The 72089-nt window shown below is 39.7% G+C and overlaps 1 protein-coding gene across 3 annotated transcripts; it reads right to left on the bottom strand.

Moving 5' to 3' along the window:
- Positions 1-14698: 14698 nt before the first annotated feature.
- Positions 14699-53410, bottom strand: RESF1 (retroelement silencing factor 1). Of its 3 annotated transcripts, XM_029204554.1 has the most exons (5): positions 53380-53410; positions 51926-52020; positions 19748-24737; positions 18397-18480; positions 14699-15624 (listed from the first exon to the last, which is right to left on the bottom strand). In XM_029204554.1, exons 3-5 carry the CDS (start codon positions 24678-24680, stop codon positions 15458-15460), a joined length of 5184 nt encoding a protein of 1727 aa, XP_029060387.1. In that variant the 5' UTR covers positions 24681-24737; positions 51926-52020; positions 53380-53410; the 3' UTR covers positions 14699-15457. The 3 variants fall into 3 exon arrangements, 2 of the variants coding, with proteins under 2 accessions (XP_029060387.1, XP_029060388.1); XR_003791028.1 differs by lacking the exon at positions 53380-53410 and having other exon boundaries at positions 15489-15624; positions 18397-18535; positions 51926-52073; XM_029204555.1 differs by lacking the exons at positions 18397-18480; positions 53380-53410 and having other exon boundaries at positions 14702-15624; positions 51926-52073.
- Between the last annotated feature and the right edge of the window lie 18679 nt (positions 53411-72089).

Genomic DNA, 72089 nt, shown 5'->3' with positions numbered 1-72089 from the left:
GCCTGTTTGTAGCTGCTACACAGGTGAATGAACCAGCCCTCTCTCTCTCTGCTTCATATTTAATTACACTCAAGAATTTATTTTGCTCATAAAAGTGCTGTGGGGTTTTGCACTATTAGTAACTCAAAGGCTATTTAAAAGAGTTATTCTCTTTCTAGTGGTAGGATATAATGAGGTTGGTTGCAATAAGAATTCAGTTTTTACTAGTCACATGCCATACCACAAGTACCTCTTAATATTTATTTTTGAATAACCTCACTTTTAAACATGTTCTGACACTTAAACATTTTCTGATTCAACAAGCGCTTCACATAAGTGCTACATGATGGATTCTTATATTTGTGGCTGTATTTCATGTCCTTGTTAATGTGCTAGTTTTTAATTAACATATCAGTTCTTTCATCTGTCTGTAGAGGAAGCAGAGAGGAGAGTGAAGAGCTCTGGAGTCAAGTCAGAGCTGGGCTTGAATCCTGGTTCTATTACTCACTTAACACAAGTTATCTAACCTTTTTAAGCCCAAATGTTCACTCCTCAATAGTCATTTACTTAGTCATAAAATAAATAATTATTAAGAAAATAGGGATTTCCCTGGTGAAGCAGTGGTTAAGAATCTGCCTACCAATGCAGGGGACACAGGTTCAAGCCCTTGTCCAGGAAGATCCCACATGCCACAGAGCAAGTAAGCCTGTGTGTCACAGCTACTGAGCCTGTGCTCTAGAATCCGCGAGCCACAACTACTGAACCTGCGTGCCACAACTACTGAAGCCTGCGCACCTAGAGCCCATGCTCTGCAACAAGAGAAGCCACCGCAACGAGAAGCCTGTGCACTGCAACAAAGAGTAGCTTCCGCTCGCTGCAACTAGAGAAAGCCCGTGTGCAGCAACGAAGACCCAAGGCATCCAAAAATAAAAATAAATTAAAAAAATAAGCTAGGAATTGGGTACACAATGATGAAGAAAACAAGTGTTTTCCGGTTTCACACTGGGGATAATGATACCTGCATCTCTAGGTGGTGTGTGTATTAAATAAGATAATATGAGCGATAGATCGGCAGAGCACTTGACAAATCCTCAAAACGTGAGGACCTCCTATGTACCTACAGACACTTGAGCAACTTTTATGTGCTGGCCTGTGCTGTCCAATTAGTGGCCACAAGTGGCTATTAAGAATCTGAAATGCGGCTTCCTTGGTGGTGCAGTGGTTAAGAACCCGCCTGCCAATGCAGGGTACATGGGTTCTAGTCCTGGCCCAGGAAGACCCTACATGCCGCGGAGCAACTAAGTCTGTGTGCCACAACTACTGAGTCTGCACTCTAGAGCTCGTGTGCCACAACCACTGAGCCCACGTGCCACACTACTGAAGCCAGCGTGCCTAGAGCCTGCGCTCCGCAACAAGAGAAGCCACTGCAATGAGAAGCCCATGCACCACAACGAAGAGTAGCCCCTGCTCTCCACAACCAGAGAAAGCCCATGCACAGCAACAAAGACCCAACACAGCCCCCCCAAAAAAAAAGAACCTGAAATGCTAATCTAAAATAGGATGCGCTGTACATGTAAAATACACACCAGAATTCAAAATCTCAGTACCAAGAAAAGAAAAAAAAAAGATGTAAAATATCTCATTAATAATTTTTATATCAATACATGATGACAATATCTTTTTTTTTTTGGCTACGCCATGCAGCATGTGGGATCTTCATTACCTGACCAGGGATCAAACCCATGCCCTCTGCATTGGAAGTATGGAGTCTTAACCACTGGACCACCAGGGAAGTCCCCTGACAATACATTTTAAATATACTGACTTAGATAAAATATATTATTAAAATTAATTTCACCAATTTCTTTTTAATGTGATAACTAGAAAAAAAATTTTAATTTTTAAAATTTATTTATTTATTATTATTATATATATTTTTGCAGTACGCAGGCCTCTCACTGTTGTGGCCGCTCCCGTTGCGGAGCACAGGCTCCAGACGCGCAGGCTCAGCGGCCATGGCTCACTGGCCCAGCCGCTCCACGGCATGTGGGATCTTCCCGGACCGGGGCATGAACCCGTGTCCCCTGCATCGGCAGGCGGACTCTCAACCACTGCGCCACCAGGGAAGCCCTATTTTTATTTTTGGCTGCGTTGGGTCTTCGTTGCTGTGTGCAGGCTTTCTCTAGTTGTGGAGAGCAGGGGCTACTCTTCATCGCGGTGTGTGGGCTTCTCATTGCGGTGGCTTGTCTTGTTGCGGAGCACGGGCTCTCAGGGAAGGGGCTCCAGTCGTTGTGGCATGCAGGCTCAGCGGTGGTGGCTCGTGGGCTCTAGAGTGCAGGCTGAGTAGTTGTGGCGCACGGGCTTTGTTGCTCCATGGCATGTGGGATATTCCCGGACCATGGATCGAACCCGTGTCCCCAGCACTGGCAGGCAGATTCTTAACCACTGCACCACCAGGGAAGTCCCAACAACTAGAAAATTTAACATTACATATGTGGCTCACATTTCATTTCTACTGGACAGCACTGTGCTAGACAATAGGCACTATAAGACAAATATAACTAATTCAGGGTCCCTGCACTCAAGGAGCTCCTAATTTCTCCAGGAATTGAGAGTAATTGTAATATAATACAATAAGCACTCCTACAGCAGTAGAAAACTCAGCAAGCTGGTACTGTACAAAGAAAGAAGCAATGGGAGAGAATGGCATGGAAAGCAGTGCAGAAAGAGGTCTAACCCTAAAAGAAAACTGACTTTAAGGAACGGCATTTAATGAGGTTCTTTGCAGCCCCATGGATGATTTGACTGATGCTAGCAGAGTTTCCAAAGCCCCTTCAATACCAGTGGAATTTAGACACAGTGGCTATATGCGAAGTGCACACAGTGTGGTAATAGTACTGCCCAACTGCAGCAATTCCATGCGACTGGATCATTGAAAGGGTTCCTGTGACTTCGCAGGATATTCTTAAGTAATTTTAAAATAAAAGTATGTAGTACAGCATAAGAAAAAAAGCATAGACAGCCATAGAGAAATCTGAGGCTTCTGGACACAGCTCCCAGGGCCCTTTCTTAGTCTTTGGACTATGAACCACCAAGACAGGAGTGAGATACTGCAATATCAGGGATGCCGAGGCACAAGTCTACCCAGGGGTCTTTTATACTCTGCACCAGGTAGCTAAAACCTGTCTAGGCAACTGGTTAACCAGGTGTATCACTGTCTATCCTTATCTTGGCCAAGGAGCCTGACTTCCAGGCTTCCCTAGAATAAGCATAGAGCTACTCGAATCAAACAAAGTTCACATGTCCATTCAGGCCTTCCATTCCCATATGAAGAAGGAACAATTTAGGATTTAATTTAGGAAAAGACTGTTAGGCAGCTTCCAGGATGGTCCCTAGTGATCCCTACCCCTTCATATTTATACCCTCGGATTACCCCCTCACCTTGAGTGTAGGCTGGACCTTTGTGACTCACTGCTAACAAACAGAATATAGCACAAATGATAGTATGTCACTTCTGAGATCGTCACAGAAAGATTGTGACTTTCATCCTGCCTCTTTCTCACGCTCATGTTCTATCGCTTTGAGGAAAGTCAGCTGCCTTATGAAGAGACCTGCACCGCAAAGAACTGAAAGAGCCTCCAGGCCAATGCCTATAAGGAAATGAAGCCCTCAGTCTAACAGTTTGAGAAGCCTGAATCCTGCCAAGAATCACATGAGTGAACTTGGAAGTGGATCCTTCCAAGTCAAGCCTTCAGATGAGAACACGATCCCAGCCAGCACCTTGACTGCAGCCTTATGACAGACCTTGAAGAGGAGCACCCAGTTAAGCCATATCAGACTTCTGACCCACAGGAACTGTGACATAGTAAATGCTTGTTGTTTCAAGCCCTAAACTATGACAGTAACGGATACAGGGAGCTAACAATGAGCTTCATTCTGCAACAGGAGAAGCACATGATAGTATATTCCAAATATACGAAGTTGGTAGGTGGTACTAAGTCAGAAATGAAGAAAAGGGAGGCAGTTAGCAAAGTTAAGGTCACACTGACACAGGAAGAAGTTACGACAGAAAAAGCACAAGGCCACTAGAAATTTTAAGTGCAAAGCCAAATACAAGTGGAAGCTGAAGGGCAGTCTGTGTGAGTCCTATGCTGGGATTACTTAGAACACATATTCTGGCAAATTATTCCAGTACTTCTATTCATGGAGAAAGGGCATGTGTTGATATGCATCATGTAATGGAAATGCTCCTTGGTAACTGTACTGTAATTGTTGATTTTAGTATTTGGGGTCAAATTATAAGTTGTTTGATGATTATATTAATTCTTAGGTAAGCTTAAAAGCTGTTTGACCTTAAGTTAATTTTCTGTAGCTCAATGTTCTCCTATGTATAAAACAAGGACAATGTAACTTCCTGGTTTACTGTGAATATTAACTTATCATTAATGAGAGGAAATGAGTAAGGGTTAATTAATAAAGGGTGTACTTGAATCTGAAGAGAAAAATTAACTATCCACACATTTTGTTTCCTACAAGATCCTTTGAAGCATCTAAAAGGAACTGAACTGAGTTAAGATAATTCTCACCAAGCCTAACTTGATATTTTGCTCAGGCCACACAACCATGAGTAAGTATAGGATTTACATTTGATATTTTGATGTCTTAAAAATAGAGTTTGGACCCCAGGAAATTATAGTATTACAAGGTAGGAGCCACATTTTGGATATGTAGTTCAAAGCAATCAGAGCATGCAAATTCCCAGTGACCAATGGAATGTAACATACCTAAAATGCAGCTGTGATGGCAGCAGTTCACTGATCACTGGGTCCCCACAATTTCAACAGCCTGGAATCTCAAGCAAATCATCAACTTGGAGTTGATCAACAGAGAGATCAGAGAATAAAAGACAGGAGGAAAGCAACTAAAAGGACTTAGAAGAAAAGGAAAGGCTAAATTTCCTTTCCTTCCCTTCTAACTCTTTCCATTCAGGTCAATAGTCCAGGTTTCTAGCTATTTTTTAAAAAAATTCTATTATCTCATAGACAAATCGATTCTAATTAGGCAAAGCAAAAGTTAGGATAAATTATAAAAATCTCATATTAAACCACAGACATTCCTTCCATTAAAATGTATCCTGAAATACCATCTATGAGAATAATGCTGCTGGGAAGATGGTGCCCCGGGTACAAGTTCATGACTCCATTCCTTTCTAGAATCTATACTGGGTGACTCAACCACAAAGAGGTTAGGGTTAACTCATTTAAGATTGTTGCCTTCCATCATGGCCTGCAAGAAAAGGAGATGGCCATTGCAAAAGCTCCATTGAAACTGGCCACATGCTTAACACAATCAATCCTCAGTCCCAAGACACCTGTTCCCACAGGCAAGGCAGACCTCTCCACCCACTCAGTGGCACCCACACCACGGCACAATCCAGAAACAAGATTCCTCCCTCTTCTTCTCCCTTATCCAATCCACCATCAAGTCCTATTGGCTCTCCCTCCAGAACAATGTCACCGTTCAGATGGATATTTTCACTCTATATTTCTCCTCTAAAATTAGTCTTATTATCACTTTCTTTCTGTGGTCAGTTCTTTACATGGATGTCTACTGATTTGTTTGATCTTTCACTCTTGCATCTCACTTTCTATTTTTTATTCCCTTCTTCCTGAAGGACCTCTTCTTCGATCCTTTCTTTCATTGAGGGTTTGTTTGTCTTTTTCATATTATGCATAAAGGAATATTCTACACACAATTCCCCAGAGCCTCAAACACTTAAAAGATCGAATTTCTTTTTACTAATTTTAAGTCAAAGCAGTCTTCTTTCATTCTCTGCTGAAATTAACCACTGAAATTAGATGTTATAAAATCTTCATTGGTACCTGTAAGGTGCAAGCCTCAACAAGTAAACACCATGCCTAAAGTGAAAACATTAACTATTAAAAAATTAAAGAATAATGATAGCAGCCAATTCAACATTGTTAAATATACATGTGCAACTCTAAATGACTTATCTGATTTAAGTATTTGAAATTTAATGTTGACTTTTTGGTAATAAGGCAAGACTGAACATATCCACCTAATTGTGCTTGTGCCTCAGTGGTTAAGGTGCTTTAATCACCACTTTAACACTGAGATTTTTTTTTACAATCTTAAAAACTGAGGAAACTCAAAAGATACTTATCAAAATTTATTCCATGAGAAATTGAAACACATTTTTAAAGCATTTTTCATTTAAAATTAAACCCATTATGGGACTTCCCTGGCAGTCCAGTGGTTAAGACTCAATGCTTTTAGTGCAGGGGGAGGGGATTCCATATCTGGTCAGAGAATTAAGATCCCACATGCCATGTGGTGTGGCCAAAAAGAAAAAAAAATTTTAATGAAAAATAATTATCAAAACATTTGATAAAAGTCTACCATTGTTCTACATTTTTGCAAATTTCTAATATCTAAGTTTATGGTGGACCCCTGAATTCTTTTTGTTACATCTTTATTGGAGTATAATTGCTTTACAATGCTGTGTTAGTTTATGCTGTACAACAATGTGAATCAGCTATATGTATACATATATCCCCATATCCCCTCCCTCTTGAGCCTACCCTCCCTATCCTACCCCTCTAGGTCATCACAAAGCACTGAGCTGAATTCTTACTTTTGCCTTCTGTTGTTGAGCTATGTTGTCTTGAAGTATGTCAAAAAAAATCCGATCTCACATAGACATACTTTTTATGTGAACAAAGAGTGTGTTCATAGCCTTTTCAGATAATCATGCATTATTCTTCTTTGATACTGTGCCAAAAGTTGACAAGCAATTGTTTCCTGAAGATTTAGTTGCAATGTAGAAGCTGTCACCACAAAGAAATTTTCAGTTTTATTAAAATCCATTGGTCTACGTGGCATTTTGAAAGGCTCTCTTATCTCTTCGCACTGGTCATCAGAAATATTGGTTCACTAAGGTATAGAGATCTTCCAAATATTGACACTTCTTACCACACAACATCAAAAATAATTGTGTTCATTAATATTCTCATTGAGTTGACTAGAGATCCAGGTAATGGGATGCTATCAAGCTCAGTGTCTTGGATACAAAATTTCCAAAATCCTAATTTCTCTTCAAAAGCTCAAATTATCATTTGACAACAAGTATTTTTATTCCCCTTGAAATGTCAGGATGACATAGTTCAAGACAAACGAGTCCATGATTCCTTCAAGTAAATATGATGTTCCATGGGACTACTTCTCAATGACCATCACACAACCATTGCTTCTGTATCTCTCTTGGTTCAAATCATTTGGGAATGCATACATTTCTTTATGTGTACCTGCTAGTTCATCACTTAGGATATTTAAAAGATGTATATTCAGGGGTTGAGATTTAACAACATAAACAACTTTCACCACTTTATCAAAGACATTCTTAAGGGAAACTTTTTTTTTTAATTGAAAGATTCCAGCACTAAAGAACACAATTACCATTTTTCTAAGATGGTGGAGTAGAAGGATGTGTCCTCACCCCTTCTTACAAGAATCACAACTAACTGCTGAACAACCATCAATAAAAAAACGCTGGAACCTACCAAAAAAAGATACCCTACATCCAATGACAACGGAGAGGCCACAACGAGAGGGCAGGAGGGGTGCAATCATGATAAAATCAAATCCCATACGCACCAGGTGGGCGACCCACAAACTGGAAAACAATTATACCACAGAAGATCTCCCACTAGAGTGAAAGTTTTGAGCCCCAAGTCAGGCTTCCCAGCCTCAGGGTCCTGCAACAGGAGGAGGGATACCCAGATAATCTGGCTTTGAAGGCCACTGGGATTTGACTGCAGGACTTCCACAGGACTAGGGGAAACAGAAACTCCATTCTTAAAGGGCACACACAAAGTCTTGCACACATAGGAAGGATCCAGGGGAGAAAAAGCAGTGCCAGACTTACCTGCTAGTATTGGAAGGTCTCCTGCAGAGGTGGGGGGTGGCTGTGGCTCACAGAGGGGACAAAGACATTGGCAGCACCAGTTCTGGGAAGTACTAACTGTGTGAGCCCTCCCAGAGGCTACCATTAGTCCCACCAGCCTGTAGGCTCCAATGCTGGGTTGCTCAGACCTAATAACCAAATGGGAGGGAACACAGCCCCACCCATCAGCAGACAAGCAGATTAAAGTTCTACTGAGCACTGCCCAGTCCAGAGGGACAAGACCCAGCTCTATCCAACACCAGTCCCTCCCATCAGGAATCTTGCACAAGTCTCTTAGATAGCCTCATTCACCAGAGGGCGGACAGCAGAAGCAAGAACTTCAGTCCTACAGCCTGTGGAACAAAAACCACAATCACAGAAAGTTTGACAAAATGAAATGGTAGAGGTTTACATCCCAAATGAAGGAACGAGATAAAATCCCAGAACTAAGTGAACGGGAGATAGGCAATCTTCTGGAAAAAGAATTCAGAATGAGAGTGAAGATGATCCAGGACCACAGAAAAGAATGGAGGCAAAGATCGAGAAGATGCAAGAAATGTTTAACAAACACCTAGAAGAACTAAAGAACAAACAAACAGAGAGGAACAATACAATAACTGAAATGAAAAATACACTAGAAGGAATCAAAAGCAGAATAACTGAGACAGAAGAATGGATAAGTGACCTGGAAGACAGAATGCGGGAAATCACTGCCATGGAACAGAATAAAGAAGAAAAGAAATGAAAACAGTCTAAGAGCACTATGGGACAACATTAAATGCACCAACAGGGACTTCCCTGGTGGTCCAGTGGGTAAGACTCTGCGCTCACAATGCAGGGCCCCTGGGTTTGATCCATGGTCAGGGAACTAGATCCCGCATGCACGCCATGCAACTAAGATTTTACATGCCACAACTAAGAAGTCTGCACGCCATAAATATGAAGTCTACATGCCACAACTAAGAAGTCTACATGCCACAACTAAAGATCCCACGTGCTGCAACTAAGACCCGGTGCAACCAAAATAAATGAATATTTTTTTAAAAATGCACCGACATTCTCATTATAGGGGTCCCAGAAGGAGAAGAGAGAAAGAACATGAGAAAATATCTGAAGAGATAATAGATGAAAATTCCCCTAACATGGGAAAGGAAACAGTCACCTAAGTCCAGAAAGCGCAGAGTCCCAGGCAGGATAAACCCAAGGAGGAACACGCTGAGACACATACTAATCAAATTTACAAAAACTAAAGAAAATGAAAAAGTATTAAAAGCAACAGAAAAATGACAAATAACATACAAGGGAACTCCCATAAGGTTATCAGCTGATTTCTCAGCACAGACTCTGCAGGCCAGAAAGAAGGGATTGGCACGATATATTTTAAGTGATGAAAGAGAAGAACCTACAACCAAGAATACTCTACCCAGCAAGGCTCTCATTCAGATATGATGGAGAAATAAAAAACATTATAGACAAGCAAAAGCTAAAGAGAATTCAGCACCACAAGAGCAGCTTTGCAACAAATGCTAAAGGAACTCCTCTAGGTGAGAAAGAGAGACCAGCAACTTAAAACAACCTGAACATATAGACTGCTATATCAAAACCACATGGGAATAGCAAACCCAAGAACTACAATACACACACACACACACACACACACACACAAGCAACCCAAAGACAACACTAAAGATGGTCATCAAACCACAGAAGAGAACAAAAGATGCAGGGAAGAAAAAAGACCTACAAAAACAAACCCAAAACAATTAGGAAAATGACAATAGGAACATACATATCAATAATTACCTTAAATGTAAATGGATTAAATGCGCCAACCAAAAGACAGACTGGCTGAATGGATACAAAAACAATACCCATATATATATGCTGTCTACAAGAGGCCCACTTCAGACTTACTGACACATACAAACTGAAAGAGAGGGAATGAGAAGGTATTCCATGCAAATGGAAATCAAAAGAAAGTGGGAGTAGCAATACTCATATCAGACAAAATAGATGTTAAAATAAAGACTAAGAGACAAACAAGGACACTACAAAATGATAAAGGGATAATCCAAGAAGATGATACGATTGTAAATATGTATGTACCCAATAGGAGCACTTCAATACAAAAGGCAAATACTAACAGCCATAAAGGGAGAAATCAACAGTAACACAATAATATTAGTGGACTTTAACATCCCACTTACACCAATGGACAGACAATCCAGACAGAAAATCAATAAGGAAACACAGGCCTGAAATGACACATTAGATCAGATGGACTTAATTGATATTTATAGAGCATTCCATCCAAAAGCAGCAGAATACACATTCTTCTCAAGTGCACATGGAACATTCTCCAGGATTGACCACATGCTGGGCCACAAAGCAAGCCTTGGTAAATTTAAGAAAATTAAAATCATATCAAGCATCTTTTCTGACCACAACGCTATGAGATTAGAAATAAACTACAGGAAAAAAACTATAAAAAACACAAACACGTGGAGGCTAAACAATAGGCTACTAAACAACCCATGGATTACTGAAAAAAATCAAAAGGAAAATCAAAAAATACCTACAGACAAATGAAAATGAAAGCACAATGATCCAAAATCTATTGGATGCAGCAAAAGCAGTTCTAAGAGGAAAGTTTATAGCAGTACAACCTTACCTCAGGAAACAAGAAAAATCTCAAATAAACCACCTAACCTTACATCTAAAGCAACAAGAGAAAGAAAAACAAACAAAATCTAGTTACTAGAAGGAAAGAAATCATAAAGATCAGAGAAATAAATGAAATAGAGACAAAAAAAACAACAGCAAATTTCAATGAAACTAAAAAGCAGGTTCTGGGACAAGACTCCATGCTCACAATGCAGGGGGCCCGGGTCCGATCCCTGGTCAGGGAACTAGATCCCACATGCCACAACTAAGAGTTCGCATGCCATAACTAATGAGCCTGCACGCGGCAACAAAAATCCTGCACGCGCCAAGATCCTGCATGCCACAAGTATGACCCGATGCAGTCAAATAATTTTTTTTAACTAACTAAATAAAAGCTGGTTCTTTGAAAAGATAAACAAATTGATAAACCTTTAGCCAGACTCAAGAAAAAAAAGGGAGAGGACTCAAATCAAGAAAAAGGAAAAATTACAACTGACACCATAGAAATACAAAGAATCATAAGAGACTAATACAAGCAACTGTATGCCAATAAAATGGACAACCTGGAAGAAATGGCCAAATTCTTTGAAAGGTACAATCTCCCAAGACTGAACCAGGAAAAAATAGAAAATATGAACAGACCAATCACAAACACTGAAATTGAGACTGTGATTAAAAAGCGCCCAATAAACAAGTCAAGGACCTGATGGCTTCACAGGTGAATTCTATCAAACATTTAGAGAAGAGCTAACACCTATCCTTCCGAAACTGTTCCAAAAAATTGCAGAGGAAGGAACACTCCCAAACTCATTCTATGAGGTCACCATCACCCTGATACCAAAACCAGAAAAAGATAACACAAAAAAAGAAAATTACAGGCCAATTATCACTGATGAACATAGATGCAAAAATCCTCAACAAAATACCAGCAATCCAAATCCAACAGTACATTAAAAATATCATACACCATGATTAAGTGGGATTTATCGCAGGGATGCAAGGATTTTTCAATATCCACAAATCAGTGTGATACACCACACCAACAAATTGAAGAATAAAATCCATACGATCATCTTGATAGATGCAGAAAAAGCTTTTGACAAAATTCAACACCCATTTATGATAAAAACTCTCCAGAAAGTGAGGGAACCTACCTCAACATAATAAAGTCCATATAAGACAAACCTACAGCTAACACCATACTCAACAGTAAAAAGCTGAAAGCATTTCCTCTAAGATCAGGAACAAGACAAGGATGTCCACTCTTGCCACTTTTATTCAACATAGTTTTGGAAGTCCTAGTGACGGCAATCAGAGAAGAAAAAGAAATAAAAGGAATTCAAATTGTAAAAGAAGGAAAACTGTCACTGTTTGCACGTGACATGACACTATACATAGAGAATCCTAAAGATACTACCAGAAAACTACTAGGGCTCATCAATGAATTTGGTAAAGTTGCCGGTTTCAAAATTAATACACAGAAATCTGTTGCATTTCTATACACTAACAACACCCTATATACCACTGCATCAAACAGAATAAAATACTGATACCTAGGAATAACCCTACCTAAGGAGACAAAAGACTTGTACTCTGAAAACTATAAGACACTGATGAAAGAAATCAAAGATGACACAGATGGAAAGATATATCATGTTGGACTGGAAGAATCAATAATGTGAAAATGACTATACTACACAAGTCAATCTACAGATTCAAGGCAATCCCTATCAAATGACCAATGGCATTTTTCACCAAACTAGAACAAAAAATCTTTTTTAAAAAATTTATTTATTTATTTTTGGCTGAGTTGGGTCTTCCTTGCTGCGCGTGGGCTTTCTCTAGTTGCGGTGAGCGGGGGCTACTCTTCTTTACAGTGGGCGGGCTTCTCTTGTTGCGGAGTATGGGCTCTAGGCACGCGAGCTTCAGTAGTTGTGGCTCACGGGCTCTGGAGTGCAGGCTCAGTAGTTGTGGTGCACAGGCTTAGCTGCTCCACAGCATCTTCTCGGACCAGGGATCAAACCCATGTCCCCTGCATTGGCAGGCAGATTCTCAAGCACTGCACCACCAGGGAAGCCCAGAACAAAAAATCTTAAAATTTGTATGGAGACACAAAAGACCCCAAATAGCCAAAGCGATCTTGAGATAGAAAAATGGAGCTGGAGGAATCAGGTTCCCTGACTTCACGCTATACTACAAAGCTATAGTCATCCAAACAGTATGGTACTGGCACAAAAACAGAAATATAGATTAATGGGTCCATTGATAGAAAGAGATTAGAAAGTCCAGCAATAAACCCAGGCACCTATGGTCAATCTATGACAAAGGAAGCAAGATTATGCAATGGTGGAAAGGCAGCCTCTTCAACAAATGGTGCTGGGAAAACAGGGCAACTACATGTAAAAAAAATGAAATTAGAACATTCTTTAACATGATACACAAAAATAAACTCAAAATGGATCAGACCTAAATGTAAGACCAGACACTATAAAACTCTTAGAAGAAAACATACGCAGAACAATCTTTGACATAAATCACAGCAATATTGTCTTTGATCCACCTCCTAGAGTAATGAAAATAAACAAATGGGACCGAATTAAAAGCTTCTGCAGAGCAAAGCAAACCATAAACAGAACGAAAAGACAACCTGCAGAATGGACAAAAATATTTGCAAATGAAGTGACCAACAAGGGAATAGTCTCCAAAATTTATAAGCAGCTCATGCGGCTTAATATCATCAAAACAAACAACCCAATCAAAAAATGGGCAGAAGACCTAAATAGACATTTCTCCAAAGAAGACACACAGATGGCCAAGAGGCACATGAAAAGATGTTCAACATTGCTAATTATTAGAGAAATGCAAATCAAAACTACAATGAGACATCACCTCACACCAGTCAAAATGGCTATCATCAAAAAATCTACAAACAATAAATGCTGGAGAGGGTGTGGAGAGAAGGGAACCCTCTTGCACTGTTGGTGGGAATGTGAATTGGTGAAGCCATTATGGAGAACAGTATGGAGGTTCCTTAAAAATCTAAAAATAGAGCTACCGTATGATCCTGCAGTCCCACTCCGGGGCATGTATCTGGAGAAACACATGGTCAGAATGGGTACATGCATGCCAATGTTCATTGCAGCACTGTTTACAATAGCCAAGATATGGAAGCAACCTGAATGTCCATCGACAGAGGAATGGATAAAGGAAAATGTGGTACACATATACAATGGAATATTACTCAGTAATTAAAAACAATGAAATAATGCCATTTGCAGCAACATGGATGGACCTAGAGATTGTTATGCTGAGTGAAATTAAGTCAGACCGAGTGAAGTAAGAGAAATATCGTACGTTACTGCTTATATGTGGAATTTAAAAAGAACTGATACAAATGAACTTATTTAAAAAACAGACTAACAGACTTAGGGAATGAACTTATGGTTACCAGGGGGGAAGGGATAGTTAGGGAGTTTGGGATTGGCATGTACACACTGCTATATTTAAAATGGATAACCAAACACAACATTGTAAAGCCACTATACCCCAATAAAAATATGGATAACCAAGGACCTACTGTATAGCACAGGGAACTCTGCTCAATATTATTTAAAAACCTAAATGGGAAAAAAACTTGAAGAGGTATAGATACATGTATAACTGAATCAGTTCATTGTACAACTGAAACTATCACAACACTAATCAACTATACTCCAATGTAAAATAAAGTTAAAAAAAAAAAAGAACACAATAGCCAATATAATGACCACTAATATTCATAGTTTGGAACCATTGCATTGACTCGACTGGTGCTATGGTGCCAGTTCTACCAACCATTGCTTTTCTAACTGATCCTTCTACTGACATTGCTCAGGATGAGCACAATGGCTTTTCCTATGGAAGCATGCTATTTAATATTTTGAGAAGCCCAGTCTGCTCAAGTCTTCAGAATGTATTTTTAAAACTTGTGATAAAATATACATAAGAGTTTACTATAGTTTTAATATGTGTGAACTATGTAGCATTAAGATTTTATGAAAACAACACATTTCTACTTCTAGTAGTCATAAAAGCCCAGAAACATCTGAAGAGTTATATTTTGCCTTCCTTGCAATTTCCTGAACCTAGTAAATTTTTGCTCTTCTAATGAATGAACCTGAAAATGTTTACTTGTGACAGCTTAATTAACATTTCTCCTTTTAAAAACACCTTTCTAAAATGTGCTCTGTTGTGAGGGCAGGAAATCAAACACAAATCAAACTGTTTCGGATATACTTTTTAAAAAATAAATGTTTATTTCAAGTATGAAAAGTAATGTTTAGATGTTATCCAAAAATTATGTCAGTTTAACAAGTATAAAACAAGACTCCGACAAAATGTTTACAATTCAGTATAAAATACTTAAGAATATACTTTGACATTCACAGTGAGGATTTCTGAAAAATAAATTTTGCTAATAAGTTTTAGAAACAAAAATACAGTCCCAGAGGAAATAAGTCCTTAAGTAATGCACAGGTCTCCCTTAGGATGGATAGTTAGCATTTCAAAACAAGATTTGTGTAATAATTCATTTTAAAATAATGGTAAACTTGGTTCAATAATGTCAGAACTCAATACCTTATGGTTTCCCTGACAAATACCATCTATTTCTTATGTCTGCTACCCACAAATAAGGTTCTCAAGCCAATTTAATTAAGTAACTTCGATGATACATAACCTAAAATGGTAACCAAACTCTGAGAAATTTTATCACGGCAATCTGAGTATTTCCAGAAAAGTAATTTGAACAGAAAGTGACAGAAATTTTCTTGTGGCAATTAGAGAACCATCAGAAGAATTAAAGTCTGAAAATTATTCTAAAGGACTGCTACCAAGACTTCTGCTTCTCTTCTCCATGTACATCTTTTTGTAGGTTTGAAACATTGCTTTTGAATCTTTTACTGGGTTTTGTAGTGTCTCAAATCCATCTGCACTGAAACTTCTCTTGGAGAGTCTTGAATTAGCCAAAACATTATCATCTAAGGAAACAAAAATTGTATTTACTTTATTACTCTTAATGTTAGTGACTAGTATACAATCAATATAAATTGAGACGGAAAACATGCGTTGTTCTCTGGGATAAAAAATTAGGGAAAGAGCTAAGTGTGACAAACTATGGCTCTTTACCTACAGAATTATAAAGTAAATACACAGGACATCTTGCCTCTCCTTTGGGGGCTGTTTTCTAACGTCATCCCCATCTTTACTGCCCAGGGCTATTCTGCTCTACCTGTACGCTTGCCCAATAAAAACTCATTATTTGCATACTATTATGAACGTGACTTTCTTAACAGCCATCTAAACTAGCAATACAAAAAGCACAAATACAAGCCAGTTCCAAAGAGTAAATGAAAGGTACAGCTTGCATATTCTGGCCTTGTTATGCACTAGGTATTCTAAGAAATATCTGTATTTTTCTGTTTCTTTAGACTATTTCAGTGCTGTTATTAGCCTCACTATCCCTTTTTTGATGGGCCCAGCCAGCCTTTCCTTTTTCTGTATATTTCTAGATGTGCCTCTATATCTCAGAAGCTGTTCCAATTCTGAATTCCCGTACTTCACATTCCTGCTCTAGCCACTCCTTTCTAAGTAAGTTTTCTTGTACCTTTTTCTGCCTGGGTGGGTCAAGCACTCTGTCCTCTTCATTTATTTTTTTTGCTAACAGAGGACGGCTACTCTTAATTCTTTATCTGTTTCAAATTCCTCTCCGTGCACAGCAGCTTTCTGTTATGAATGCTGATACCTGAGGTGCAGCTCTAAGCTGCTTTCCGCTGGATTCTGTCACCTCCTCTTCTTCTACCTCACCCTGATAGCTTCACGACTTGCTCCATCTACACTCCAACCTTTGCCACCAAATTTAGGTGTTGCTTATCTAAAGTGTGCTTCTTATAGCTCTCTGGGAGTTCCAGTTCTTCAGCCTCTTCCTCTTGGTATGTTCTGTCTTTCATGATTTCCCTGAGTCTCATATAAGACTTTTTTTTTTAATTATAATTTTATTTTTATTTATTTTTGGCTGCGTTGGGTCTTTGTTGCTGCACGCAGGCTCTCTCCAGTTGCAGCGAGCAGGCTCTAGGCACGTGGGCTTCAGTAGTTATGGCTTACAGGCTCTAGAGTGCAGGCTCAGCAGTTGTGGCACACGGGCTTAGTTGCTCCACAGCACATGGGGTCTTCCCGGATCGGGGCATGAACCCATGTCCCCTGCGTTGGCAGGCAGATTCTGAACCTCTGCGCTACCAGGGAAGCCCTTGTAAGACCCTTGACAGAGCTCTGGACTTGCTTCTTAGCTTTTCTCTCACCCTGCTGCATCTCTCATTGCGCCTGGGCCCTGCTTTGTGTCATTTTCATAGTGATCCTGAGTACTGATGTCCCACCTTCAGTGTTTATTGCTCATCCTGTCCGCAGGTATCTTCACATCTGTCGTTTAGCTCATGCTGCTCCCTGAGCCTCTGGTCAACCTGTGCATATATCTGTCTTCTGAGTATTTTCAGATTCAGATTCCAGTTATGCCTCTCAACTCTCTCTGAGGCAAAACTTATGGCCCTCCCTTTTTCCAAGGAACTTTCTTGCTGCAATCTCCACACCCATTTCCATCTTTCTCATATTTCACTTCCTGTGTTCCAACTTTAGGGGTGTGTTTTCTACTCTCTCACTAATTCATTTTCCCCTCTTTCAGTTGTCTTCCTGTTCTAATTAAGAGTGCACATTTCTTCTTCCTTTGATTCTTTCATTCAGGTTTCTTTTTCCCTTTATGTATCTTCAATGTATAAGACTCCATTTCTACATGCCTGCTTACATATATTCTTTATAAGCTCTTCTCAACCTTTGTCACACTTCTTCTCTTGCTTCTCTTTATTGCTGCTCATGGCAAAATTCTGCTTCTCCCAATTTTCAAAAGACTCTTATGAACTCTTTGTATTTAATTAACCCAAACTAAATTTCCTGAACCCTAGGTTCCAGTTCACAATGCAAAACCCTAAAACACAAAATACATTCATTCCACTAATTAAAAATCAGATACTAAAAACTCTGGTTTTCTTGTTGGCCCTCAGCCCAAAACCCTTCCCAGTAAACAAACAAACAAAACCCCAAAAAACCCAAAACCAAACCGAAACAAAAAACTATGAGCATCAGTCTTTCGTCATCAAAATAACTCAAATTCCACACTAAATAAACTTTGAAGACAGGGATGTGGTTCAAGTCCCTATTGAGTTACTGGCTATGTAACTTTAGCCAAATGATCTAACCTCTCATTGATAAATGGGAACATCTTTGTCTCCCTGGTTTTGAGAATTTAATTAACTAACTTGCAAATAATCTAATCTAGGGGTTGGCTAACAGGGTATGCCTGTGGGCCAAGCCCAGCCTCTAGCAAGTTTTGGTAAAGTTTAATTGGAACATAGCCCATGCTCATTCATATTCTACAGCCATTTCTCACTGCAATGTTAGAGTATTTAGGAGAGACATTATGATTTGCAAAACCTATCTACACAGAAGAAGCATGCCAACCCCTTGTCTTAAGTCACTGTGATGAGAATTCTCTTGTTAAAAGGAAATAGATCACTACTTCTCTGTCCACAGCATGACAGAAAAAATAGGAGAATGTCTTCCTACCACTCATACAGACACTGAACTATCTTTTAAAAGAATATGGATAAAAACCAAACTTCACGATAGTTTCCATAACTGTAATCCAGCTTATATATGATAGAGTGCCAGGTAAGTAAAATAAAAACTTAAATAGACAGTTTTACCTATTTCTTGGTTGGCTTCCGGCATCCTTTTCTCCTCAGTCAAACATTTTAACCAGTCTTCTTTTGTACTTTTTATTCCTGAAACTATTTAAATATTCATTTTCAGATCTCTAGATATTGCTATTCATCTCTTTTAGTACTATAATGAAGGAAAACCATGTAAGCCTAAATTAGATTTTAGAAGGCATCAGATATATTCACACATAACTAAAAAGGGCATGGAAAAATGCTTTCTCCCCTATGACGTGCCTGAATCTCACAATTTAAAAGTTTACCTTCATTACGTAATTATGTTTCTCCTACTTGGGCTGAACACCAACACATCTCAAGATACCTAAGGGCACATGAGACAGAATGTACCTCACACTGCTGCTGCACCCACTTCCAACCAGGCCCTCAGACTCTAAGGATCTAGTTTTAAGAACCAAGTGTAATCACCAGTACTTTACAAAATGAATTTTATACTCTATATACTCATATATCCCTACCAACTTCCAAGAAAAAGTACCTTATTTACATTGTAATTTTATGCACCCAAACAGATACTGTCTGAACACAGTACAGGAGAAACTACAATTTCCATTCAAATCCTTTAGTTTTCCAATCTGGGTTTCTCAACACAATGTTTTACATATACTATCCACAACCCATAAATGTTTCCTTCTACCACAAATAATGAGTCCTCTATTTTCTCCTTCCATCTTGCACTACATTGAGAATTCTAGCCTTCGGCTAACCAACAGTCATGATTTCCATTCGGGTTTGGTAACTCAACAATGGACAACACTGCTTCCAAGATCCTCCCATTGCATACTTCATGAGTAGACTAGGAGGTACCACTTTAGTGATAACACAATCACCAACTGCTTCAAAGATGACTATAAGGCAAACCACTTCCGTATGTACAAAAAGATTTCATTAACATTACATATCTCCTAACATTTAGACCAAAAATTCAAATTCACAGGGCTTTGAAACTGCAAGTCCCAAAAGAGAATGAACAAAGGCAAGACCTGAAATAATGTACACTTGATGCTTTTCTGACTTAGCACAAAGAGTGCTAAGTCACTTCTTGGCACAAAAGGAAATCTTTGTATTTGGCAAACCTTACAATTTTATATACCTCTTACCTTTAATGTGAATGTAATATAATTTAAAATAAGTGGGACACAAACTTAAAACAAACATTGCCCAATGAACCATCAACTTACTGAGAAAACTAAATACTAAGTAAAGGCAAAATGCATTTAAGTCTCTCTTAGCTACAGGGAAGTCAGGAGAGATGCTCTGTCACTTGCTGAACTACAGTATTACAATGTTGCAGACACCATCAAAAAAAATCATACTGGACCTTGCACAGGAGCTTGCTCCTTCCTAGGAGTAGATGGCAGATCATTCTGGTCTTTAACAGGGTTTGTATTCTTAAATAGTCCATCTGGACATAATTTAAACTCCAGCATGCTTAGTTTCTCTGTGGTATCTTTCACAGGTAAAAGGGTCTTAGGTTTATTTTCTGGTCTCTTTTCTTTATTAAGCTTCCTGGGTGAACTGTCTAATTTCGTGAGACAAATGCGCTCACGTTCAGTGCATTTAAATGCAACTCTATTCAGATACAGTTTCCTTTGATCCTTTGCTTGGGAAGCCATTTGGCTGAATTCAACGTCATTATTTACATTACTTAAATTTTTGTCTAATTTGGTTTTATCAATCCACATTTTATCAGGTTGCTTTCCACCAACTGTTCCTTTAATATTCCTTGAAATGTATGTTCTAGACTCCTTGGAATGATGGGCTTTGAGGTTTTTACCATGGCTTGTACCAGTATTTAATGATTCCTTAGAGATCTGTACACTGCCATTGTGTCTCTCATTTGATCTCCCACAACTTCCCACTCGCGTAGAAAGTTTATTGGACCTCATATACTGAGAATCACATGGTACATTTTTCAGGTAGTTTTTCTTTAATGCTTCTTTATGCTTCTGCCTTGATAAATACTCCTTTGGTGATAGAACTCTATTAATTTTAGATGAGCTATCCATAGAGCCTGAGGACTTAACATTTGACACTGTCTTTTCTTTAATCCTGGCTCTTTCACCTGTGGTTGAGAAAAGGTTACAGAATTTAAATGCACCACCTCCCACATTCTTATTCTGCTCTTGTTTATCATATTTCTTCTTCTTTATCTCTGAATCAAGTATGCTCCCTTCATCTAACTTCTTTTCCAAAACTTTTTGTTTAGAGCCACCTGCTTTCAATTTTCTCTTTTCCGGTGATACTGACTGTACCAAAGAACCATTCTTCACATGCAAATCTTTATTTTTACTTGTCAAAAAACCCATCTTTGGTTTTAGTGGTCGTAAGTTTTGCGCCATGAGCTTCCTCTGCAGGCTCTCTTGAGAAAATTTTGCAGTTTTGTTAGTGGAGTGAAAAGTTACCTCATGAAATTGCAGTTTTCTTTTTCTTTTGTGACTCTGCAAAGAATCTGGTTTTTTATCACCTTTAGATAAAAAGTGACCAGATAATTCTTGTTCTGTCCTTAATGAGCTGTTATGCTCTGATTTGGGTTTATCTTTTACATTCCTGCCTTGCTCTGTTTCAGGAAAATATTTTTTCTCAATTGGACAAGTCAGAGGAATCTTCAGCTGATTATTTGGAGGACTGTTAAATGCAATAGGAACATCTCTGTCAGAGGTTCTCTCTTCTTGTTTATAACTGTTAGTCTCCAAAGGAGAACGTGGATCTTTCCCTTTTTCTTCCTTTGAAGTTGAGTTCTTAGTGGAATTACACTGGCATTGAGGTACTCCTTCATAAACCATAGAGAGCCACCCCAACGCACAGCAACGGACATCATCTTTTTCTGAATCCAGTATTACAGAATCACAGGTTTCTTCAACTGCATGTGCTTGTGGGTCACACTGGTTCCCTTCTTTTGTGACAGGCTTTTCTTTCTGAGGCTCTATCAGTTTGTCTACCTCGTTGGGTTGATCGTCCTGTTCAGGAAATAATTCTTTCATTTGCTCTGAATTTAATATTGTAATTTGTATCTGGTCTGTTGAGTCTTTGCAGTCACAACCAGTTTTATCACAAGTTTGAGCTTTTGAGATTTGGTGTGCCATTTGTTGGACCACAAAACCTTCAGGCATGTTCACAGGTTCAATACCATAGGGAAACTCTTTTAAAAGTTCTGACAGCTGATCATGTAGGTATAAGATTGATGTCTTATCTTCGAGATTCTCATTTGTTGTAGGATCCTGGGCTGCTTCCTGAGGGTAACTATCCCGCTGAATAGCAGCTGGTGAACACATATCATTAGCCATGCTTTCATTTTTAGTGATATGCTCCAAACTGCTTTCCTCTGGAATTCCACTCTTTGCTCCAATGTACTTCAAAGTCGATGGTTCTGGAGGTTGCAGTGACTCTGACTGATCAGTTATTTTATGTGAAACATCTGTGCACTGTACAAAATTATCTTTTTGAAAGTCAAAGTCTTTATTCCCAGTGATATTGTCAAATTGTTCATTTTGTCTACTATTCATTACTTGGTGATTGGGTAGAGGTTTCTGTGGCTCAACCTTTTGCAAAGAGGGCAAGCTGAATATCTTTGCTATTTGGGAATTATAAGAGGTATCACCTTCAACAAGAGAACAAATACTGCCAATCTGTAATACATCTCTGCCCACAATATCACTGTCCTTTGATATATATGAGGTCTGCTGATCACTCACAGGATACTGGATATCTGGTTCTAATTTGTTATGCTTTCCTTGATTGGTATTAGGTGTGACTTCTGAATTAGTATTAGTTGACTCACTTTGCTTATCCTTCTGAATTAGTGGGAAAATCTTGGTGCTTGTGGTACTTGTCACTGGTTCATTAACATTCAAAGCAGCAGTATTTTCCGAGGATTTGTTTTGTAAGCTACAAACACTGCCTTCTTTAATAACTGGATACATTGTTTCAGGTAAAGCTTCAGGTGTTATACCTTTGACAGACAATGTTTTGACATCCGAAAGAATTAAGGGTGATACTACAGCAATCCCCTTTGTAGTAGTTGCTCCTGAAGACTCATAATTCTGTGCTACCGTTGATAAAACTGTGTCGTGTGAGCTGTTTACAATTTTATTCTGAGAATTTACCACAGCTGAAAATGGACTCTTCTCACAGATGTCTGCAGGCTTTGAAATTCCAACTGCTGCTGTGGGTTTTTTTGACTCATTACACTGTTTTTCTTCTGTAGGCTCTGAAGGTTGCTTTTTCCACAAAGACAGACATGTTGCTAGCAATTCCATGGAAAAGTGAGAGTCACTTTTAGAAGACATTCCATTGAAGGATTTATGCTCAAAGCAAGAAGAGTTGTTTGATATCTTGGCATTTATATTACAAGTAGCTGGAGTACCTGGAGTTTCCATGGTTTTCAAATTCACTTGGTTACCAGTGTTCTGGATATTTGGATTCATTTCAAAACTATGCAGTTTAGAATCATGAACACGTTCATTAGTATCTTTTAATAATTTCTTCTGAGTTTTATTTCCAGATGCAAGTAAACTGAGAATTAGCCTATTTTTATTTGGATACTTTGAAACATATTCCTCAAAGGATGTAGACTGAGGAAGAGAAGTTGCTTCAGAATTTGTTGGCACATTTTGTGCAACATTGACTAAATTTCCTGATGAAAACTGGGTGTTATTTAATATTGCCTGGGTAATCTCAACAGTTGACGTCTTTAAAGAACTCACAACTTGCGAACAGCCAGAATTTAGTAAAACAGAACTGACTTGGTTAAAATTTCTGTCCTGAAGGTTGGAATTCAATGTATTGTGTGTTCTATTTGTTTCTTCTGCAGATTCCATTACTGTTGGTGGTTTATCCTCCACAGTATCTGGAGGGCCTAGGGTTACCTGTGGTCCAGACTGGATTTTGGCAGTTTGTTTCAGAGACAACCCACAATTTTGAGCTGATTCACTGTAAGAGGTATTAGCTGTTTTAATACAACCTGCTGCCATCAAAAGATTTTTATTAATTTTAATTTTCCTTGCAAGGTCCGAAAACTTCTTTTTTATTTCTACTAATGTTTTAATATCCCTCACTAACTTTTCTTTTGTGGCACTTGTGTCCAATACTTGATTTGAAGTTAGATTTCGAGAATCCACTCTTTTCTCTTGATTATTTTGAGTAAGAGCCTGAACACCATCCACATAAGATCTAACAGGTTCATTAAAAGGCTGATTGACATTGGTATTTACTCTCAAGTTACAGGAATTTCCCATTGTGCTGAAATTTTCATTAAGGTTTTGCCACTGCTGCTGAAAGCCTCTACAAAAGTCTTTCCTCATTTCAGGTAAGTGCATTTCTTGACTCTGAGGAACTTCCATAGAAGTGTGTTTAACAACATGCTGAGTACTTTGCAGAGGCTGGCTTGCATACCTACAGTCATAAGGAGGAGGAGGTCTTCTGTCAGTTTGAGTAACCGCATATTGATATGACGGTACAGTTGCAATCTGCTTTGACTGTAAAGTCAGGGCAGGATTTGGAGATTGACTATTTTTAACTTGTAATGATACAGATGACATAGGGGTTTGTTTCTGAAGAGTAGGCTCCTGCAAAAAGCTTCGTGATGAATAACTATATTGCTTTGGAAGTGGCCTGTAATCTGGGTAAGTCAATCCACTGGATGCACACTGCTGTGCCCAATCAACCTGTTGCTCTGATAAAGGTAGGTTAAGTCTCGGGTTTCCTTGATAAGTTATAGGAACTCTTCCGGAATTAGAAGGGATCATTTGTAGTTGCATGGAATAGGTATCTGATGTTAGAAATTGATTCTGTAGTGCACGTACACTGGGCGTATTCGTTCCTAAACCAGTCTGATGAGATATAGTTGCCCCTGTTTGAGAAAGCATAGAATTCCTCACTGGTGAGTTCAACCATACATCCTGTGTAACTCCTGAAGACATTTGCAAATCGTGATTTGGTTGTTTGGGTCCTTTAACATTTGCATATGTTATTCTTTCTACTGAAGTTTGTGAGGTCACAATGGTCCCACTATGCATATCAGAAATAGGGATTTGTTGAGGAGTTTTATAATTTCTGATGTTGAGCAGCGGCTGTGAAACTGGATTTAAATTACTGAGAAATAGGCACGGTTCTTGGTTACTTCCATGATGGTTTAAAGAACTTTGAGATGCTGTGGTAAGTGTGTTTACTAAAGCTTGCTCCAAAAAAGATGCCTGTTTTTTAGGATACTGTGGTGGTAAGGTGACACTCTCTGATTTTGCATTCCAGTTCATTGTTGATTTGATGCAGTAGCAGTGTATTAAAAGCCAGCTGTTTTGAATGTCAGGAATCTGTAGGAAATAAAGATCTTTTATTAAAAATCTGTTTTGCCAGGTCAGAATTTCTAAGATAATTTTCTTAGTTTGCCTTATCACCAATGCTGACTATGTCTAGCAAAATTCCTGAAACCTCAGACTAGAGAAAGCTTCATCTTTGATTTGGATAAGAGGAACAGCAAAGGAAGATGTAATAATAAATATGGCAAATGTCAATAAAATTTTCTGGTGTGTTCAACAGAAATTCATTCCACCCAATATAGTTAGTATTTTGTTTGTTACACTTAAGAGACAATTACTTTCTGCATTTACTTATTTTAACTAGCTCTTTATTCCAAGTAACCCATGATCACTGTAAAAAATAAAATTTTTAAAAAATCAAGCATATACTAAGAAGCCCTTACTACTGTCCATCTCCAATATCTAACTAACTCCCTAGGGGTACCTACTGTTACCTTTCTTTCAGAAAATTTCTATATATAAAAAAACACCAATACATAGATAAAACCTCATCTTTTAAGACAAATGGAGTCCTACCAAACATGCTGTCTACACAGTTAGCCTCATTTTCATTACTATGCCTAGGATATCTTATCATTTCAGCTACATATATATCTATCTCACTGTCTGCATAACATTCCACTTTCTGTGTATATCAACATTTAACCATTTCTCTACTGATGGACATTTGGTTTTCTTAAGTTTTTGCACTTATAAACTATCCTATACTAAGAATTCTTGTATTTATGCTTTTATATTTGTGCTGTTTCTGGAAATTCCTACAAGTGAAATCAATGTGTCAAAAGACACTAAAATTATTTTCATAAGTAGTGACAAACTGCCTTCCAAAAAGACTGAAATAATTTATACTCTCACCAACAGTACAGGGACATATCTAAAAACGGACAAATCTGTAACAATAAATGATAGGGCAAACAAACTTGACTTAAACGTATTAATAGTATACCAAACAACTGCAGAATACACATTCTTTCCAATGCACATGGAATTTTTACCGGTACTGACCATATGGCTAGGCCATAAGCAAATCTCATTTTTGAAGGATTACAATAATTCAGATTAATTCACAGTGGAATTAATCTAGAAATTGTAGAAAAAGGACCTAGGAAACTGCCAAATAATTAAGAAATAAAGAATGCAGTGAGCTCTGGTGTCTTTTCCTCTAATTATCCAATAGGATACCAGACCTATTGAATCAGACCCCACCCTTATGACCTCATTTACCTTAATTATCTCCCTAAAGGCCCCATCTCTAAAAATAGTCACACTGGAGGTCAGAGCTTCAACATATGCATTTGGTGGTGGTGGTGGGGGGGGGGACAAGACACACAGTTCATTCAGTCCATAATGGGCTCCCAACCCCATGTTGACATATGACTTGAGGATAATTTATAACATTAAATAGACTTATTTAAAAGAAGACTGGGAAACAATCTCTGTATTTATCATACAAAGTTAAAAATAAGTTAATCCAAGGAAAAGACAGAGTGAAATAAAATGAGAACAGAGATTCAATAAGTCACAAGTTGGTAACAAATAAAAATCAATAAGCCTCTGACAACACTGATCATCATAAAAAAAACAACAACACTGTATTGGGAAAAGAGGCTATCACTAGATCTTACAGACATTAAAATGGCAATGTATATATCTTGAGTATTTCCAAACATTTAAAATTTAGGTGGAATGGAGAAATTCCTTGAAAAAACATACCTTAACATCTATAATTAAATATCTTCACAAAGAAAACAGCAGGGCCGTGTGGCTGTACTGGAGTGTTCTACCATTTATGGAAGAGATAATCTAATATAACCTCTTTAAAAGGATAAAAGAGGGAACACTTCATAGCTTATTTACTGAGCCTATCATACCAAAGCTGAAAAGAAAGGCAATTAAGAAGCCAATCTCACAGAAACAAACACAAAAGTCCTGAACAAAATGTTAGCAAACCAAATGGGGTGATACATGAAAAGGATAACATCATGATCAAACTGAGTTTATTTCAGGAATACAAAGTTTGTCATTGAAAATTAATCAAAGTAATCACATTAAAATTATTTTAAAAATCATGATCATTTCAACAGATGCAAGAACTTTTGATAAAATTCAATTAAAATTCATTAAAAGAACAATTGTATAAAACCAAGAATAGAAAGAAGTTTCCTTAATTTTGATAAATGGTAATTTCAAAAATTCAGACCAACAACAGTAATATTATTAATAATAATAGATAACTTAAATAAAGATCCCACTATCACCCACTTCTATTCATTGTTAGGATCTAGGAGATCCTAGAAAGTATAAGAATTGTGAAGGAAAATATAAAGCTGTCTATTAAGAGACGTTATGTAGAAAATCCAAAACAATCTGTAGATCTTTTAGATCTATTACATGATGGATCATAGTGTACTCAAACTAGATTGAAGAAGGCACATGTTACCATGTGTTTGATTTGTTGATGTGATTCCTGGGAATTATATATATATGTTTATTTATGTATTTGCTCATAAATACAGTAGAAGCGAGCCTTTTGAGGCCTGGTGTCAAGCATGAAATAAAGCCGTGACTAGAAACTGACTCCATGACTTCAGAGGTTTCATTTTTTGTCATTGCTGTGCCTGAGCCAAGATTGATCTGTGCATGCTGGTAGGAAGAGGCAGAAATTTTGGGGATCTCCTGCCAAGGTGACCTAAGGTGACACAGGTGGCATTAGAAACTCTCCCCCTCCCAAACTGAACATCTGATCTTGGAGATACTGTGCTCCTGGGACTATAAAATTAGGTGAGCTGGGACTGTTTGCATTTGAGACAAGTGTTGCTGTAACCTCATCTCTTGTCGAGGATCCATTCACCAAGGCATTGGCCACCAGAGGCTTTGCCTGAATGGACAGTCTTCACCTCATCACTTGTGACCCAGCAGTAACCCAGACCTGCTTGAGTGCCTTGCTGAGGAGACTAGTGTCTTGGACCAACTGGACTTTTCTATTATGGATGCATGCATGGACTTGGTTCGTTACACGCACTTCGTGCTCAAAGTGGTTTTAACATTCATTCTGAATTTTTAGATACGTTTTTGCTTTCTATTTCTCTGCTTGCTTCTTCTCACTTATGTGAAAGTCAAAGTCATTGGTGAACTCTATGTTTGTCCTGACCTGTCATTTGATTAAGGTAGTAAAGAAAACTCCCTCTCTTTGAGAGTTTAATTTGTCGGGGAGCCAGATCACCCTTGTCCAGTATGACAGCATGCACATTTTGGTTTAAAAACAGGTCCCAAGGAGAAAGATCTGTATATTCCTCACATGCTTTCTCCCAGGAAAGCTCCTTAATAAGACAACTGATCAGGGTGAAGTATAATACAAAGTAAAAAGCAGTACTACCAAGTAGCAGTATTACAAAAGAGTTAATGATAAATTCCCAATAATTTGCCCTATTTCTTATGTGAGCTTGGGGGTGGGAGGCTGCTACAGACTGAATTCTGTTCCCTCAAAATTTATATGCTTAAGTCCAGTTCACTATATTTGGAGATAGGACCTTGAGTGAGGCAATTAAGGTTAAATGAGGTCATAAGGGTGGGGCCTTAATCCAACAGGATTAGTGTCCTTATAAGAGAGACAACCAGGTGTATACACACACAGGAAAGACCATCTGAGGAGACACAGAGAAGGTAGCTGTGTGCAAGCCAATAAGAGAGACCTCAGGAGAAACCAAACACATTGATCTCAAACTTCCAGACTCTAGGCCTGCAGAAATTTATTGTTTAAGCCACCCAAGCTGTGGTTATTTTGTTAGGGCAGCCCTACAGACTAACACAGAGATTATGGGTAGGAAGAGAAATGCTCCTTATAAATAATTTGGGGTTGTTGGGTTTTTACCCCCTCTCTCTCCTTTGCTGGCACAGAAAAAAACTGAAGCCTGGAAAACCAACCTTGAACTACTAAATTAAAAGGAGAGAATTAAGGGATCTCCGTGGCAGTCCAGTGGTTAAGACCCCACACTTCCACTGCAGGGGGCGCTGGTTTCATCCCTGGTCGGGGAACTAAGATCCCACATGCCACTTGCTGCAGCCAAAAACAAAAACAGAACAAAACAAAGAAGACCTTTTTCCTGACTGCAGCCTCTACTTTTAGATACAATGTATTCTTAGACCTTTTGAAGATATATTTTAATGGAGATAACCAGAGACAGGATTTCCATGGTCTATCATTTAAATTTTTCTTGGAAAAATTAACTCTTTTGCCCCCAAATTTGCACCCTGCCCTCTTATCTCCCCTCACCTGTGACAGCCATGGCATTTACCTAACAAATTCCAGCTACGGCTGAACTTAAGAACCTCTCTGCACAGGAGTGGCCAAAGTTTTCTGGGGGAAAAACACACAAGCCAACAAAATGAGTTTACACATTGCACATATCCACAGTGCATGACAATTCTACTTCATTTTGTTGAAATTTTATTTATATTAAAGTAATTTAATTTTTCCATTCTTCTCACCTCCCACCACCCCAACCCATACACATGCTCCCCCTACTCAGCTGCTTATATTTCAGAGGGAAAAAAATTGCACTACCTATCATCCTCCCATCACCAAATCTATAAGACAGAGCCTTGTAAATGCAGTCTGTACTTATAGTATCAAATCGCTACATTTAAAATCCTGCTCCCAGGAATTCCCTGGTGGTCCAGTGGTTAGGACTAAGTGCTTTGACTGCTATGGGCCCGGGTTCGATGCCTGGTCAGGGAACTAAGATTCTGCAAGCCGCGCAGCACGCCAAAAAACAAAAAAAAGAGAGATAGAAAGAGATAAAATCCTACTCCCTTTCCCTGTATTCCCAGTATCAACCTGTCTCTAACTGGATTAAGTCAGGTACACATACACAGGCGCACACACACATGCACATACGCCAGTATTACTGGTACTCAAAAAACACAACAAATAACCTCACTGGGCCCTACATTATTCAGCTCTCTACTCCCCCCACACACACCAGTGACAGTCTTTTAACTTGGTTAAAAATCACAAATATAACAAATCAGATTTTAAATGCTTAAAACCTTTAAAGGTAGAAACAAATATGATTTTTTTTAAAGTAATTTTGTGGGACTTCCCTGGTGGTCCAGTGGGTAAGACTCCAACACGCTCCCAATGCAGGGGGCGGGGGTTCAATCCCTGATTGGGGAACTAGATCCCACATGCATGGCACAGCTAAGATGTCTACATGCCACAACTAAGGCCTGGCACAGCCAAAATTAAATACATATTAAAGAAAAATAAAGGTGGGCTTCCCTGGTGGCACAGTAGTTAAGAATCCGCCTGCCAATGCAGGGGACAAAGGTTCAATCCCTGGTCTGGGAACATCCCACATGCCACGGAGCAACTAAGCCCACGTGCCACAACTACTGAGCCTGTGCTCTAGAGCCCATGAGCCAACACTACTGAAGCCCGCGTGCCTAGAGCCGTGCTCCACAACAAAAGAAGCCACTGCAATGAGAAGCCCGTGCACCGCAACAAAGAGTAGGCCCCACTCGCCACAACTAGAGAAAGCCCACACGCAGCAACAAAGACCCAATGCAGCCAAAAATAAATAAAATAAAATAAATAAAAGTAATTTGTGATTCCATAAAATAAAAAAATATACTGAAAAAATTATTAAAGAAGCTAAAATGCTACATTACAAAATATTCACTTAATGCAAAAGAAAACAGTGAGGGACAAAATGATATGAGACAGAAAATAAAAAGTACAAACAGGAGATGTAAATCCAACTATATCATAATAACATTAAAAGTGAGTGGATTAGGCTTCCCTGGTGGTGCAGTGGTTGAGAGTCCGCCTGCCGATGCAGGGGACGCGGGTTCGTGCCCCGGTCCGGGAAGATCCCACATGCCACAGAGCGGCTGGGCCCGTGAGCCATGGCTGCTGAGCCTGCGTGTCCGGAACCTGTGCCCCGCAACGGGAGAGACCGCAACAGTGAGAGGCCCGCGTACCGCAAAAAAAAAAAAAAAAAAAAAGTGAGTGGATTAAACAATCCAAATGACAATGTCAGATTATATTTTTAAAAAATGGCTAGCTAACTATATGCTGTCTCCAATAGGCATACCTTTGAGTCAAAGATAAAAACAGGTTGGAAATAAAAGGATAAAAAAAGAGGGACTTCCCTGGTGGTCCAGCAGTTAAGACTCTGCACTCCTAATGCAGGGGACTCAGGTCTGGTCAGAGAACTAGATCTCACATGCCACAACTAAAAGATCCTGCATGTTGCAACTAAAGATCCCACATGCCACAACAAAGATCCCTTGAGCTGCAACTAGCACCCGGCACAGCCAAATAAATAAATAAATAATTTTTAAAAAAGGATTAAAAAAAAGATATTAGGCATACAATAGTCACAATAAAGGGAGAATGACTATACTAATTTTCAGAAAAAATACACTAGAACAAAAAATGTTACTAAAGAGGGACTTTTTAATAACCATAAAAGGGTCAGTCCACCAAGCAAGATATAACAACTATAAATATATATGCACTTAAGAGAGCATTAAGGGCTTCCTTGGTGGTGCAGTGGTTAAGAATATGCCTGCCAATGCAAGGGACACGGGTTCAAGCCCTGGGCCGGGAAGATCCCACATGCCTCGGAGCGACTGGGCCCATGCACCACAACAACTGAGCCTGTGACCCACAACTACTGAGCCCGTGTGCTACAACTACTGAAGCCCACACACCTAGAGCTGGTGCTCCACAACAGGAGAGGCCACCACAATGAGAAGCCCGCGTGCAGCCGCGAAGACCCAACGCAGCCAAAAGTAAAATAAATAAATAAAATTAAATTTAAAAACAGAGAGAGAGCATTAAAATACAAGAAGTAGGGACCTTCCCTGGTGGTGCAGTAGTTAAGAATCCACCTGCCAATGCAGGGAACACGGGTTCGAGCCCTGATCTGGGAAGATCCCAAATGCTGCAGAGCAACTAAGCCCATGTGCCACAACTACTAAGCCTGCGCTCCAGAGCTCTCAAGCCACAACTACTGAAGCCCACACACCTAGAATCCATGCTCTGCAACAAGAGAAGCCACCACAATGAGAAGGCCGCTCACCATAACAAAGAGCAGCCCCTGCTCTCTGCAACTAGAGAAAGCCCATGCAGCAACGAAGACCCAATGCAGCCAAAAATAAATATTTTAAAAACGAATAAATTTATATAAAAAAAATACAAGAAGCAAAACACAAAGTGAAAAATAGGCAATTCACCAAGAGTCAAAGACTTCAATTCCCCACTTTCAATAGTGAACAGAATTGGCGGGGGGGGGGGGGGCGGTAAAAAAAATCTACAAGGAAATAGGAGTTTTCAACATATTATATACACCCACATTTCTAGTTTCCAGTGCAGATTTAAAAAAAAAAAAAATCAAAAAACTGGAGTACTTCAGGTTGCAGGTTAGTGCACAATTGTCCATTGGCTGCTTTGTAGTTTTAAGGTTCTCTCCTCTCTGGCATTTACTATGGTTTGGACCCAATAGTTCATGTACTCTTGTCAAGTGGTAAAAGGGTCAGCAAGCAGCCCAGTGACAGGTGTATGTGCCAGCAAGCTATGAAAGCACTGGACTCTTATATTCTGTTGTGGGGAATCTTCCTAACTATGAATAGGTATAGGCAAATTAGCAAACTATAAATAATGATCCTTGATATAGCCACACAAAATTTGGCTCTACTAACCCACCCATCTGGCTGTAGGCTTTATGGTTTGGAGAACAAGCAATACTAATATGTTGATGCTGATAAACTGTGGTGGCCCTCACTGGGAAGGGAGGCAAGCAGCCCGGGTGTGTTGACATTGATAAAGTGCTATGGTCTACACTGGGGGGATTTAGAGTCATAATTAATATACTCCTATTCCAAAGAAAGAATCCATAGAGGCTTCCTGTGTGTCATCACAAAAACAGTCTTTTAAAATTTTTAATTAAAAAAAAACACCCTAAAGTCTATCTTTAGGTCTGACAGTCTCTGGATTGAAATCTTATATATATTATTACTATTACTTCCTATGAGAAAAGTGGGAAGAAACAAGTCACTAAAATCCATGGCATAGGAAGTTGTAAATAGCAAGTTGTAAACTGCGAAATTAAGATGAATTAGTGAAGCTGGAAAAAAAGGGAAGTGAATGGCTGCAGTAGACTATAAATGTAACAATGCATGTGGATTTTCACATAAAATCTTCATAAAGACCTTACTAACGTTAAGAAAAGGCTTGTGATTTTTTTATTTTAAAATATTCTATATCCATACAATGCAAATATGGTTTAACTGGAAAGCCTCCTTTATTTGATGTCAGCCTTATTACAGAAAATTACAAACCAAAAAATAACCTAAAAATCATACCTTTGAAGAATAATCATATTAATATCTATCTTCAACACAAATGCACAAGCACTTACAACCACCAACAGAAAAAAAACTCTACTGAAATGGACCTATTATATTATGGTTTGCCATGGCCAGGCTTACTTTAGGCCAGACAAAGTAGTAAGAAACAGAACATGAAAGGGCAAATTAAGCCACATCAAGAATATTTTTATATGCAAGGGTAACCATTCATTTATCAAAGAAACTGGAACATTATTATAGTGAAAGACAATGCTATTAAAAGCCAAAAGTGATAGGCTTTTAAAAAGACTGTCTTGGGGGCTTCCCTGGTGGCGCAGTGGTTGAGAGTCCGCCTGCTGATGCAGGGGACACGGGTTCGGGCCCCGGTCTGGGAAGATCCCACATGCTGCGGAGCGGCTGGGCCCGTGAGCCATGGCCATGGCCGCTGAGCCTGTGCTCCACAACAGGAGAGGCCGCAACAGTGAGAGGCCTGCGTACTACAAAAAAAAAAGACTGTCTCAGGGCAAAGCAAAAGATGCATATCTAGGGATTTCCCTGGCAGAACAGTGGTTAAGACTCTGGGTGTCCACTGCAGGGGCCACGGGTTCCATCCCTGGTCAGGGAACTAGTATGCAGCGTGGCATGGCCCGGAAATTAAAAAAAAAAAAAAAAAAAAAAAAAGATGCATATCTAGACAGTTGTCTAGCAGGCTTCAATAAATGTTTGTCAAATGAATAAACGTTATCTATAACTGGTGAACACCAAGTTCAAGAAGTCCCTATTTAAACCTGCAAATGGGAAAAAGTCTCCACCCCTCCCTTCACATCTGTGTCAACCATAAACATTACATGATTTCATCTGTAAGCATTTCAGTACCTCAAAAATACAAGATTTCTTAAAAAGCATAGTACTCTTCTCATACCTGAAAAAAGCATATATCTCTTCTGGTATTTTAAATTGGAACCTTCCCTTATGTCTTTAGTTCCACTTCTAATGTGTTTATTTGGAGAGTCCACTGATGTGAATAAATTGAGGAAAACCCAGTATTTTTCATTGCAAAACTCATCTCCAATGGAAAAAAGCTATAGATTCTTCTTTAAAATCAACAAAACCACAAATACCAACACGTAAGTGGTAAAACCCACTTCTGAGGAATTCCTAAAGTATCAAGATTTACTCAACCTATTCCAGCTCTGACTTTTTGTGTCCTTAGTCCTAAGAGAAATAAGGCTTTTATCAGTCCTTGAATTAGGCTTTCAAGAATAGACTACCCTAAATTTTACCTTTATAACACAACTTATAAATAGTAACAGCTAATACTTGAAAATTTATGTCAAGAACTGTATTGAATAAATACATTTAATGGTCACAACAAATGCACGAAGCCAAGCAGTCCTAAGCAGGAGCGCCGCGGCTGGCAAGGCCACTATCCCAGCTGTTAGGTCGGCTCTCTACACTGCTGCAGATAGAAAGGAGACAAGACTGAATGGATTCCTATGTAGTTTTTTACCCACTCAAACAGCAAAACCAACTTCAGTGTCCCTAGTCCCACAAAGTAATACCAAGGCGGATGAGAACTGTAACTGCAGTCATTTCATAGCCTGCACTTATACCCCAAGGGAAGGGAGGCTGTCAAGTCTTGAGTGCAAGTGGAACTAGGGAGAAAGAGAAACCACACTGTGGCATTTCTCAGGAGGCTGCCAGGAGGACCTGTGGGGTGTCCTGCCAAGGTGTGGGTCAGACTGAGATTAAGCTAAGCTTTGCCTGTGAGACTTTTAAAGGAAAAGAAAGGTCATCAGAGCCCCATGGTGAAGTTGTTCACCTACATGTCTACTCTCCAATCTTTCAGGTACCTAGCTCCAAATTCGATACAGAAGCACAGGCCAACACAATCAGATACCCTACTTAACTATACTTCCTCTTAGGTAACACTGGGTAAGAGTGACTAGACAGTGACTCTCAGCAGGATGACCAGGCCACAGCCAGGTTCCCCATATGTCCCAGATGCCATCAAGGTTCACCAGTCAGAGCAACATGGCTTTCTCCTGGGAGAAGGGAGAAGCGGGAATAAATCGCTCTCCTTTCCCTGATTGATTAATCTCAGTACAGCATGAGGTGTTGGCACTCATCATGATGGGCAGCAGGCAATTCAGAGCAATGCGATGATCACTGGGGCTAGAAAGTTTACACTAGCTTGTTGTGTCTTATATAGTAGAGGTCAGACAAATTGCAGACCACCTTTTCTAGGCGTATTATTCCCTAAAGTGGGAACTAAAGATCACAGAGCACACACAGGAAGAAGTCAGTTATCCTTCCTTGGAGTTCTGCCAAGCAACTCATTTGGACCCTCTAGGTTCCCACCTCAAGGAAACACGACCCATTAGAGGGGTAGTGGTCTCAAGTATCTGGAAATCCCTGACAACTGCCTCAAGTATAGATGATTAATATTTGGTAGGCAAGTATAAGCCACTTAACAATATTCTATTGGGGTACAAACTGCATTAGGAAAAAGGCATCACTTATTACAATAGGAATGAGGCAATTCTGTGCCTCTTGAGGTAGACAAACTCCCTGAGTAGAAGTGAACAGTTCCCATAAAGTATGCTGAAATGCCTCTGAAGAGAAATCTGATAAAAATCTTTTCCTCCCTGTTAGTTACCACTGTCATAATAGGCGCATTATAGTGTTTGCTCTGGTAGTCCCAGGTTGTTGACAGGATTCCAAGAACTACAACAGAGGCATTTTGTTGCCATGGGGTTAAGATTCAGATTCTATAAAACTGGAGGTTAAGATTAATGATGCAAAGAGACCTCAAGTACCAGAAGAAACATATAGGACAGAATCTACCTTCTTGTCAGCAGGGTCAAGTAAAGGATGACAGATCCAGCAAGCAGTTAAATTCAGAGCCATAACTACAGTCTAAAAAATGTACACAAGAGGGTTCTAATCAGGAAACCATGAGAAATCATGACTAATAGGATGAGGTATTCAGGCCTTTGCCCAAGGACACAGCTCCAAGGACATCCACTCCCAAAGTGAGCAGCTGCTGAGTTTCTAAGTGTCCTTAGATTAAGATCTTCCATTGGCCTGTAGTTATACTGAAGATGGTGGCAACAGTCTGGAGTAAATTAGATTAATGGTTTCTGAGCGCCCCCTACCCCCATGATCAGTACTGTCTTCCTTCCCCACCAGCATAGGGGAGCCATTCAAGTCTTGCTGGATGAGAAGGAATGCCAATCAGTCAGTTATAAAGTAAATAATCCCGTGCTCTAAGCCACCCTAGCCACAACACTTTGCCCAATGACATGATCATATAGAAGGAAAATGTAAAAACTGATAGAAATTGTAGCAGTGAATCTTTAGGAGCATAATGAAACAGTGACCTACTGAAGATGAATTTCTGTCATCCAATAAACATCCTTCAACTACTTCAACTAAAGTAACATGTAGCAAGAAACTGAATGCAGAAGCAGATGTAAGAATCCAACTATTAACCAGACATTAAAGAGATTTGCAAAAATACAAAACAATGCCACTCTTTTCACTAGTGTTTTGTGTTGTTTTGGAAAACATTTATATTAACATGTAAGGATTTACTGTGGTTTTTTAAAATTATTATTCATTTATTTATTTTTGGCTGCATTGGGTCTTTGTTGCTGAGCGCGGGCTTTCTCTAGTTGCGGCAAGTGGGGGGTACTCTTCATTGCAGTGCGCAGGCTTCTCATTGTGGTGGCTTCTCTTGTTGCGGAACACGGGCTCTACGTGTGCAGGCTTCAGTAGTTGTGGCACATGGGCTCAGTAGTTGTGGCTCGCGGGCTCTAGAGCGCCCGCTCAGTAGTTGTGGCACATGGGCTTAGTTGCTCCACAGCATGTGGGATCTTCCCGGACCAGGGCTCGAACCCATGGTTCCTGCATTGGCAGGCGGATTCTTAACCACTGCGCCACCAGGGAAGTCCTACTGTTATTTTTAAATAAGATAGTTTTTAAAAATTCCTGTTTCAGTTTTTAATGCAGTAAATATTGATGTAACCTACATAAACAAATGTTCTTTAGGGTCTTTAAGAATTTTTACTGTATATAATTGCTTCCTGAGACCATGTGTTCCTGCAGTCTCCAGCTGCAGAGAAAGCATGTCCATGCAGCTCCCAATGGAGGGAGAATCTGGAAGAACACACCTGACTTCTATGGACTTTGCCTATGCACATCTTTTTGCCGTTGGTCCTATATTGTATCCTTTGTGATCATAAACTTTAGCCACAAGAATACAAAAAGAGAGAACATTAAACTCAGGAATAAGGACATTACTACCAACCTTACATTTAAAAAGAGATACTATGAACAACTGTATGCCAGTATATTCAGATAATTTGGATGAAAAGGACAAACCCCTGTGATACTGTAATTTATAAAAAGAAATACATTATTAGGTCTTCATCCCCATTTCTGGCACAAAGCTCCTAAAACCCTCGGATTTTCCTTAGTGAGAGTGATAAAGGTGTCTTGTTATGTCACTGAGGTGACTTTCTGACTGCACCTAAGGATGGAGGCTGGTTGCCAGGAGAACCAACCAGATGATTTTGTAACACAGCAGGACCCTATGGGGCCTTCCTGCGACAGGCCTTCCCCCATATCCTCTGCTTTAGCTCCTCTCTGAAGTACCTAGATAATAGTATTTGACGTAAATTTCCTGAGTTGTTGGACAAACTACATGATGATCATGAGCACGTATCCCCAGGCCTTCTGGAACCGAGGGACTGATAAGGTTAACCCCTGTGACACCACCCTGCTGCCTCACCATCAGCCAATCAGAGAACTGTGTGCAAGCTGATCACATACCCTGAGAGCCCCGCCCCAATCACCTGGCCTTTAAAAATGCTTTGCTGAAACCCTTCAGGGAGCTCAAGACTTTTCAGGGCACGAGCCTCCTCAATCTCCTTGCATGGCCTTGCAATAAACCTTTCTCTGCTGCAAACTCTGACAGCTCCAGGAGAGGAGAGGAGCTGGAGGTTGAATCAATCACCAATGGCCAGTGATTTAATCAATCATGACTGTGTAAAGAGGTCTCCATAAAAACCACAAAGTACAGGGTTGGGGAGCTTCAGGGTTGATGAACACATGATCTGGGGAGAAGTGGCATGGAAGCTCCACATCCCTTCCTCCCATGTACTTCACCCTACACATCTCTTCCATCTGGTTGATGATTCCTATTGTTAAAAAAAAAAAAAAACAGGCCCTAGGTTGGAGCCACTTGCCCCCAGGACAGCAAACTAAGATTTAATAGCAGTTTCAAAATCTCCCAGGACTTAAATTTCTGGAATTTCCTGGTCAGAACTAGTGAGGTAACCTTGCCTGAAACAATACTTTCTTTTCTTTTGCTAATAACCTCCTTCTCTGCCCCGGTTTCTATAAAAGGCTTCCATTCTGTACAGCTCCTCGAGCTCCAATTTACTCTCAATTCATGAATTGTTGAAAAAAGCCAATTAGTTCCTCAAATTTACTCAGTTGAGCACTGTGTAACAGTATCCTTTAATATCCTTTGCAATAAACCAGTAATCTAGTAAGTAAAATGTTGCTCTGAGTTCTGTAAGCCTCTCTAGCAAATTAATTGAACGGGGGGGGGGGTGTCTTAGAACCTCTTACCAATCAATCAGAAATACAGGTATCAACCTGGGCTTGAGACTGGTGTCTGAAGTTCAAGGAGAGGGTTGGGGACAGACTCTGGGAGGGCTCACACCAAACAGTACTTCCCAGAACTTCTGCTGCCAGTGTCCTTTTCCCCACGGCGAAACAGCGCCACCCCCAGCCTCTGCAGGACACCCTCCAATACTAGCAGACATTGAGGAGCTGCAGGGTTCCTGTTGAATTTCCTGAACACAGTGGACCAGCCAGTGGCTGTGGGGTCCAGAGTGGACAGGGGATTAAGAGCGCTACTTAAAGGAGCTCCAGAGATGGGCGCGAGCCGCGGCGATCAGCGAGGACCCCAGAGACGGGCATGAGACGCTAAGGCTGCTGCTGCTGCCACCAAGAAGCCTGTGTACGAGCACGGGTCACTATCCCTACCTCCCCTCCCGGGAGCCTGTGCAGCCCGCCACTGCCAGGGTCCCGGGATCCAGGAACAACTTCCCTGGGAGAATGCACAGCGCGCCTCAGGCTGGTGCAACGTCACGCTGGCCTCTGCAGCCGCAGGCTCGCCCCGCATCCTAACCACCCCCCCCTGGGCTGAGCAAGCCAGAGCCCCCGAATCAGCTGCTCCTTTAACCCTGTCCTGTCTGAGCGAAGAACAGATGCCCTCCGGCGACCTACACGCAGAGGCGGGGCCAAATCCAAAGCTGAACCCCCGGGAGCTGTGAAAGAAGAGAAAGGGAAATTTCTCCCAGCAGCCTCAGGAGCAGCGGATTAAATATCCACAGTCAACTCGATGCACCCTGCATCTGTGGAATACCCAAATAGACAACGAATCATCCCAAATTGAGGAGGAGGACTTTGAGAGCAGGATTTATTATTTTTTCCCCTTTTCTCTTTTTGTGATGTGAGCCATGTGGATGAAAGGCTCTTGGTGCTGCAGCCAGGAGTCAGTGCTGTGCCTCTGAGGTGGGAGAGCCAACTTCAGAACACTGGTCCACAAGAGACCTCCCAGCTCCACATAATATCAAACAGAAAAAATCTCCCAGAGATCTCCATCTCAACACCAGCAGCCAGCTTCACTCAATGACCAGCAAGCTACAGTGCTGGACACCCTATGCCAAACAACTTGCAAGACAGGACCACAACCCCACCCATTAGCAGAGAGGCTGCCTAAAATCATAGTAAGTCCACAGACACCCCAAAACACACGAACAGACGTGGAATTGCCCACCAGAAAGACAAGATCCAGCCTCATCCACCAGAACACAGGCACTAGTCCCCTCCACCAGGAAGCCTACACAACCCGCTGAACCAACCTTAGCCACTGGGGACAGACACCAAAAACAACGGGAACTACGAACCTGCAGCCTGCAAAAAGGAGACCCCAAACACAGTAAGATAAGCAAAATGAGAAGACAGAAAAACACACAACAGATGAAGGAGCAAGGTAAAAACCCACCAGACCTAACAAATGAAGAGGAAATAGGCAGTCTACCTGAAAAAGAATTCAGAATAATGGTAGTAAAGATGATCCAAAATCTTGGAAATAGAATGGACAAAATGCAAGAAACATTTAACAAGGACCTAGAAGAACTAAAGATGAAACAAGCACCGATGAACAACACAATAAATGAAATAAAAAATACTCTAGAAGGGATCAATAGCAGAATAACTGAGGCAGAAGAACGGATAAGTGACCTGGAAGATAAAATAGTGGAAAGAACTACTGCAGAGCAGAATAAAGAAAAATGAAAAGAACTAAGGACTGTCTCAGAGACCTCTGGGACAACATTAAACGCACCAAAATTCGAATTATAGGGGCTCCAGAAGAAGAGAAAAAGAAAGGGTCTGAGAAGATATTTGAAGAGATTATAGTTGAAAACTTCCCTAATATGGGAAAGGAAAGAGTTAATCAAGTTAATCCAAGGAGAAACACGCCAAGACACATATTAATCAAACTGTCAAAAATTATATACAAAGAAAACATATTAAAAGCAGCAAGGGAAAAACAACAAATAACACACAAGGGAATCCCCATAAGGTTAACAGCTGATCTCTCAGCAGAAACTCTGCAAGCCAGAAGGGACTGGCAGGACACATTTAAAGTGATGAAGGAGAAAAACCTACAACCAAGATTACTCTACCAAGCAAGGATCTCATTTAGAGTTGATGGAGAAATTAAAACCTTTACAGACAAGCAAAAGCTGAGAGAGTTCAGCACCACCAAACCAGCTTTACAACAAATGCTAAAGGAACTTCTCTAGGCAAGAAACACAAAAGGAGGAAAAGACCTACAATAAATAACCCAAAACAATTAAGAAAATGGGAATAGGAACATACATATTGATAATTACCTTACATATAAATGGATTAAATGCTGCCACCAAAAGACACAGACTAGCTGAAAGGATACAAAAACAAGACCCATATATATGCTGCCTACGAGAGACCCACTTCAGACCTAGGGACACATACAGACTGAAAGTGAGGGGATGGAAAAAGATATTCCATGCAAATGGAAATCAGAAGAAAGCTGGAGTAGCAATTCTCATAGCAGACAAAATAGACTTTTAAAAAAAAGGCTATTACAAGAGACAAAGAAGGACACTACATAATGATCAAGGGATCGATCCAAGAAGAAGATATAACAATTGTAAATATTAATGCAGCCAACATAGGAGCACCTCAATACATAAGGCAAATACTAACAGCCATAAAAGGGGAAATCGACAGTAACACATTCATAGTAGGAGACTTTAACACCCCACTTTCACCAATGCACACATCATCCAAAATGAAAATAAATAAGGAAACACAAGCTTTAAATGATACATTAAACAATATAGACTTAATTGGTATTTATAGGACATTCCATCCAAAAACAGAACACACATTTTTCTCAAGTGCTCATGGAACATTCTCCAGGATAGATCATATCTTGGATCACAAATCAAGCCTTGTTAAGTTTAAGAAAATTGAAATTGTATCAAGTATCTTTTCCGACGACAACGCTATGAGACTAGATATCAATTACAGGAAAAGATCTGTAAAAAATACAAACACATGGAGGCTAAACAATACACTACTTAATAACGAAGTGATCACTGAAGAAATAAAAGAGGAAATCAAAAAATACCTAGAAACAAATGACAATGGAGACACGATGACCCAAAACCTATGGGATGCAGCAAAAGCATTTCTAAGAGGGAAGTTTATAGCAATACAATCCTACCTTAAGAAACAGGAAACATCTCGAATAAACAACCTAACCTTGCACCTAAAGCAATTACAGAAAGAAGAACAAAAAAACCCCAAAGTTAGCAGAAGGAAAGAAATCATAAAAATCAGATCAGAAATAAGTGAAAAAGAAATGAAGGAAACGATAGCAAAGATCAATAAAACTAAAAGCTGGTTCTTTGAGAAGATAAACAAAATGGATAAACCATTAGCCAGACTCATCAAGAAAAAAAGTGAGAAGACTCAAATCAATAAAATTAGAAATGAAAAAGGAGAAGTAACAAGTGACACTGCAGAAATACAAAAGATCATGAGAGATTACTACAAGCAACTCTATGCCAATAAAATGGACAACCTGGAAGAAATGGACAAATTCTTAGAAATGCACAACCTGCCAAGACTGAATCAGGAAGAAATAGAAAATATGAACAGACCAATCACAAGCACTGAAATTGAAATCTTCCAACAAACAAAAGCCCAGAACCAGATGGCTTCACAGGTGAATTCTGCCAAACATTTAGAGAAGAGCTAACACCTATCCTTCTCAAACTCTTCCAAAATACAGCAGAGGGAGAAACACTCCCAAACTCATTCTACGAGGCCACCATCACCTTGATACCAAAACCAGACAAGGATGTCACAAAGAAAGAAAACTACAGGCCAATATCACTGATAAACATAGATGCAAAAATCCTCAACAAAATACTACCAAACAGAATCCAACAGCACATTAAAAGGATCATACACCATGATCGAGTGGGGTTTATTCCAGGAATGCAAGGATTCTTCAATATACGCAAATCAATCAGTGTGAGATACCATATTAACAAATTGAAGGAGAAAAACCATATGATCATCTCAATAGATGCAGAAAAAGCTTTCAACAAAATTCAACACCCATTTATGATAAAAACCCTGCAGAAAGTAGGCATAGAGGGAACTTTCCTCAACATAATAAAGGCCATATATGACAAACCCACAGCCAATATCGTCCTCAATGCTGAAAAACTGAAACCATTTCCACTAAGATCAGGAACAAGACAAGGTTGCCCACTCTCACCACTCTTATTCAACATAGTTTTGGAAGTTTTAGCCACAGCAGTCAGAGAAGAAAAGGAAATAAAAGGAATGCAAATTGGAAAAGAAGAAGTAAAGCTGTCACTGTTTGCAGATGACATGATACTATACATAGAGAAACCTAAAGATGCTACCCAAAAACTACTAGAGCTAATCAATTAATTTGGTAAAGTAGCAGGATACAAAATTAATGCACAGAAATCTCTGGCATTCTTATACACTAATGATGAAAAATCTGAAAGTGAAATCAAGAAAACACTCCCATTTACCACTGCAACAAAAAGAATAAAATATCTAGGAATAAACCTACCTAAGGAGACACAAGACCTGTATGCAGAAAATTATAAGACACTGATGAAAGAAATTAAAGATGATACAAATAGATGGAGAGATATACCATGTTCTTGGATTGGAAGAATCAACATTGTGAAAATGACTCTACTACCCAAAGCAATCCACAGATTCAATGCAATCCCTATCAAACTACCACTGGCATTTTTCACAGAACTAGAACAAAAAATTTCACAATTCGTATGGGAACACAAAAGACCCTGAATAGCCAAAGCAATCTTGAGAACAAAAAACAGAGCTGGAGGAATCAGGCTCCCTGACTTCACACTATACTACAAAGCTACAGTAATCAAGACAGTATGGTACTGGCACAAAAACAGATATACAGATCAATGGAACAGGATAGAAAGCCCAGAGATAAGCCCAGGAACATATGGTCACCTTATCTTTGATAAAGGAGGCAGGAATGTACAGTGGAGAAAGGACAGCCTCTTCAATAAGTGGTGCTGGGAAAACTGGATAGGTACATGTAAAAGTATGAGATTAGAACACTCCATAACACCATACACAAAAATAAGCTCAAAATGGATTAAAGACTAAATGTAAGGCCAGAAACTATCAAACTCTTAGAGGAAAACATAGGCAGAACACTCTATGACATAAATCACAGCAAGATCCTTTTTGACCCACCTCCTAGAGAAATGGAAATAAAAACAAAATAAACAAATGGGACCTAATGAAACTTCAAAGCTTTTGCACAGCAAAGGAAACCATAAACAAGACCAAAAGACAACCCTCAGAATGGGAGAAAATATTTGCAAATGAAGAAACTGACAACGGATTAATCTCCAAAATTAAAAGCAGCTCATGCAGCTCAACAAAAAAACAAACAACTCAATCCAAAAATGGGCAGAAGACCTAAATAGACGTTTCTCCAAAGAAGATATACAGTTTGCCAACAAACACATGAAAGAATGCTCAACATCATTAATCACTAGAGAAATGCAAATCAAAACTACAATGAGGTATCATCTCACAGCTGTCAGAATGGCCATCATCAAAAAATCTAGAAACAGTAAATGCTGGAGAGGGTGTTGAGAAAAGGGAACACTCTTGCATTGCTGGTGGGAATGTGAATTGGTACAGCCACTATGGAGAACAGTATGGAGGTTCCTTAAAAACTACAAATAGAACTACCATATGACCCAGCAATCCCACTACTAGGCATATACCCTGAGAAAACCATAATTTAGAGTCATGTACCGCAATGTTCATTGCAGCACTATTTACAATAGCCAGGACATGGAAGCAACCTAAGTGTCCATCATCGGATGAATGGAAATAGAAGATGTGGCACATATATACAATGGAATATTACTCAGCCATAAAAAGAAACGAAATTGAGTTATTTGTAATGAGGTGGATGAACCTAGAATCTGTCATACAGAGTGAAGTAAGTCAGAAAGAGAAAGACAAATACTGTATGCTAACACATATACATGGAATCTAAGAAAATAAAAAACGTCATTAAGAACCTAGGGGTAAGATGGGAATAAAGACACAGACCTACTAGAAAATGGACTTGAGGATATGGGGAGGGGGAAGGGTAAGCTGTGACAAAGTTAGAGAGTGGCAGGGACATATATACACTACCAAACGTAAAACAGATAGCTAGTGGGAAGCAGCCGCATAGCACAGGGAGATCAGCTTGGTGCTTTGTGACCACCTAGAGGGGTGGGATAGGGAGGGTGGGAGGGAGGGAGACGCAAGAGGGAAGAGATATGGGAACATATGTATATGTATAACTGATTCACTTTGTTATAAAGCAGAAACTAACACACCATTGTAAAGCAATTATACTCCAATAAAGACGTAAAGAAAAAAAAAGGAGAGGGTTGGTCCTAGGAACCTCCAATCTGTACCCAGTCAGAAGCACACGTGACAATATAGGCTTGTGCATGTGAAGTGGGGGGTGAGGCAACTTGTGGGACTGAGGCTTCAACCTGTGGAATCTGCTGGCATTTCTGGGTAGATAGTGTCAGAACTGAGTTTGTAACAGGTAAGAGCCAAATCTAACTACATGTTGGATCTGGTTCTTTTACTTTATTTAACCTTTGCCTTCCACTGCTTTTTTTCACTAAAAGGATAATGTCCACACATAATGGCCTGTCTCAGGGAACCCTACCCCTGAATATTAAGTGTCCAGACCCTGTCCACCTGTGGATGACTGCAAGAAAGAAGAAATTAACACATCCCCTCCCTGAGGCTCGCCATTCCAGGGGATATTTGCAAAACTTATGGCCTTTTTACTTCACTTCCTCATCTCCCCGTCTCTGTTCTATGAAAGAAACTGGCATCCAAACCCCGATAAGATGGTTCTTTTGAGACACTAGTCTGCCATCTTTTCCGTCTGCCAGCTTTCGGAATTAAGTCATATTCCTTGCCTCAACACCTCGTCTCCCGATTTACTGGCCTGTCGTGCAGCAAGTAGAGGGAGTCTGGACTTGGTAACAAGTTGAATTGTAGAACACCCAACTGATGTCCCCAGAGAACTGCTTGTTGGTAGTACGGTGGGGATCCCCCCACACACACACACACTGGAATTGGGTGCAGAGAATCCCAAAAGACACACTGACCAAAACTGACTCAAGAAGATACAGGAAATCAGAACAGACCCATAAAGAAATTGAATTAGTAACCAAAAAACAACCCAAAAAGAAATGGTTAGGCCCAGGTGGCTTTCTGGTGATTCATGCCAAAAATTTAAACATTTAAAACCCACTCTACAAGCTCTTCTAAAACATAAAAGAGGAAATACTTCCCAAATCAATTTTGAGGCCAATACTAAAATCAGAAAATAAATAAATACATAAAATCACAATAAAACTACAGACCATGGGCTTCCCTTGTGGCGCAGTGGTTGAGAGTCCGCCTGCAGATGCAGGGGACATGGGTTCGTGCCCCAGTCCGGGAGGATCCCACATGCCCCGGAGCGGCTGGGCCCATGAGCCATGGCCGCTGAGCCTGTGCGTCCAGAGCCTGTGCTCCGCGATGGGAGAAGCCATAGCAGTGAGAGGCCCGCGTACCGCAAAAAAAAAAAAAAAAGAAAAGAAAAAAAAGAACAAAAGAACTACCGAACAATCTGTTATGAACATAGATGCAAAAATCTTCAACAAAATACTAGCGAACCAAATATAACAGCATATAAAAATAAGTATATGCCATGACCAACTGGTACTTTCCCAGAAATGCAAGATTGATTTTTTAATTTTTTATGTTGAACCAATGTCATATAACACATCAACAGAATAAAGGACACAAACAACATGATCATCTCAAGCACATGTAGAAAAAGCATCTACTATGACTGAAATTAAATGCATCCTAAAATCCAACACCCTTTCAGATAAGAACGCTAAAACTAGAAACAAAGGGGAACTTCCTCAACTGGATAAAAGACATCTACAAAAAAGCCACAGCTTTAAAGCCTGTTTTTCCCTTTACAAGATCCGGAACAAGACAAGGATATCTGCTCTTGCCACTTCCATTCAACATTGTAGGAGGGGTTCTAGCCATGGCACTTGGCAAAAAGAAAAAAAATAAAAGACATCCAGATTGGAAATTAAGAAATAAAACTACCTCTACTTACAGATGGCATCATCTTGTATATAGGAAGTTGTAAAGAATCCAACTAATAAAAAACTAATAGAACTAGTTTGACTAGGTCGCCTAGTACAAGCTCAATATACAAAAACCAAATTTATTTCTATACAACAATCTAGAAAACAAGTCCATTTACAGTAACAGCAAAAAGAAAGAAATACGTTGGAATATATTTAACGAAAAGTGAAAATTGTACACTCTGAATATTTCAAAACATTGCCAAAAGAAATTAAAGACCTAAATAAATGGAAACACATCCCACATTCATAGACTGGAAGATATGATACTCTCAAGGTGGCACTACTCCTCAAATTGGTCTACAGATCCATTACAACCCTTACCAAAGTCCCAGATGTCTTCTTTGCAGAAATTGAGAACCTGACCCTAAAATTCATTTTGAGAAAGAGTATAAAGTTGAAGGACTCACACTTCCCAATTTCAAAACTTTAAACTACAAAGCTAGAGTAAACTGCTACAGGCTCTTTGGTGGGGCCTTATGCTAACGGGTATTTCCCAGAACTGCTACTGCCAAGGTCCTTGTCCCCATGAGCCACAGCACGCCCCCCCCCCCCACATCTGCAGGAGAACCTCCACTACCAGCAGATCTTAAAATAGTAATTGCAAATTAATAAGAAGAGCTACCACTGAGCAAGGCCGCACATCACACTGGGAGGCTTTTTAGTTTTGCACTCTCTCTAATGGTACTGATGATCTCACAAGCTTCCTTCCTTGTACCTTGAACCTCTGTGGTTTCCAATGATGCTGCTGCCCATCTGAAAGGACCTGATGAAAAGGGGAAGAGCCAGCAGTCACACCATTGGGACACTCAGGCAAAATATGGAGATACTCACATGGCAAAAAACTACAGCCTCCTTCCAACAGCTATGTGAGTGAGCCATCTTGGAAGCAAATCCCTGAGCCTCAGTCAAGCCTTCAAAAACTGTATGCGGCTCCTGCCAATATCTTGACAGCAGCCTCATGAAAAGCCCTGAGCCAGAACCACTCAGCTAAGCCATTCCCTGATCCCTGACCCATAGTAGTAACTATATGAGATAATAACTATTATGCTGTTTTAAGCCACTAATATTTGGGGTAATTATGCAACAACTAATTATAATAACTAATACCAATGGCTAAAAAAAACCCCAAAAACTAGAGTAAACAAAGTCATGTGGGGCTGAACTAGGATAGACAATGATCAATGGAATAGAATCCAAAAACAAACCCTCATATATATGATCACGAGGAAGAAACTAGAATCCAGTATAAAGAACTTTTACACCTCAATAATATAAGAACAACTTGAATTTAAAGTTAACAGAGGTTTTGAATAGACAGTTTTTCCAGATATACAAATAGGCAATATGCACAAAAAGATGCTCAACATCATTAATAAAATCACAGGATGCCACTTAATGCTCACTATGATAGCTACAATCAAAAAGACAAGTGTTAATAAGGATGTGGACAAACTGGAACTCCTATGCATTGCTGTTACTACTGAGAATGTATATGGTTCATCAAAAGCAGTCTGGCAATTTCTCAAAAGGTCAAAAATAGTTACCATATGATATGACAGAAAAATATAACTCTTAGATATATACATACACGAATTGAAAATGTATGCCCATACAAACACTTGTACATGAATGCTCACAGCAACATTATTCAGAGTAGCCAAAAAGTGGAAACAATCCAAATGTGTGTTAACTGATGAAAGGAAAACAAAATGTGGCATAACCATACAATGGAATTATTACTTGCTAATAAAAAGGAATGAAATACATACATGCTTACCATGAATCAATCTTGAAAACATCACGCTAGGTGAGAAAAGAGTCATAAAAGATCACATATGACATCATCTATAAGAAGTGTTCAGAATACACAAATCTAGAGACAAACCAGATTAACGGTTGCCTGGAGATGTGTGGGTTGGGGGAGAATGGAGAGTATAGAGAATATATGGAGAGTATAATGAGTAGAGATTCTTTTGGGGGGCAAGAATATGTTCTAAAAGTGATTGTGGTAATGCTTGCACACTATGTGAATATATGCAAAACCACTGTACACTGTAAGTGAATAAACTGAATTATATGAATATGATATATGAATTATATCTGTAAACTACAGTTTAAAAAAACAAAACATTTCCCAGTTGTTAGCACAGACACGGGCACATGACACGATGAGCACTAATATAATTATAGACCTGGCAGAGCAACCAGACAAAAGACATGCTCTGTGCAAGTTGAAGCTGACTGGCTATATACCTGGAGATGTTAGGGCTACCCAATGAAGGGGGAGCTGTGCCTGAGAACGAAGTCAATGCCAAAGAAGACAGCAGAACTCAAAGACAGTGTCTCAAGTCTAACTTTCTTTCAGATTCAAATGTTGGATCCAGCCAAACCTGAAAGTCAAGCCACATGAACTTTTTTTTTTAACGCCTTTATTGGAGTACAACTGCTTTACAATGGTGTATTAGTTTCTGCTTTATAACAAAGTGAATCAGCTATACGTATACATATATCTGCATCTCTTCCCTCTTGGTGTCTCCCTCCCATCCTCCCTATCCCACCCCTCTAGGTGGTCACAAAGCACTTTGCTGATCTCCCTGAGCTATGCGGCTGCTTCCCACTAGCTATCTGTTTTACATTTGGTAGTGTATAAAAGTCAATTGTTACTCTCTCACTTCGTCCCAGCTTACCCTTCCCCCTCCCTGTGTCATCAAGTCCATTCTCTATGTCTGCGTCTTTATTCCTGTCCTGCCCTTAGGTTCTTCAGAACCATTTTTTTTTTAGATTCCATATATATGTGTTAGCATACTCTTTGACTTATTTCACTCTGTATGAGACTCCAGGTCCATCCACCTCACTACAAACAACTCAATTTCATGTCTTTTTATGGCTGAGTAATATTCCATTGTATATATGTGCCACATTTTCTTTATCCATTCATCTGTCAATGGACACTTAGGTTGCTTCCATGTCCTGGCTATCGTAAATAGCGCTGCAATGAACATTGTTGTACATGACTCTTTTTGAATTATGGTTTTCTCAGGGTAAATGCCCAGTAGTGGGATTGCTGGGTAGGATGGCAGTTCTATCTTTAGTTTTTTAAGGAACCTCCATACTGTTCTCCATAGTGGCTGTATCAATTTACATTCCACCAACAGTGCAAGAGGGTTCCCTTTTCTCCACACCCTCTCCAGCATTTATTGTTTGTCGATTTTTTGATGGCCATTCTGACTGGTGTGAGGTGATACCTCATTGTAAGTATCACCTACACTTGCATTTCTCTAATGATTAGTGATGTTGAGCATCCCTTCTTGTGTTTGTTGGCAATCTGTGTATCTTCCTCACGTGAACTCTTAAGTTATGTGATCCAATAAATTCTCTTTGGGGGCTTAAAAAAATTTGCGTATGATTTTTTGTTTCTTGAAACCTAAGTGGACAATATAATTTCTTTAACCACAATTTTAACCACAAGTTAAGATTTTATTTACAAATGAAGTCTTGTAATTTAACACATCTCAAGAAAATCTTAGTGACTGTCATTAAATCTCTGCAATCACTTGAGACATTTACCTCAACAGGCTAGGCTCTAACACTGCCCTTCAATTTACAAGCACACTTAGGATATCAAGCATAGACACACTACATAGCTGTCTGTCAACAAAGCACTTAGACCTTCAACAAAGGTCCACAAGATTACATTTCTTTCTTTAAGATTGTACCTTTAGGGCTTCCCTGGTGTGGCAGTGGTTAAGAATCCTCCTGCCAATGCAGGGGACACGGCTTTGAGCCCCGGTCCAGGAAGATCCCACATGCCGCGGAGCAACTGAGTCCGTGCACCACAACTACTGAGCATGCGCTCTAGAGCCCGCGAGCCACAACTACTGAGCCCACGTGCTATAACTACTGAAGTCCACGAGCCTAGAGCCTGTGCTCTGCGACAAGAGAAGCCAGCGCAATGAGAAGCCCTAGCCGCAACTAGAGAAAGCCTGCGCGAAGCAACGAAGACCCAACACAGCCAAAAATTAACTAATTAACTAATTTTAAAAAATATGGCTGCAGGTAAAAAACAGAGTTGTGTCTGGTACTTCCTTACAAAAACAGAACCTCCAACATGATCTACAGTCAAGGGTTTAATCAACACAAACTCGATAAATTGATTTAGCGCTTAAATGAGCAAACTGAATCTCCTGTAAGACACTGTTAATTTTCTTAGGCCATAAAATATATTTCTTCTCATGACAACAGCTAAGATTTATTAAGCACTTACCATTTACCAGGAGCTCTTCCAAGTGTGTTCTATCTACCAAACTCATTAACTTATCACAACAATCCTGCGAGCTAGATACTATGGTTACCCCCATTTCACAGAAGATGAGAAAACTGAGGCAGAGAAGTTAAATAATTCTCCCAAGGTTGCAGAGATGGCAAGTGGTAGAGCCAAAATCTGACGCTCAGCAGTCTGACTGCAGGGACCATGGTCTTAATCATTACAGATTTCCTAACACTACTTGGAGTTTACAGGATGGAAGCCCTGAAATGACCTCTTTGGCTTTATAGGTTTATATTTCAGGGAATGGTTCTCCCAGAGTTCTGCTCTGTGCTGCCTTCCTCCAACCCCATGTGCCACATATGATGAATTTAAAAAATAAAATAAGAAACAAACCATGTAGAGAATAATGTTAAGTAGACCTCTTCCTCAGTAACTTAGACCACAGTCACCTCACCATCATCTTCTATTCCTTTTCTTGCAAAGATGAACAGCTGAATTCTCCATGCTATGCCAACCATATTTCTCAAGCTTTGACGTCAAATCCACAGCATCCTATAGTTTAATATTTAACCAATGCTGATTCAACTTAATAATTTTGTTCCACAACAGATAAATTAGAGTAGACTACTTAGAGGACACACGCTTACCTTTAAATATGATATTACTCATTCATTACTGTATATGTTCCCATTTCCTTCCAAACGTGTCAGTACCACTCTCCACAGTGTTTACTTCTTTGGTCCTAGGAACAGCAAGAAACATTTTATAACTGATAATAATTTAATATAAAACTTAAATATATAATATATAACTTAATACAAAATTTATAGTTGAATTTTATTTATATAAAGTTCACATTAAGTTTATAATAAAAATACACACTAATCTGTTTACTTGATACGACATTGCTGTGCAAACTGTTCCTTAAGGTTGCACCAAAAGCAAACTGAGTTTACTGAATTCTTATTAAGAAGGCAAAGTAACAGAAACAAACTGGGTCTGCCTTAAAATACCATTCACTTTTTAAGTGATAATTCACGTGCGCTCCTCCTGGGCCACTATTATTTTATCACGCTAAACAACACTTTAACTTAATTCTTTATTGGATTAGTAAACAAGAAGCCAACTGTACAGTAAAAAAAAAAAATAAGTAAAACCTTAACTCATGCATAATAATACTAAAACTTAACTGTGGTTTACAGCTAACGCATTAATCAGAAAAATCCCCAAACAAGCTCTGCGACCCGCCTATTTAAATGCACCCAAGCTCATCCCCATCACTTGCTGTTCTCTTTATTTTGATTACAGGCACTAGAAGTATTACAAATTGTTTTCAGTGAAACGATTCTCCGGAAGCTTGCTGAACTCAGGATCCTAAGGTCATCTGCTTAGGGAATTCGCGTCCCTCGAGAACATCTAAAATCTGTACGCATTTGTGCATTTAAAAATGCCTCGAGGGACTAACTATTGCAGAGGAACAGAAAACGTCTCCGGCACAAGCGCGTTCGCGGGCCACTTGGAGATGCAAGCGAAGCAATTCTGTTTCGGGAGGTTCTGCATAATAGGGGTGGGGAGGAAGAAAACCCTAGAAAAATAAATGCAAAACAAAGATCTTTTTTTCAAGCCAGCGACAGGAAATCAATAACAACATAAGCCACTCTCACATCCAGCCTAACCAATTGCCTTGGAATTTAACAAAATGCGTCCTCGCAGTCTGCACCCGCGACCTCTACCGTGAAGAGTAAGGCGATCCACAGAAAACACACGGCGAGGCGCCGCCCTCTGGGTTAGGCTCTGAGTCCGCGGCTCCTCCGGGCCGGCCCTGCGCCGTGGGAGGGCAGCGATCCGAGCCCAGCGGGCCCGCCCAGCTCTGGGCGGCGGCCAGCGGGGCGCGTTCACCGCGGGCCCGAGGCCCGAGCCCCCGGAGCCCCCGCAGCCGCCACTCTGTCCCCGCCACAGAACAAAAGCGCTCACCGCCGCACGCCCAGCCCCGCCCGCAGACACCTGGACTCCCGATGCCCCCAGCCCAGCCAAGACCAGAGAAGACGTGCGACTGCCGGCCGGGAACCAAGCCCCCCCCCCCCCCCCCCCCGCCACTTACCAACGGGCACACAACCCAGCCAGGGCGAGCGGAGGAAAACGCAGCGCCTGGCGGCCCCAGAGTTTAAGTCAACTCGGGTCCGCCTCCAGGGGCGGGTCGAGTTGGAGGCCCCGCTCCCGGAACAGCACAACCCCGCCCCGAGCGCAACGGCAGCTGCGAGACCCGGTCCCCGGCGTCGGGGTCCTAGTGCCGATCGGATGAAGTAGCGTCCGGGGCCAGCCCCGCCCCCCAGTCATCTCCCAAACTTGCAAAGCTAGTTCACGTATCTGAGGAAGAAAACTCCAGCAGTGGCTCTCCACCTTTAACTTGCATCAGATTCTTTCGAAGGATTTGTTAAAAAGGGACTGAAGAGCACCACCTGCAAAATTGCCAATTCAGTAAGTCTAACTCTGGGCTGAAAATTTCTAACAATGGGGAACATCCATTAACGCAGAGAAACCTCCTCAAAGAAAGGGAAATAGACTTTTTTTGCTGGGGGATTTCTACAGGAGAAAGTTGTGAAAATTAATAAAGGGAAACCTCACCAAAATAGAGTTGGGAGGCCAGAAGGGGGAGCTCTCATGAAGTACAGTACCACTCCCAGTCAATTACAGAAGGAATTGTCAATTACAGGCCCCAAAGAGCAAAGATGTACATTGCAGTTCATACAAGAAACAGACTACCCCAGCAACTCAGCCAATGAGAAATTGTCATCACCCTCACTTTTCACCATGCACTTTCCTTCATAAGAACCCCCCCCAAATTCCTCCATTTTCTCTATAAAGTAACTTTCCTTTGTTGGACTTGCCTATGGCTTTTGCTATAGTTTGCTTGACCCAAATTGCAATTCGGTCACCAAGTGCAAACTGATACTGCTTGCCCCATGACAGGCCAATAAATCGAGAGACCAGGTGTTGGGGCAAGGAATAGCGACTTTATTCAGAAAGACAGCAGTCGGAGAAGATGGCAGACCAGTGTCCCAAAGAAACATCTTACCGGAGCTAGAATTCAAGCTTCTTTTAATACTAAAGGGGGAGGGGGTGTGGTTGGTTGTTGCAGACTTCTTGGTGCAGGCCAGACCCTGGAGGGGATGTGAGCATCCTTTCTTCTTGTATCTGTCCACAAAGGTCTGGTCACCATGTTCCTGTAAACCTCCAACAAGACAAATGTTATTCTTTGTTCTGCAACTGTTTATCTCTATGTAAATGAAAAGTCTTATACCTTTAGAGGTCAAACCCAGAAGGCAGAGCCTTGAGAATGGCTATCAAGTACATTTCAGACTCTAGGCAACATTTTTTTGGACAAAGGTGCAGAACCAGCATGACTAAGCACAGGCAATGTGGCAACAGAGCGCAAAGGTTAGAGCTAAAGGTATCAGGTTTGTTCCTCTCTGTTACAATTCCTCTGCTATTCCCGAATAAACCGATTTTTGCTGGTAAAATAACTTTTATTTTTAAAGTCAACAAAGTAAACAAGGGAATCCAGTCTGAGTGAATAAGAATGAGAAAGGGCAGAGTTGGTTAGTTCTTGTAGTTAGTTCTTGTAGGGTTAGTTCTTGTAGGGTGGGGTAGTCCTTTGCCCTCTTGAGGTGGAGATCATGGCTCTGCACTCACTAGACATACAACTTTGGGGAAATCACTTAACCTGTCTCTGCTCAGTTTTCTCATCTGTAAATTGAAAATAACACTAACACTTACCTCATAGGATCGTTGAGATAGTTACATGAACTAATACATAACTAAAAGCAGCTCCCAGAACATGGGGTGGTGTCCTTGGCTCAGATATGGGGTTTTCCAGAGCCTAAGCCACACAGGTCAGCAAACAGAAGTGGACGCAAGAAACAGGGAGTTTTGTTGCAAGAAAGTCTGACATGGACCCCACTCCTATATAGCCTAAGGATGGCTTAATGCCCAGCAAGATTTAATGCCCAGGAAGCTACAACTCATTCTGAAATGAAGCAGCTGATCTCTCTGCTGTGTATCGTTGCCCCTGTTTGTGCTGACTTTCTCCTGTCTCCTTTAGATGAATAAAGCTTGTCTGATTTTCCAAAAGTGTGGTCTTTCCACCACTCCTAAAGTACAACTGACATTTGTCAATATAGCAGGCCTGAAGGGTCACCAGCAAGGAGACTTGCAAGGGGAGGACACAATCTCTAGAACCTGAAAGTTGTTTAATCAGGGGCTGGACTTTAAGTTGCCTTCTCTTTAAGGTATTTATAATTCAATATGCTAAACAAAGAAACTTGTTATCCAACTGGTCAGGCTGGGGGAAGATTCCCCAAAAGATTAGATTGTTCTATGCTATGTCCCCTATCATAAATTACAGATCCTCTCTCTGTGTTTCACAATATTCAAAAGAAAGTCTCTCTTTAGTCAAATTACTTTGGCTATAGATGCTATCTCAATCTTTCAAGAGCATAATACTTAGCCTCAAGGCTTGTTAACTCCTAAACTTATAAAACATGTTTTAGAAAATTGCATGACATCATTAGCATGTCTATAGTAAGAAATTTGTACAAAAGATGCCTAGTATTCATTTAAGAGGTAAATGAGGTCATTGGTTTTCTTTTTCTTTTCTTGGTTGTCCCCTATATTCTGTTTCTCCTTCCTTCTAGGTACAAGGTCACTTAACTGGAGAATACATTCCCCAAGCCTCCCTTGCAGCTAAGTATTGCCACATTTCAGTTCTTACAATGACATATGAGCAAAAATGTTGTATGCAACTTCTGCCTGAAGGAATGTCTTACCCTGAAATTCCTCTTTCTCTACTTGTTTATATTGGAATATAGAAATGGCAGTAACCTGATTTCAACCTTAGAAAGGAAAACTATTCCTGAAGGCAGGAATTTTTTTTTTTTTTCTGGTGCTTTAAATCTCTTTGGCAGTTTGGTGGAGCCCATAGACCCCTTCTTAGAATAATGTTTTGGAATGCTTAAAATAAAATATATAAGATTACAAAGGAAATTAATTCAGTATGAAAGTTATAAAATATTTTAAAAACAAATGTGTGATATGATAATATGTGTTTCTTTATTAACAAAATAAATAAGATCTAGTAGCAGATCTAATAACAACTGTGATTTTGGAAGTGATGGACATAAATGACATTTCAAGATTATCTGCATAATATAAGAATACCTTACCTGTGATTTTTATGGTGAAAAATTTATTGTTAATACTGCTATATTTCTGTGTCTTTGTTGCCAACATTTATAATTGAAGGAAATGGTACATTTCAAAAAAATGTTAGTGAAAATAGAGTTAATTGTTTTGCCATCCAAATTCATGGTATTCTTGAATTCTATCCATGGATATGGTAGGCATAAGTTTGGCCCCTGTGACCTTCACCTCCGGGTGTTACTCCATGGTTATGTTACTTACATACAAAAGGGACTTTGCAGATATAACTAAGATCACTAATCAGCTGACCTTAAAATAGGCAATTTAGCCTGAATTATCTGGGTCTTGGTGGGCCCAGCATAATCATAGGAACCTTAAAACCCAGAAGATGAAGACAGGAGAGGAAGCCAGAGAGATGTGGCACAGGGGATACTCTGAGAACAAAAGCATGAGAAGGGCTCAACTGTCGCTGGCTTAAATATAGAGAGGGCCACATGGAAAAGCATGAGAAGGAAATAAATTATGCCAACAACCTGAATGAGCTTGAAAATGAAATTCTGTGAGATAATAAGGACGTGTTGTTCAAGCAGCTCAGTTTGTAGTAATTTGTTGTGTCAGCAACAGAAAACCAATATAATGGACTCCAGGTTATAACCTCTGCCCAAGGGAATGTTTAAGGAACAAAACAGAAGTAAACCGGGTCCTGAAAGTTCTGTAAAGAAGAGCTCTCCACCAGCAGGGACCACCTAGACTATTACTGAGAGAGAAGTAAAATTCTATCTTTTATAAGTTGATTAAAGCTCTGGTTATGAAACAGTACTCGTTTATGTGAAGTGTAGAATGAGGAACGATCCAGACCAAGTCTAGAAAATCTCCAATGTTTAATGGCAAGGGAGGAAGATACGCCTTAAAGGGACATGGGAATAGCCAGAAAGACAGAAGAAAAACTAGGAGAATGATATCACAGAGGCAGAGAAAGAGAGCCGTTCATGTGAGTAGAAAACCTTCAGTCCTGTTAAAGATCAGGTAAGAATAAACTGGAAAATACCCTTTGGATTTGACAAGAAGGGGAATAATTGGAGACCGGAACCTGGAAATGCAGGTTCAGAAAGGACAATGAAAACAATCCTGAAGAAGAACAGTTAAAAAGGACTTTCACAACCTGATCTAAAGATGTACTATATAATAATCAAGAAGTGTGATATTGGTGTACGGATAAACCACTAATTCCCCCTAATCCATGTGTACTTTAGTACTTTTCTCCATGCTCATTTAACCATATATTAATATACGTATAGAGAGATCTTACTCACCATTTTATTAAATAGAATCTTGTTCACACTTCTCTGATTCTTACTTTATTCAACAAGCCATAGCAGTCCCTCCAGGTTACAGTAATAGCTCTAAGTCATTTTTAATAATTACCTAAAATTCATCATTACCTAACGAAACTCGCTTCATTTCCAATTTTTGCCACTTGTGAACAATCAATAAGTATTGGAAGGATTCCCAGGAGGAAAATTGCTAGGCTGAACTGTAATTTCAACATAACAGATATTGCCAGATTACATCCTTTTAAGGCTATAACTATTTTCAGTAATGCCAATAAAGTTATTCTTTCTCTATCATTGACAATGGGCATTAGCTTCTCAATCTATGTAAAGTGATCTCATTGTTGTGATTATTTGAACAGTCAAAAAGATCTGGTGTATTGAATTACCAACTAGAAAACAAAATTCAAGGTCAATTTGGAAAACAAAGAACAAAAAGTGAGAAGGTAGCCACAGGGTTCTGCAATCAAAAAGAAAAATAGCTCAGCAATTCAGGTGCTAAAAGCTTTGAGTTTTGGGAACTGATACTGCTAATCAATCATTCTTTGTTGAAGCTACTATTCTTTTCAGATTCAAGGTTAAGGGGGATGAATTCAACTGGCTTTTAAAGACTGCCCAGTTGTGTCAGGTCTGTTCATTCTCAGTAGGACATCCAAGGTGATACTGAAGGTTGTGAGAGACTGAAGGACCTGAGTGGTCCTCTGATGTCCTTGTCTCCACAGCGGTTCCTCCTCACCCCTTCTTGCACATGACCATAGCCGTTACCTATCTCCCCCCATTCCTCTTGACCAAACAATGGCTACCAATCCACAAGAATTATTCCTCTCTTTCCCAAGGAACCCTCTTCGGCCATCTATTCCCCAAATTGGCCACACTTCAACGGACCCCTCCTGCTAAAATGCCATCCTTTCACAGGTTAGACTGCTCATATCCAGCCTTCTCCAATAAATTCCAATCAGGACCGAACCCTCTGCTGCTCAGCCCCCAGCCACATCAAGGAGAATAGAACATGCCCGAGACCCCTTTTCATGTCCCCTCAAGTTGCAAGGACTGGTTGCTTCAGTGAGCCCTGCTCCTGACCTGCTCTCTGTATTGAAGAGCCACCTAAACATTTATTCTTTTTATTGTCTGTGGTGCAAGCCTCTTGATTTGTTTTCACTATTCTGGGTTCTCCCAGATGAACTGGGCTCATAGTTCCAAGACACTTTCCTGGCCCACTTATTCTTGTCTGCTCTTGTCATTTGAAAATGGGATTAAAGTTGTGGGGGTGAATAGCACTAAACGTTGGAAGCTCTCGCAGGATCTTACCAAGGACACTTTAGGTCTTCAGTGGTTATTCTCGGGAACTTGGGATATGAATAAGATAATTCATTTGCTTGCCACCTTAGACACAAATGGTTGAAAGATTCCAAAAATTCAATCACCTGCATTTTCAAATGGGCATTGTTAGTAAGACAGTAGTAAGGAAGCGAATGGGGTTAAACCAGATTATATCATATCTTGCAGAAGTAGAATACCAGGCAATAAGAGAAATTGTAACATGCACTGGACAAGTTTATTTCAGAACCCCTCTGTGTTCTGTTTACTGATGACTGGGGGAAAGGTAAACTATGGTTTCCTAGGTCTTCCTGTGGAAACAAAGAATATGTCTCAGAAATTAATGATTTCAAAAGGAACAAAGAATGTAGGAACAAACGACTATTATCAAGAAAGAGAAGCAACCATAGCAAAGATAATAAATCAGTCATAAAGACTCCCAGTTCTGTTTCAAAGGTAAAGATCAGCCTGAAGCACATTCTTGAGCTGTTTTTCAGGATACAAACCCCCTGGAGCACTCAACCACCAGACTAAGTGGAGCCTAAGAATTGATGATGCTGACCTTTGCTGACCCTCTTGACTTCACTCAATTAGGTGCCTGGATTTTGTCAACCTAGAGTAACCTCTGCCTCATTTTAATGCTAAAATCTCCGCCCTAAGGGTTGGGATTGCCACCATGTTTTGAACAGCAACGTATGCCTATGGTCGCACTGGCAAGGGCATCTAGAACTTCATCTCTACTTAGAAGATTGCACTCATCTTTTCCTGAATATGCATGTACCCTTAGCTTAAAATTCCCTGATCTTGCTGTTCAGAGAGACAGTGCTTTGAGAGCTATCTATCTCCCTGACTCCTTACTTGTCACAAGTAATAAATGCTTCTGCTTTGATCAAAAGTACTTGGCACGTTCGTTGACTATGCACCCCAACTGATGGACCCATTGAGTCCGGCAACGGCATGAAGAGCCCTCTAAAAGAAAACTCTAAAGTTCCTGCCATTAATGATGCCTCAGGAAAGGCTAATAACAATGTGGAGGATCTAAAATCCAACCTTAAAATCTCTTCTCCCTCTCCTGATCCAACCCTAGCTTGACTTTCCTCCTTGACCCCTGTACCTTACCTTCCTCCTCCTCCTTATTCTGTTCATCCTCTTCTTCCTGTACCTTCCCTAGATCCTCTTCCCTTTTCTCCATTGCTCCTTCTTAAACATACCCCTTTCACTAAGCAGTGTCCCTTCATAATGTCTTATAACATAGGTAAAAGTGATGACCAAGCTTGCTGGACTTATACCTTTAAACTTTGGTCAAGGAGTTCCCTGGCACTCCAGTGGTTGACTCCCTGCTTGCACTGCAGGGGGCGCAGTTTGGATCCCTTGCCAGGGAACTAAGATCCCACAGGCCACAAGGTGTGGCCAAAAACAAAATTTTTTTTAAATAAATAAATACATAGACTTTGGTCAAGATCAGGTTTGCATAATGTAGTTAAGAACTTTATAAATCCTCCTAAGGAAAGAGGGAAATTTATTGAAGAATTCACAGTCATCTTAGAAATTTATAGTATGGAATCTCTGATCTCTACCAGTTAGTTCATCTCTTTATGAGACACAGAGACGGGAAAACGCTAATATTGGGTTGGCCAAAAAGTTTGGCCAATATACTGTGTATGTCTTTTGTTATGCTCTCTAGATAGAAAGTCTTGAAGAATTGACTCCCTCCACCTGCTGACGGTATTAGCAAATGAGGGACATAACTTTTCAAAGGATAAACTCCAATTTTCAGACCAAAGTGCATTATTTTGGTCATGACATCGTCATACAAAATGGAAAGTCTCTTTCCCTTCTGAGAGCGGAAGTTCTTCATAACTTTACCTGGCTAACAACCAAAGCATAATTTAGAAGAGTTCTTGACTCATGGGATATTGTAGACATTGGATTCCTAACTTTCTGTACTGGCTGCCCCTTTGTATGATCTTAACTAGTTGACACACCTGAATCCTTGCCCTGAATAGATTCACTACTCTTGGACTCCATAATTATCATAAATATTTCTTTCTATTTGTATAAAAAAATCAGGACAAACTCTAGGAGTCTTAACAACAGCATATTGGAATCAGAGACCCATTGATTATATCCCCTCATTTTGACCCCATAGCAAAAGCCCATCTACCTTGTTTGGGTACAATGACAGCAGCTGGTTACTTAGCCTTAGTAGCTGCATTTAACCTCATGGACCCTGGTGCTGTTCAGACCTTGCTTTTGATGAAAATACGTAGCATTTTTCTGCCTCTAGTTTGACTTCTGAAAAAATCATCTCCTCTCCCCCTGCACATGTTTCATCCATTGCAGGAATACTTTAGACCCCACCACTGTTCTGCCTCATTCAATGGAAGGCAAACCTCATAACTGTCATAGGCTTATTTGGGAATTTACCTGCCTCACTCTGACTTCTTAGAAACTCCTTTAAATGTCCATAATTAAAGCCATCTGTGGATGGGAACTAGTTGAGTACCAAAGAAGGAGGCAATCAAGCTAGATATGCTGACACAACCCACTCAGATTTGCTTGGATCCAACCCTCTTCCAGAGGCCAAATCTGCACAAGAGTTTGACAGTCCTTTGCTAATGTGATGTGATACATAAATAACATTAAAAGTCACATGTTTAGGGAGTTCCCTGGTGGCTTAGTGGTTAGGACTCCGGGCTTGTACTGGTGGGGCCTGTGTTCAATCCCTGGTCAGGGGACATCCCATAAGTCACTCAGCATGACTAAAAAAAAAAAAGAAAGAAAGAAAAAGAAAACTTACATTTTTTGAAATAAATAATATTTGTTTTCTTCACTATAAATTCATTAAATAGAACAGAGAAGATAACTGATCTTGCTATTAGAAGACCCCAAATTTCAAAATAAAAGAATTCTGAATGCTATGGTGTGTTTTTTCCTCCAAGTTTTCAGTTTCAGACTAAAGTAGACAGGATCATAAACCATACAAGTAGTATGATGTCTTTGTAGTATGTCAGCATAGCTAAATTCAAACTAACTTTCCCAGAATTTCTTTTCCTGCATGATTCTGAGTTACAGTTGGCCACAGGAGAAGTATGAGCATTTTTTGGAAGGCCTAAGTGAAGCAGCTCTCATTTTTTTCACACTGAAAGTCAGTATAGGGTGTCAGGCATTGTCATAATGAGCACATATTGTCACTGATCTGCTAACACACCTTCTGGGGGTACAGTGGTACCAATCCATAGTTCCCCAAGCACACCCCATATCTCCTCATTCAGCTTTTCCTAGTCCTGGGTCAAATGCATGGGTAGTTCCATGGTGAAGGGCACCAACTTCTCCTGTAGTTCACTCAACATCATGGTTTATCCTTGTGGTTTCTAGTTTATCCTTATGGATTCTAGTTCTTGCTCGTCCTTACTTTACATCCAGCCTCCCTTATTACCAGCCTGGATGACTTCAGGCCCTACACAGTAGAGAGCCAATAGCCTTGCACAGACTTCTCAATCAGCTACCATAATTGTCTAAGGTCTAATGCCTATAACAAATTTCTTATTCAATTATTCATGGTGTTTCTGCTTCTCTCATCAAACGCTGCTTGATACAAGAAGTCAGTACACTTATGAAAAAAGCATCTTCTAAGGAGGAACATAAAATTATATTTGCTGCATTCATTGTTTGCTATGTGCCAGACATTTCTCTAAGTGTGCCTTATCTCTTTTGATCTTTACTACAACACTGTTTTCCAGGTGAACAAATTGAGCTCAAAGAGATTAATAAATTTGCCCAAAGCATGCTACTAGAATACGAAAAGCTGGGCAATTGAGAGTTTCTACTCATAACTGCTGGGTCATCCTACCTCCCCGAAGAGCGTAAACTTTGCACAGCAATAAATTCTTTGTGCAGAATGGTGATTTTTTTTTACCCCGTAAGTATTTTGACTATTCATTTTTGTTTTCTGAAACAGAATAAAGGAAACCTCATTTAAAATGGAATTAAGAGGCCAGAATGAAAAAAAAAAAAAAAGAGGCCAGAATGGGGAGGCCTCATGCACTACCACTTGTCATCAGTTACAACCCAACAGGAAGCATCAATTACAGACCTCAACAGGAAGATTTCTTTTGCCCAGCAACAAGCCCGACCAATAGGAAAAGCTGGGTCACCCTGACTCTCACTTTCCTCCAATGGACTTCTGGTCAAAACAACGCCTCCTGGGACTTCCCTGGTGGTCCAGTGGTAAAGAATCCACTTTACAATGCAGGGGACACAGGTTCAATCCCTGGTCAGGGAACTAAGATCCCACATGCCGCGGGGCAACTAAGCCCACGCACCACAACCACTGAGCTCTTGCGCCTCAGCTAGAGCCTGTGAGCTGCAAACTACAGAGCCCACGCGCCCTGGAACCCATGTGCCACAACTAGAGAGAAGCCCGCACACCACAACGAAGAGTCCACACACCACAACAAAAGATCCCTCAAAGCCTCAGTGAAGATCCTGTGTACCGCAACTAAGACCCGATGCAGCCAAAAATAAGTTAAATAAATAAATAATAAATCTTAAAAAAAAATGCCTCCCAACTTCTTCTTTCTCTAGAAAGTAACTTTCCCCTCCTTTGCTAATTGGGCTTGTCTAGGTTTTTTGTTACAGCTTTCTTTTCTCTAATTGCAATTCCTCTGCTATTCCTGAATAAACTCATTATACCGGTAAAATAACTGGTTGTTTTATTTTGCAGGACAACAGTTTGAAAGGGATCAGAATATGCCACCTGCAAATATGCCACGTTGACAGAAGGATTATTTTGAGCTGAGGCATTAAGAATCCCTTCCACACACACCCCCACCCCAAGAGGGAGGGAACTGTCAATTTGCATAAACAAATTCTTGCGGAAATAGCCCTTATGTTCCATTAGTTTCACTTCCCTACCATTTTTGTCCCTTGAAGCCCAAACCCCCTTTCTTTTGTTGAAAGGGCATATAAGCTTTTCTTCTTTGAGTTGCACTTCTTTTCTGTGAAGTCCTATGCACATTAAAAAAACAAACAAAAAAAGAGTGCCTTTTCGACTGTTAATCTGTCTTTTGTTAATTAGCACACCTCCAGGCAATAAACCTAAGAGGGTAGGGTTTTTCCTCTCGCTGTCTAAGTTAAAATGGATTGTTTTCCACATAGACCATCTGAAGAAGTTGCTTTGCTTAACAACACAGTACAGAAATGTTGTCTTCCTAGTTAGAACTTGCAAGAGACCTACTGTCTATGTAATTCAATCACAGTTTAAAGTGTTAACTTGACCTCCTTTACAAAACACAACTATCAAATACTCATTATGTGAGGTATAATTCTTAGGTATGGGGAGGAACACAAACTACAAGTTTTTGTAAAAGCCACGAGAGGCCAACTTATTGCATCACACATCTTAAAAGAAGAGTCAGGGCATGCTGAAATATGCTGTGTTTTGTTTGTACCAACATTTTCCTCATTATAAAAATAATAAATGCTCGTTAGACAATGAGGAAAATCCTGAAAAATAAAATAAAGTATTATTAATAACCTATTACTCAAAGATAATCATTAATATACTGGTTGATGGAATAAAATTCATGTTTTAAGACAGGATAAGAAAATTTAAGCAGAACATATTCCCTACCTGCCTTGGACCCCCGCTAATGTGCAACGTGCATCTGCATTATACATTAACCAGACCTCCTCAAAGGTGGGAATGTCTGCTCAACCATAAAGATCTGTTTTTTGTTTCCTTCTCTGACTCCAGAAACATATCTCCTTAGAAGATAACATTCTTTTCCTAATGCTGTGAGGAGTCATGGTGACCTATTGTACTCTTGGTACCTATAGATCTAGACTATGTATCCTTGGTGACCTTTATGTAAAATGTCAGTGTGTCATTTTGATAGCCAATCCTTTGTGTCCAAAATGTATATAATTGTGACTTCTACTTCTAACAAGTGGAACCGTCCTCAGTTTTCTGAAAGACCGTCTGTCTCCTGGGTTATAATCTTCAGGTTGGCTTGAATATAATTCTCTATTTCTTCCATAGAGAAATTCATTAATTTTTCTTCAATGAGATGTTTTTGCTCTTACGCTTTCTTTTCTATGCATAGTTTTTGTTTTCTTTAAAAAATAGTTTTAGGGAATTCCCTGGCCGCCCAGTGGTTAGGACTCTGCGCTTTCACTGCCGAGAGCCCAGGTTCAGTCCCTGGTTGGGGAACTAAGATCCCACAAGCCACGTGGTATGGCCACACAAAAAAAATAGTTTTACATGTTATAATATAATCTTCAAAATCATAATTTTAATGATGGAATCTTTTTTTTTTTTTTAAATGATGGAATCTTTTTCCAAGGAATAGAGGTAATATAGTTTGCTAAATCATTTCTCCAGTGGTGAACACAGAGTTCATGGATCATTTTGCTTTCTTTGTTTTTACTTAGACATAATAACATTTTTTTAAGTCGGAATTTCTTAAAAATGCAAAAGTAATGCAAAAATGTTATGAAAATTCAATTTCCAACTTCCATCCTCAGAAATAATTGCTGCCCAGTTTCTTCTGTCCATATTGTTCCAGGGCCTTTTCTGTGAACATACAATTATATCAAAGGACAAAATTCTTAGATAGATTTGTTAGTACACATCTAAGTTTTATTGAATCATTGCAACTGAGCCCCTGTGGGGCTCCTAGGCCTTTCTGTGTCTCCATTTATTTAAGGCAACGAGATGAGATTCTTCCCCAGCTGGCTATGCCTCTGTGTCCCCCCATTTCTTGATTAAGGAAATAGGCTTCATTCAGCCTTCAATTCCCCTGAGTTCCAAGGGGAAGGTTCAAACAATTGCTAATTAGTGAAGGGAGGGGAGACAAGGGAGGAACAGTCAAGAAACAATGGTGCAGCCTTGGGGCAGAGTCCTGGCTCCTCCTCAAGGCATATACAAAGCAATATCTTTGAGCTATTTTGCAGATATTGAAGCCCCTACCAGGTGAAAGAAGTTCTCTGCATGCTGCCCACAAGCATGTAGACCCCAGACGGGTTGGAACCAGAAGGTTGATACTGACTCCCACTTACCTCACCACCAACCAATCAGAAGAATGTCCATGAGCTGATCACGCCCTCTTTGAACCATTACTATAAAACTTCTCACTAACCCCCAGGTGGGGACACACAGTTCTGAGGGCATTAGCATGCTGTGGCCCACTTTGCCTGGCAAAGCAATAAAGCTATTCTTTTCTACTTCATCCAAAACTCTGTCTCTGAGATTTAATTTGGTGCTGGGGTACAGAGACTTGATTTGGCTTCGTTATAAAATAACCAACAGGTAAGAAAACAGTTGATTTGAGAAGCATTTGAAGAATAGATTCTTACTTATATAGTCAGAGGGGAAAGAAACACCAAATAAGATTGCTAAATTAGTTATGAGTGGTTAACTTTTTCAGAGCAATAAAGACCTGTCACATTTGGTGATAACATCTCTACCAGCAGGCAAGCATCCTAACAACTTACCAAGTTTACAAGTAAACTTCTCATCTTACAGAACAGTAGTCTTTCTGCATCTACATAAGTTGTTGATGGTTGTCAAATATATGGTATTTCCCAAGAGCAAACAGACTTAGTAAATGTTCTGTCACGCATTAAAAAATCAAGCTATTGGGCTTCCCTGGTGGCGCAGTGGTTGAGAGTCCGCCTGCCAATGCAGGGGACATGGGTTCATGCCCTGGTCCGGGAAGATCCCACATGCTGCGGAGCGGCTGAGCCCGTGAGACAGGGCCACTGGGCCTGCGCGTCCGGAGCCTGTGCTCCGCAACGGGAGAGGCCACAACAGTGAGAGGCCCGCATACGGCAAAAAAAAAAAAAAAATCAAGCTATTATCACTCAAACTCTAAGTTTGGGAAAATTTTTCTTTAAATGTATATATTTATATATTACATATGTATCTGTATATGTAAATATTACATATATTTATATGTAAATGTATATGTATATAATGTATATTTAAGGTATATATTTATTCATGTACACACACACACACATACTTGTCACTTCAAAATTATAAAAGTATTTCCCTAAAATATTTTTCTGGTAACCTTACAACTTTGTTTAAATTTTTAAATCTTCCCCACCCTAAGTATTTATTATTTGATGTAATGGAAGCATCTTTTTCATCAAAACAAACATCACTTATTGAATAGCTCATCTTTTCCCACTGATTTGAAATGAAAATTTAAGTTATTTTATATATATATAAAATTTCTGTTTATTTTCATTTATTTATTTATTTTTGAAACATAGATTAGATAAAAATCTATCTATATATATCTTCTTGAGTCTATTTCTGAGCTTTCTTCTCTTTCAATGACTCATTTCTCTATAACTGCTTTAATATGACAATGTTTAATAGCTTTATATTTTGATATATGGGAGAGCATATCCCTTATGTTTATTCTTCTATTCAAAGTGTGTTATTTATGTGAATCTACTCTTCCAGATATTCTTTTTTTTTTTTTTTTTTCCGCTATGCGGGCCTCTCGCTGTTGTGGCCTCTCCCGCTGCGGAGCACAGGCTCTGGACACGCAGGCTCAGCGGCCATGGCTCACGGGCCCAGCCACTCTGCGGCATGTGGGATCTTCCCGGACCGGGGCACGAATCCACGTCCCCTGCATCGGCAGGCAGACTCTCAACCACTGCGCCACCAGGGATGCCCACGATATTCTTTTTATTAATAAATTATATTCTTTTGAATTGATAGGAGTAGAAGTTTGGAGTCATTGGGTATGTTCAATGCCAAACTGTTTTTCAGAGAAGTTGTATCAGTTTACACTCCCAAGAGCAGGGCATAAAGCTTCCTGTTGCCGACTTTCTCACCAATATGTGGTTTTATCAACCTTTTAGAACTCAGTCGTTCTGGTGGGTATATAGACTTAACTTACTGTAGTTTTACTGATTATTATGGGAACTATTAGCATTTTCACCTGTCTATTTTCTATTTAGAATTTCTGTTTATTTTTATTTATTTATCTATTATTGAAGTATAGTTGATTTACAATGTTGTGCTAATTACTGCTATACAGCAAAGTGATTCACATACATATATATATATATATATATATATATATATATATATATATACTTTTTTCTGTATTCTTTTCCATTATGGTTTATCATAGGATATTGAATATAGTTCTCTGTGCTATACAGTAGGACCTTGTTGTTTATCCATTCTATATATAAACCCTTACATCTGCTAACCCCAACCTCCCACTCCATCCCTCATCCTGGAATTTCTGTTTGATGTTGAAACTGGGCAGGACCTGTGGGGCTCTTGGGCACAAAAGTCCTTCTGTGTTCCCTTCTCTGCATTCCAAAGGTCAGGTTCAAATAGTTGCTAATCAGGGAAGGGAGGGGATGTAGAGACAGGGAGGAGCAGTCAAGAAACAGTAGTGCAGCCTTGTGGCAGGGTCCTGGTTTCTCCTCAACGTATATACATAAGAATATCTTTGAGTTTTTCTGCAGGACTGAAACCATCACCAAATAGAAGATGTTCCAGAGAGAAGGTCACAATTCAATAGCCTCAAGAACCACAGATCACAGAACACCTGATGCCAGAAGATCTCTAGAATGAAAGAATGCAGGCCCCGGATGCACCCTGATCCTTATCAGCAGCCCTGCCCCCTGACTATAAAACTCCTCACAACCCCCACTCCCTGAGATGGGACACACAGTCTTGAGGGCATTGGCCCACTGTGGCCCCCTTTGCCTGGCAAAGCAATAAAGCTATTCTTTTCTACTTCACCCAGAACTCTGTCTCCAAGATTCAATTTGATACCTGTGTACAGAGGCCAAATTTCAGCATCATCAATGTGATGCCTGTTTAAGAGTATGTTTGTAGAAAGAAGGTCTAGATTTTCTTTGTTTTTATTGATCCACCTGGAATTAATTTTGGTGTAAGGTAAGTTGTAGGAGTTCAACTAACACTTTCCAGACAGCTAGACACTTTTCACAATACTACTCATTGAATTATTCTTTCCAGATAATTGATAATATAGAATCAATGTTTGTACATGTGTATGTGTGTCTGTCTATCTATAGTATATGTGTATATAAATTCTATTAAGTGTTCCTTTGCATTACATAGAATGCATAGGCAAATTGGAGAACTTCCTTTGTTTTTTTGACATTGAATCATCCAATCCAAGAACATAGTAAACCTCTCCATTTATCCTCGTGTTCTTTTATGCCTCTTTAAACAGTTTTATGATTTTCTTCTTAGTCTAGTTTCTCTTACTGTTATAAAGAAGATTTTTCCATTATGTTTTCCAATTTCTTCTTTTCTCTATACACTTAAAAGAAAAATATATGTGGTAAAATATATATAACAAAAACATACCATTTTAAGTGTAAAATTTAGTGTCATTAAGTACATCCACAATGGTGTACAACTATCACCACTATCCTGATTTTTTTCTATACAGTATTTATGTTATTCCTGGCTACATTACTGAAGTCTATCCATTCTGAGAGCTCTTGGTAGACAACTTCAATTGCAAAAACATTGATAACTAAAAATTTGAAAGCATTCACAACAAACTGTTATATATTCCATAAATTAATTTTGTAACTGAGAGCTTTTCATGAAGCCCAGGTCAAGACAATGGAGAATTTGATTACTCGAGGGATCTAGTTTAATTAAGAAATAATGAGTGATTCAATAATTGTTGGGACTTCCCTGGCTGTCCAGTGGTTAAGACACCACGCTTCCACTGTCAGGGCACAGGTTCAATCCCTGGTTGGGAAACTAAGATCCCACATGCCATGAGGTATGGCCAAAAAAAAAAAAAATTGTTGGTTGGGTAAAGGTTGTGACAAGGCCAGACACAGATTCTGCCCCTTTGCCTGAACCTGCTTTGTACCTAGCCAACTTCCCATTCTTTGTCTCTTGATTTTCAGCTATGATTAGAACTATTTGTCCCCTGAAACTAGATAACTAGAAAAAAAAAACATTTGTCCACTAATTGATTAAGACTTACCCAGTTTATAAAACAACCTCAGCTGTAAATCACCCCAACAATACTTGTTTATCTCTGCCTGTAAAAGTCTAAGGCAAGTCCACCCTGCTGAGGTACTCTGATCTGAATAAAATCAATCTCCTTTCTGGTGTGGTTTTTGTCTTTTACCCCTGCAACTGAATAGTAGGTCCTAACAGGAAAAGTCACGCCTAAGCAGATAAAACCATCTTTTCTTAAAAACTTTATATGCCATACAAATTCATTATTTTGCAAGCTGTAGGAAGAGAAGGATATATTTATCAGAGCCATCTATAAGTGATTTATCTTATTCCTAGGGCCTAGCAAAATTTGATCATGTGAGGTGCATAAGGAATTGAAAATTTGACTTTAGTACTCCTGGGAAATGTAAATTACATTCTCAGGAATTCATCCAGAGAGATCATCTCACGCAGAATCATTAACATGTAGCTACACATTGTTTAGCTGAGTTTGTGCTCTCTTACCCATTAGCTGTTGAGGTTGGAGTGTATAATGAAGCATATCATAAAGAACATACCATTAGTTTATGAATCAGAAGATCTCAATTATAACTCCAACTCTGGTACTAATTTTAGTAAGTAATTTAACCTTTGAGCATTTTTTTTTTCTTTAAAAATTCAAGGAGTTGAGCTAGGTGGCTTCCAGATATCTTTGCATGTCAAAATCACAGCATTTTACAATTAGACTATAACTGGCAGAGCACTTTTCTCAAGGAAACCCAGACCCTAGGCCTCTCTCCTTCACATCTGTCAAGTAATTGAATGGGACTTTTCATTTCTAAGCTATTTGCTTCTTCCTCTTTGTGTCTCTTTTCTTTCCTTCCCTTTTCTCTTCCTTCTTTCTTTGATTCTTTCCTTTTCTCTTCCCTTCCTTCCTCCCTCCCTCCCTCCCTTTCCTTTTTTTCATCATCATGAGGAAATTTATTACCTCACATAATAGGAGGTTCAGATGTAGGCCCTTCTGCCTTTTAACTTAGTATGACATTCACAAAATTTTTTGAGAATCTTTTGGGGGAAGGAAAACACCTTGTGATTTTGATTACCCGTAGGGATGTACTAGGTGTGGCTTGGGGATTTATGCACCTTTAGGGACCACCCTAGAGGAAGCATACTAATTATGGTTACTTTTGTATGCTAAGTTCAGCAGTAGCCATTTAAATAAAGCTGCCACCTGAGTCCTCAGTCTTCTAATCTTCCCTGGGCATTAATTAAGTTCAGTTGTTAGGGTTTTTTTTTTTACAAGATCAGTCTTTATGCTTAATCATCTCCCCTTACTAAGATCCCGCAAGAGGACTCCACTATTTCCAATCTACTGAACTAATGCCAAATAAAGGGAAGAATTATTATTTTTTTAATATGATAGAAATCTGTGTTGCCCAAGAGAACAAGTTTTGTTGACAATTTGAGTTCTATCAAATTTGGATCCACAGTTACCTCTTCCTGAATCTTTTCCCACATCCAACTTATCCTAGATTTCCATCAATGTTTACTAACTCTTACACCACTAGATAGTCTATCATCTCTCAGTCTTAATTACATACTCCTGTTTTATCCCAGGCTTCACACTGCAGTCTCACATACCTCACATATACTATAATATGTGCTGTGGAAGGAAAAAACTGATATAAACCCTGAACTCATGGAACTTGGAATTTTAGAGGAAGCAAGATATGGAGACATGAAACTATTACAAATCAATATAAAGAGTTGCTTTGAAAATGAGAGTTAATGATAAAAAGTGGAAAATTCCTCATCACATGTCATGAGTAGTGAAAGATTTTAAACTAAAAAGATAGGAAAGATACTTTTTGACACACCTCCTAGCGTGATGGAAATAAAAACAAAAATAAACAAATGGGACCTAATGAAACTTAAAAGCTTTTGTACAGCAAAGGAAACCATAAAAAAGACAAAAAGACAGCCCTTAGA

Source organism: Monodon monoceros, unplaced genomic scaffold (genome assembly GCF_005190385.1).
Source record: "Monodon monoceros isolate NGI ecotype Baffin Bay Population unplaced genomic scaffold, NGI_Narwhal_1 Super_Scaffold_6, whole genome shotgun sequence".
In the NCBI taxonomy this organism is placed as follows: Eukaryota; Metazoa; Chordata; class Mammalia; order Artiodactyla; family Monodontidae; genus Monodon; species Monodon monoceros.
Note: the sequence above shows the minus strand (reverse complement) of the source record. Positions and strands in the feature narration are given on the sequence as shown.

Coding starts and splice junctions, on each gene's coding strand:
- RESF1 (XM_029204554.1), bottom strand. CDS start 24,680: ATGAACTGGAATGCAAAATCAGAGAGTGTCACCTTACCACCACAGTAT. Junction 18,481..19,747: donor GGAGCAAGCTCCTGTGCAAG/GTCCAGTATGAT, acceptor ATATTTAAATAG/TTTCAGGAATAAAAAGTACA. Junction 15,625..18,396: donor GGAAGCCAACCAAGAAATAG/GTAAAACTGTCT, acceptor TTGTTTCCTTAG/ATGATAATGTTTTGGCTAAT.